The following is a 72,089-nucleotide window of genomic DNA, read 5'->3' as shown; positions in this document are numbered from 1 at the left end:
CTATAGATAAATGGAAAAATACCTATATTCTTGGGCCCATATACAGTAACATTAGGGAATAATATGTTAAAGAATGATATTTTTGGTATGATATTGAGGATGCTTATATTGTTTAGTATATAGATAGTTATTTCTTTTGAGATGACAATTATTTTTCTCTTCTATTTGATGAATTTACGCCACTTTATGTAGAGAATATCATGGAGGGACATCCAAAATTAGTCTAGGATATGAGTTTTCAACTTACTTATTCACTAGTTGTAGTGACCTATGTGGATGACTTCTCCAAGATTGATGGATTAATATATTTAAATCCATGTGACTAGGGTACACAATTGGAGCACCATTTTGAACCAACTAGTGAGTTCAAGTATCTTCCAAGGTGAGTCAACATCAACACATGGATATGGGACTCAAGTTTAGGTGGCGCTTGGACTACTCCAAAATGGTGGCTTGCACTAGCACATGGCACTTTGATTATTTGTCTTAATTCAACAGTATGGTCCACCCTTATCCATGGGACCTTGGTATATGGTTGTTTTACTTCTTCACAACAAGTGTTGAGGACACTTTCCTAATAGGGGTGGAATGTAGTGTAGCTAGGAGGGAAATATGGCGTAACATCATTACATAACCAATCTTTGAAATAACTTGGACCAATTATTGATGTCACTTATCAATTACAAAAAGGAACTAAATTGAATCTATCATTCATTTTCCCTCTAGGAATTCATTCCATTTATGGATATGACCATCCATAGATATATAACCCTATTCCTAATAGGTTTACCCGTAAATAATGGATCCAAACTATAACAAATCCTAAAGAAGCTACAATTGTCATTCCCTCACCTTGCCAGCCCTTACTCATTCTAGTATGCAGATAAAGTGTGAATATGGTCCAAGTAATTAATGCCCAAGTCTCTTTTGGATCCCAGCTCCAATAAGATCCCCATGCTCCATTGGCCCATATTGCTCCAGAAAGAGTACCTATGGTTGAAAGAGAAAAACCAGGACCAATCACACGATAACTCTAATGATCTAATTGTTTAATTAATTGACATTTAAGATAATTCATTAATGAAAAATGAAAGATGTATTGCAAATCACTTTTTTACTTTTCATGTGAATAAAAATTTTCATTGGGAAGAATGTATCAGGAAAATAATACGTCCATCACACCAAAAATAACCCGTCTATTTACTCTAGACATAATCAATAGAAGAGTTATTGATGCTAGAGATCCGCATAAAAGGGTTGAATATTAGTTGAAAACCATACATAAATGCATCAGTTACCAATGAGATTGTAGTGTGGGTACTAACATTCTAGATCATTGCATTTCCTCTGAAGACCTAAAGTAGAAAAACCATGAGTTAACATAGCACTTGGCACAATGATTTCACCTAACCATTGATCATCTCAACTTCGTACTTCAAGAACTATATGGAACATGGATGAACTCCAAGAAAGGAACATGAATGATTCATACAAAGCACTCAATGGTAAATGTCCTTAATAAATCCATATAGTAATTAATAATATCATTGTACTAAGAAAAGTAATTATCATTCCCTTTCCTCTAGAACTACTTAGTCCTTCAATTCAATAAACTAAGATTTCCTAATAAATGAGAGTGACAACCAAAATGAGAGAAAAATAGATGTGAGCTAATATTTGTTCTAAAGTTATGAATATCATAATAAACTAATTTATTCATTGTATTACTGAATGAGATCTATTATGTAAATATAGGATTGATCCATCACAATAGAAATAGATTGAACAAATATTGTTACAAAGGAAGAAGTGATTGACGAGATCTTCCTGGAAAAATACTGCCACTCGAATTTGAACCGAGATGCTCTCACACTGCTTCTAAAGATCAATGTGTCTACCAATTTCACCAGGGAAACTTTGTAGGGACCATACATGCTTATTTACACCACATTATCAACGTTATGGAATATGTTTATTAAAGGAAGTGATATGTGAATATAATATAATTCTAAATAAAATATAAGTTTAGTAATTAACATTTGAATCAATTTTATGTTGATTGATGGCTATAACGAAGCATGACACAACTTGATTGTGTGTTATCTTGGGGTGATGGAGGTCATGGGTATCCTACTACTCCGAAAGAGAATGGGAAATAGTCACATGTGTTATCGGACAAAGAATATTTATCAATTTTCGCTTACAATGGGAAGAGTCGAAGTAGTTAGATTCCAAACAATAAATGGTTATGCCATCACTTTCCAATATTTTTGATTGGATGGTTTGATTATATACATACCTAGAACAAAACTATGTTTCTAATCCATGGTCTCCCGTATGATTATTCTCCAATATCTTGTTGGACTTTCCAATTTTAGGGGAGACATCCAAATATATTGATAGTTCCCAATAATATTACATACAGACTAGTATTACCGTATATAGTTTGTTATTGAATGAATTGATCCTATTTTGATATATTGAGCTGTAGAAAGGGGTTTCATCAATATGATAAATAAGTAACCAAGAGGAATAATAGTAGAATAATGGAATCCTTTCTATGTAAGGTGGACTAGGGCCACTATATTATTAAATAAGTTCCATTATGGTAGATTGGTAGTGAATAAATGTAATGGGACCTCATTAAATAAGGTCCTCTAAGTAGTTAAAAGTTTGTTATGATTAGAGTTCTCTTTATAATTATAAATAAGGAAGATAAATCCTTAGCTATGTGTGGATTATTATGTAAGTGAGCTTAGCTCATTATGAGATTTCCCCCTCAAAGAAGCAAGTGAACATGAGTGCATTCCTTCCATAAAAGGATCAATTGTAAGGTGTTTCCCTACTTTAAGTGTTTAATAGTAATAGAGATTCAAAATTCTATCTTATTCTTAGATATCTTATGTGACTTTACATTTTCATATCTTTGGTACTTAACAATATATGATTAAATTTAAGCTCTCAAAACTCCCTTCATATATACGTGGCTAGCCCTAAATGAAGAATACTCAAAGATCAAAGATTTTACACATGAAGAACACAATGATTATGGAAGACAAATCACAACAAGCAATAAAATGCATCATAGAATGTAGGCATGTAGGAAAGAGTCAAGGAAAATGGAAAAAATCAATTAGTCCAAGGAATCACACCTAATGAAGACCTTTGACCTAGTCACCAAATCAATTGAAGAGGTGAAAATCCATTTTCATATTATGGATACCTACTATAATGATATCTATAATGAAACCTAAACCTAGATATGGATTATCAAGAAAAGGAGAAAAATATTGCTACCTTGTAGGAAAGTTTTATTGATATGAAGAATGAGGCCAATCAATTGATGGATCTAGGCCTAAAGGAAACAAAACTAAGAAAAATAATAAATTGGTGAAGAATTAGACCCATTACTGTAGTTGTACTAAGAAGTACAATCCCAACTTTGTCAACTCAAACCATAGGCATTGAAATCATAAATTGTACTACAAATAATCCATAATTTTCCCAAGAAGAATGCTCCACTATTTAGTGGAACCATCATAAGAAATTAGACGATGACAAATCATAACCACACATAATGAGGATGAAAATTTTGGAAGGTAAATGGAGAAAGGAATTAGAAGACTTTATCTAATTCAAAGGACATGTTCTAGAGTTAGTATCAGAGTTAGAACCTTCATTTTGGAGAAATAAGCCAGAGTTTACTCAAGGGAATATCATCATGTGTGGTTGGGACTTATTAGGACCTTTATTTTGATTGAGGACATGGTAATGTAATACTCGAATAGAACAACTATTTCCTCACCTTATTTAAGCTCCCAATTTTCCATGACGCAGAGTTCGAATTATTAACCAACTTTCAACAAACCACCTCTACCCATATTTCAGATCATGCTCATGAATGGTGGAGACATCGTAGTCTTTACAAAGTGGACATAACAAGCCATCTCCTTCTATATTTCGTATTGAAATCACTTTTTCTTGCAATAGTTAAAAATGTTGCAATCGCCTTGCCACAAACAATAGAAAAAGCCATTAGTAAATCTCAACAATTTGAGTTCATTTACACAAAATCAGGGTACCTTTACTCCATTATCCTAGATTCTCCTTGATTGTAGTCCTTTATCCAAGATAAAACAAGGGCATGAAGTGTTGTTGATGGTTTGATCGAGACCCTCACCCAGAATCAACCAACGCCACCACATTTCCAATCATTCACTAGAACATCTGCAACACCAACACCCTTGAATGTTGGATTTTATCCCAACCAACCTGTACCTCCTCAAAACCTTCCCATGCAAGGCAAACAGTACCCCACACGCACTTTAGAAGGCACTTCAACCTCCCAACCTCCTTACATAAACCCTAGTCAAAGGAATCCTTATTTCTCTTTCCCAAAACCACAACAGAATAGCACCCCACCTGAGTAGAATGTGGGGGTTGATTTTGTTCAACCTTCATTCCCTCGGAAACAACAATTGTTTGAACAGCTCAACACTGGAAATGTTGGAAATAATACTGAGAGGGGGGGGTGAATCAGTATTATCAAGCCAAATATTCCCTTTTTAAAATTCAGAGGATATACGCTACTTCAGTTAGTAAAACCCGCGTATATACGCAACTATGTAGAAGGAAACCCTCGTATACTATGCAAACTTATGATTCACTTTATCTTTCAGATGTTGATTATTGATCTGTGTATCTGAGTGAAATAGACAGTAACCAGACCAATAAAACATAACAGAAGACAGTCACACATAAGAACACAAGATATAAGGTGGAAACCCAATGTGGGTGAAAACCACCTGCTGCAATTCGTCTCTATCTTTCTTTAATTAGAAACTTCCTTTTACAATGTACTGGTGCAGTCCTTTACCAGTACGTAGGCTACAACCTGCAGAGAGCTACAACCCTCTCTCGTTTTCCAGCTTCTCTTGGAAGGGAGCTACAACCCCCTTAGCTCTTGTACTAGCCAAGATACTAGTACGTAGGTGCTGGCCTACTGAAGGCTACAACCTTCTCTTTCTTCCAGGGACCACGTTTCATAAATTTTCAGACTGGATCCATGAACATCAATCAATCATCAAGTATATCTGCATCAAACAATCTCCTTTTCCCCAATTAGCACTGAATCAAGTAAACACTTCTCAGAAAGCTATACCCAGAACACAGTAACAGTAACCACACACCAAATTCTGAACCCAGAATACTGCAGCAATAAACAGAGGCAGCTAGATCATAATTTAAAAGATATACGCTACTGCAACAACCTAAAACCTGCGTGCATACGCGCCTTTGTTTGGACCAACCTGCGTATACACCGTTTTCATTCACTGAACCAGCGTGTATACGCTCTTTCACTTTACTGAACCTGCGTACAGATCTATAAAGAATAATTCATTCTTTCAAATATTCATACACTAATTAACCCATATTGTCAAATTTATAGATCAAGCATGCACCTCATATAACAGATCAAAATCATACAAAGATACTATTATTCAAGCTTAGAGATTATGACCCATCAATAGAACTTATCCTTCTTTATGCGCTAAGGTTCCTCCTTCATTCAGATCCAGATCTGCACCATAACCCCAATCACAAATATTTCAGATCTAGCACTTATTAGATATTCAATTCATTCAGATTGATTGCCTTGCCAAATGATCTCCTTCCTCTTTTATAGTCTTAGGCCTTTCACAATACCACGTTCCAAAACCATAATAACACAATACCATGAACCCAATACTTGGGGTCAACACTTTTGGATGCAATACCACGGACCAAAACCATAGGATCAAAAACTGTCGGGCTAATGCCATGAGCCAACCATGAAAGTGCGTGAACTTTTCTCTTCATGAAAAGAACTTTTCTCTGCATGAAAGTGCGTGAACTTTTCTCTATATGAAAGAAAACTTTTCTCTGCATGAAAATGCGTGAAATTTTCTCTACATGAAAGAAACTTTTCTCTACATGAAAGTGCGTGAACTTTTCTTTGCATGAAAGAACCTTTTATCTTCATGAAAGTGCGTGAACTTTTCTCTACATGAAAGAAACTTTTATCTTCATGAAAGTGCGTGAACTTTTCTCTACATGAAAGAAACTTTTATCTTCATGAAAGTGCGTGAACTTTGTTGCACTATAATTTATCATCTGAGATGAGTGGGTTGCCATCAAGTACAACATATGTATCATAATGCCAACAGGAAACCCATCCAACATGAATAAAAAGAAAGGGAAGAATAAGTTGAAAGTATATCAAGGACAAGGGGAAACCAACAACCACAAAAACAATTGAGGGCACTGACTAGGGGAAATCCCCCCAATCTAACCCAATACCAAAACCAGGGTACAAATAATCCACATAAGCAAAACAAAAATTATGGTCTACAGACTAATCACTCTTGTGCCATTTGTGGAGAATATGGGCATATCCCCATTATTACCTTCAACTCCTATAGTTAAACGCATGAGAGAGGCTAAGAGGTAGGGGGAGCAAGCTAGCAGTCTGTCGTAATGAAAAATCCATTCCCCCATCAAGGAGAAATAACTAACAACATGAAGTTGGCACTCCCCAATACCAAAACCAAACAGAGGGCAGTTATAATGACACTGCTAGTCGTGACATCAACATGAAAGGAACATATGTCCTACTCTAAACATAGATTCATTATTACGGAACTCCTCTGGAAACTAATACCTCAATACCCACTACCAATATAGCTACACCACCTTTGACCATACATCAACCTCCCACTGAACCTATCTTGAATATAGTGAAGGGACTACTACGCCACACAACCCATAATTCAAAGGCATCCTATAGATATAGTATTTTCGATGACCTTGCTCAATATCCATCCACCATGTCCTCTTTGGAGGTGCTTCAAACATGTCCAACTCAATAAAAAGCACTCCTTTCTGCATTAGGTGCAATTGATCCTTCAGATTCGTGATTAATCACTTTTGGCTTGGAAAACTCATAACCATGGCTACCATCCATAGTCACATTTAAGATTATAATAACCATCTAGAATGTCATTATCTATCGCTGCATCATTGATGAGGGGCATCAACCTGTATCATGTCGAAGTTAGTTTGGCAAAAAACTTGGATCCCTCGAACTCATTACTTCCTCCATCACATTAAGGGAATAGGACGGTCACCCATCGTCACCGATAGAACTCTTTCAGAATGCCCCCGTTGAACTTGTCAGAAAGATAATCCTCATAGATATTGAAGTCCTTGTTACCCATCTTGATTACAACATCTTGTTTGGATGGAGTTACATGTATGCCATGAAGGTAGTGGCATCATTATTATTTCATACCATGAATTCCCCCCATAATGGGAAAATCATCACCATTGACTAATTAATACATTATGAGATGAGGGCCTCTTCCTCCCCTAATAGCATGTTACCCTTTATTAGATCCCAAAACAAATTGGTCCTCTCTTGGACCAAAGACAGACCAGGAATGTTCAAAAATTCATCTCTCCTCAACACATATCCAAGAGACCCACCAGTCGTCGTACCGATTTTTCTAGTCCTTGTATGCATGATGACCACATCATATGGTGGACATACTCAGTATCCTCAACAACCACCCCATATACCTCTAATATTATGACAAGTGAACCCCCATTTCTCCCTTACGCAATTACTCAAATACATTTCTTATATCCTCCACCTAGCTTTGTCTCACACCAAGTCATGAAAACCCTCACCTTACCAAATATGGCTCTCATGATGCTCGTCTGGTATTTGGCACCCCAATCCATGTCAAAAATCTTAGGCATCACATCTACAGGACTAGTTACCTCAAACCCTATTACGGAAACCCTACCACCTATACAAACACCTATATTGACACTAGAGGGAACCACCAAAAAGGATAAATGAAAATTCAAGAGGAATGACACCCCAACCAACTCTTCTCCTAGGGTACCTCCCCCATGTGCATTATTGGATGTAAAGGGGCACCCTACCAATCAATGCCCATAAATGGAAGAGTTAAAATCCCTTCTTCATGCCCCAAATCACCATTACCTCCCCCCTCCTTCCCAAGAGAAAAGGCCACCATGTCTCGCTATAAGGTATTATGCACCAACCACCCATGTGCCACTTGCGCACAACACATACTTTATACTCATCATTTCCCCAATTCCCCTCAACATTGGGATGCATTGATCATCCTTCACCAAGATAGTACGGTTACTCCATCACTTTCCTCCACGTTAGCTAGTGAGTATGAACCTACAACCATTTACTATGTCTTTGAGGAAGAAACCATGTGGGAAACACACCTATGTGCTTCTTGCCATCATAACTCCCATTCTATGTCAGTCCCAACCAAGATGAAGAAGAATAAGACAAAATAGAATGCTTCAAAGCTAACCCTTCCATGTTCCCTATGCAATGAACAGTGACATTTGATCAATCATTGTCTAGCCTTGAAGCAAATTCTATATTTTTTCCTTCTTATTTTCCAACCCCTCAGCTTGCGCACAAAAACAAGTCAGGGCGAAAACTTCGCAATTGTTGTATTTTCACACAACATGTACACCACACACACCATTTCCCATGCCTCCCTAGGTTTAGAGAGGGATGGGTTACATCATGAAAAACTGACATTCAGTCATTTATTCTTCTCCCTACATCTTATAAAGAAAATATTGATCGGTGGTATGCACCCACTATAGGCACACCACCTTCGAATTTCCCCCCCAACTCACCAACAGGAGATATGAGTGAAGTTGCACCATAGATTATCTGCTACATAGCCTCAAAGGTTACACCATGTGCCTTACACCAATGTGATGTTTGCACCAGCACTTCCCATGCCTCATCCACATGTCCACTTCTTTATATGTTTGGGTGAATTACCATAGTGTGATGCCCCTCACATGCAAACCAAGAATATTTTCATCCTAGAGAGGATGAATCCCTCACTTTGGCTCCCAGAATGTTGGCACCACCCCAAGATATTCTCCCATTCATCCTCATGCAACCATCAGGGAGATACTCTCGACCCTAGTCCTGATGATACGCACCACCACATTAACTTCATTTCTTCTTTTGTAGGAACCATGATTAAATTTTTTTTCTCATCGTTCCCGATGTCAATATAACTTAGCCTGTTGCAAAGATTGCACCATCTATGACCACATGTACTCAACCTTTCTATGTTTTGTCTATATTTCTTGGTTTTACGACATCAAGTACATAATCATTTCCTTGATTATCAACTAGCACTTCCACATGCAAACCCATACCTCATGACCCATATCCCCATTAGTCACCTTTTGCGAGCCTCTTTCATTTGATGAGAACATCCTAAAGGCCATGATGGAACCAAAATGTCCTTGGGATGTCATGCATCATTGATCTTTCTTCCTCCCAAAAAAATAGTTCACACCAATTGACGCATCGGTTAATACCATTTGCATAGTAAAACCAAATATTTCTTGTCTGAGGGCCAAGTAGATTGGTTCAAAAATCCCATTCCAGTTCCATACACATTTTAATAAGGGAACATGTCTAATATCTCACCCACCATTAACGTCAATATCTCAACAAATTTTGACATCGTTGAAGAGATCTTGTTGGGGGTAGCATGTTCACCCAGTGAAGTTGCCTCATATAAATCCCTCTTCCAAGAATTTAAAGACATTTTTTCTTGGTCATAATCTGGAATGCCTGGAATTAGGCCTGCAATCATACAGCACCACATAGACACATGGCCCAATACACCCTATAAAGAAAAAACAATGCCCACTCTATCCATATAAAGCGAAAGCAATTAAAATCGAAATTGACATGCTACATAAGGCCAGTTTTATTTATCCTATTGCTTACACATCATGGGTTTCTAACCTTATACCCATCATGAAAAAAGGCACCATACACGTTTGTATTGATTTCCGTGATTTAAATAAATCTTGTCCCAAGGAAAATTATCCCACGCCATTTATTAATCAATTCATTGATGCTTGTGTGGGGTGTTAGCCTCCTGTTGCAACAGGTTTCATATTTCATGATTGACAGTGGAAGTACCAAAAATGTTCATCTTTTTCAGGCTGCAAAAGTTCCATTTTTGAAAGGTTTCTCAGTTAAAGGGAAAGCCAAACAGCCTAAGCTTGGTTTCCCTAGGTTTAAATTTGTTTGCTTTAGAATTTAGAGAATATATCTAGCCAAGCAGCTTAAGCTTGGCAGATGTGGACATAAATAGAGAATCTTGGGAGCTCAACAGCTCAAGTTGAGCCCCTGGCAGAAATAAGGGTAGTTTTTAGATAGGAAGGCAGTTGAAAAGAAAAAGAAATCAGGGTTTGCAAATCTAAGTGCACCCTTCCTGGAGTAACAAAAAATGCTAGGTGTTGTAAAAAGGGTAGGTAGCTTGGGGTTGCAGAAACAAGATTGTCTTCAGTTTTGGCTTTGACAAAGACAGCTTATCTCATCAGTGGCAGAGCTAGCAAAGCAGTGTTTTAATGGCAGAATTTTGGAAGCATGTCTAACTTCCCTTCTCCTCCCCCTCAAAGTTCCTAACTAACATCCCCTTAAGGACCTTGGGATCTGCCCAAAAAGTCCTGATTCTGCTCCATTTCTGTGAAGCATCAAGGTAATGTTGGCTTTCTTAAATGAAAAGAAGCCACATTTCTTGTCTAAAATCACTTTTTCACTTTCATTTGTCCCTACATCTAAGTTTTACTGTTGAAACTTAGCCTTCTGCTCTTCTTTCACCTCACAATCCATATTAACTCTTAGTTTTATTATATAGCTCCCTAACCACTCCCCTGTCCCTATTTACTACAAAAATTATATAAAAATACAAAAAAATATTAAATAGCCCTCCCATAGGTATTATAGCCATATGTTTGGTCCGGGAAATAGTAGTCCACTTGGGGCTCCTATTAGCCTTTCTCTCCCCTAACCTAGGAATTAACCTAACCCCTCGTTAGGCTAATAGCCTTTACCTAATTCCCTGCTCACCAAAACCCTCACATTCCCCCCCCCCCCCAACAGCCACTATCCCCAAGGGTTTGATGTTTGAAGCTTTATTAAAACATGTAATTAACCCTCCACGCGCATATGAACCTTACCCACAAAACCCATCTCTCCGAAGTTTTAAACCCCGCTCGCGCACATCACATAAACCATAGTTTTAACCCACCCCCGTGCATTTATTAAAAAACGGGATATTCCCTGTATATTCCCCCGCCCTAACCTTCCATTTCTTTGTCCACCCCCCCCAGCCGTTAGATCTGGCCCGTCCCAGATCTACGGTGGGTGGGCCTTTTCGCGCGCCAACTGCCCGAGCTTTAGCGCCCGGGAGTTCGGCGGTTTTGTCGTCGTACTCCCGCCACGCGTCAAGCTCTGGGGTGTGGCGGAGCCCCTTCCCCCAAAACCGCCCAGGCACTAAGGCGGTGCGCCCAAAACCACTTACCGCCCTCCCCTGTGACGTAAGCCCCACGTCACCCCCCTGCCCAGTCACCATGACACGTCGTCTGCCACCATGTCCCCTGTGTACTGCCACGTCACCCATCCGTACATGATGATGTCATTTGTTGACGTCATCCCGCCACATCATCCATCCGTACCCCGGGGCCCGCCGGTGACGTCACACTGACGTCATCCCGAAAAAGCGCCAAAAGCGCCAAATGTCATTTTTTTTTTCGCTTAAAAGAGCGCGGATGACCGTTGTAATTCATTTTTATGGGTTCATTTGAACGCGTTGGTTCCCTGTTCCATTCATTCTCTCACTCCCGAAGCTTCAAAGCGACCAGGCAAGCTACTGCGGACTGCAATTCAGCTTCATCGTCTATCTGTGCACTAGTTTGTCCACTTTCGGCACAGTCTGAACCAGGTATTTGTCATATCCTCCTCTTTTTCGCTCCTGCTCGTTCATTTTATCCACTGCACTCACTGTAAACCTGTAAAGTTCCCCAATTCGTAGTTCTGCTACGCCTGAGACTTCATTAAACCTGCTGGAGGCCCCTCACTTCAGAAAAATCTCAGAAACCTTATGCCCATTTACACTTTTGCGGGCGAATTCTGTTTAAAGCTTGGCCCCCAGTAAAAATTGCTCAGCGGCTCAATATTGCCCAATTTTACCCCATTCCGTTGTTCAAATCCGTCCACTGAAACTGCAATTGCCCTCTGCTCCCCTGCATTGTTCCTCACAGTCTTTAGCTCCAGAGAATTCACCAAGAAAAGGGAGGTTGACCCAAAACTCCTCCAAGTTGGTCTCTTACAGCATAAGCTCTCAAGCCGTTCAACTACTATCACATTTGAAGTTCAGTTTGCCTACTCTTGCTAGTTGTTGCGAGCAAATTTGATAGCCGATTGTTTCATTAGCCCTCCTTTCAGCTCAAGCACTCAAAGTTGCATAATGGCCGCTCCATCTGCTCTGAATGTTACTCCCATCAACTTGCCAAGTAAAGAACTAGAGTCCATGCCCTTGGCCGATACAAATTACCTCATTCAAGACTTTGTTGCCAAAAGAAATCATCTACGCACCTACTGCCAGCTGAGAAACAGCTTCCTAGACAAAACTGACAAGTATTACATATGGGAGTCCAATCTGCCCTATTATTTCCTCCCTTCTGTGAATATTTTTCGTGAGATTATTGATCTCTGTGCTGCAAATTATGAACCAAGTCAGAGGGTTGTCAAGACTTCATCTGGAAGCATACTTTTCTACACCACTCCCGACTCCATCAACCAGATGTTGAACTTCAAAAATACTGAGACACTATTGCCCTTCTCCATAAATAATTTGCTGCAAGAAGCCTCTTGGTTCCCTGGTACCAAGATTGAAATGGTTGCTGAGACATTTATGAGGGTAGATTGCCAACCAAAGGAACCACCTCCATTTCCTTATGATCATTTCAATAAGGTGGGCAAATTACTGCTAGATATGATATCTATGTGTTGGGATTCACATCAACTGAACTTGTAGACGAGACAGTGCTGGTTATATTGTCTTCTTTCAACCAAGGACAGTCTCCTGCTGTCAAGTATAATTATGCCAGGTTCATATCAGACAAAATCCATGACCAGCTTACAAGACTAGATAGGCAGGGAATTTTCAAATATTCCTCCTATATCTATCATCTCTTCATGTTTTATCGATCTGACATCTTCCAATGCCCTATCAAGAAATAGGATTCAAGGGGAGAAAGGAGGTCTGTTGTCTTCTGGTCATCAGTTTTCCACCAAGTTCAAGACTCCCCCTATTCATACTGTGAGTTCATTGACCAGTTTGTATATCATGTGTCCTGCCTCCTAATGAAGGTTCCTCCTCCTAGAATAACCTATGAAATGCAAAAGATCTTACAGTTGTCTAAGAATTTCAAATTAGGTGATTGGTGCCTATATCAAAACCATACTGTCCTCAGAATTTATGGCTGTGAGCTGTGTCCTTACAGGCTTCCGAGATATGTGCCAATGAGGCTGTTTGCATTAGAATACTACAAGCAACTTATAAATTCAGATTTGACCCACTTCCACAGCACTAAGAAAAGGGCACAACTGAAATTTAGGGACCGCCTAGGCCCCTTCATCATGAACAAGAAGGATGGCTGGAAAGAAGCTGACCTAATACTCAAAGATCAATTTAAATTGAAGAGGAGTTTATGGTGGGTCCCTTATGACCCGCTTGGTTTTATTAATGCCAGAAGGTTCAAGTATAGATTGACACCATATGACCACTGCAAAAACCCTTAAGTCGAACCATATGCTAATCAAGATGCTTGGGTAAAAGGAACTTTAGTGGAAGAATTAACTCAAGAGGAAATTTTGGAACAAACTGCTAAGGATCTTGAAAAGACTCTTGACTTGGATTATGATGGCCAGGTATATTTCAGGCTACCATACCAAGTGGAATAGGGCCCGTCTACAGCTGCATCTTCACAGATTGCCCAAGGAGCTTCTACATCACCAGCAGGAACAGCCAAGGGAAAGGAGCCGATGGAGACAGAGCAAGCGATAGTTACTGAGCAGCCGGTCACTTCAACAGGACAAACTCAAGGGCAAGCCCTTCCACAACAAACAGAGGCAGCCCAAATACCAATTTTGCAGACTCCTGCCCATGAAGAGAGAGGCAGGAAAAGAGACCGGGAAGACTCCACACCTGCCAGTGGGTCTACGCAGCAGCCTGAGTCAAAAAGGCAAAGAGGGGACTCTCCAATTGAGGAGGAGGTCAGTGAAGAGGTTATAGAGAGCCCAAGAAGGGAAACAAGCCTGCATACACCAACAAGCTCTTTTCAGCAAGAGAAACAGAGACAGCAAGAGCAAGATATACAACGTGGATTGGAGGTATCTTCCTCCACACAGAAAGGCAAGAAACCGGCCAGCACCAAGGCCAGCTTCAAAGAAATCAAAGCTCAAAATGAGCAACTGAGAGTACAATTGTATGAACAATTCTTGAAGGCAACACCTGCCAAACAAGAAATACTGATGGCAACATTTGATATAAAGCAAGAAAAGATGTTTTTGACCCACTTCAAGCCCAAGGTGCAGCAGCCACAGTCAGCTGCAGATTTTGTTAAGACAAGGCTAGAGGTCCTGTCCAAAGATATTCACCCCATGGACCAAATAGAGCTACACAAGCAGATAGTCGAAATGCTTTATGCCACCCTTACAGAGAAGGCCACGTTGGCTCATGAGTTGAAAGAGTCATTGAAGAATACTAATACTCAGCTGGATTTTGAAAGATTTTCCTCCACGGCCAAAGATAATAGAATTAAAACACTGGAGGAGATCATTGTGGACTTAGGTCATGATCCTAAAGATCCTAAGGGTGTGAGGACCCTTATGAAAAAGAAAGATGATGACATTGCTGCATTAAAGAAGAGATTGAGGTTGCTTCCTACTGAGCATCCTCAAACAGGGGAACTGCAGAAAGAAAAAGAAGCTGAGGATCAACTGGATTTGATCATGAAATTAAACCAAAGAGTGATTGATTTGGAAGGGGAATTGGAGAAGGCACTGCAAGAAAAACAGGGAGAGTCGACCTCCCAGCCACCTCAAACACTTCCAACTGGTGTTACTGTTCCTCCAGCACAAGCAATGGCCACCCCTCCAATTATTCCAACAACCACAGCAACTACAGGTGCTACAACAGCAACAACAGCAATTCCTGAGTCTAGCATGAGCATGGACGAATTAAAAAGGGCTATCAAAGAAGTAGAGCTTCAGGAAACAAAGATTAAACAAGCCAGAGAAAAGTTGGCTGAGCTAAAAACAAAATATGACAAATCTAAAATGACAGTGGGTGAGAAATCAAGAGAAATCAGGCCCTGAAGGATAGAATCAAAACCTTGGAGAAAGAGTTGTCATTGGATAAGACTTTGGCTGAAATAAAGAAGGTCCTGTGGGCCAAAATAAATCAGTCAATCACTGGCCAATGGAGGTCAATTCAGGCAATATATGAACAAGTGGAACTGCTTGGTCGTGCTAAAACTGCAAGCCAGAGAGCCAAGGCAACATTAGGAAATATGCCTGACCAGGCCAACAGAATGATCAATTTTCTGAATCATCAGACTAGGGAAGAGCTGGCAGCACTCCATATCATGAGCAGAACAGATGCTATACTGACAGCAAAAAGTGTGCTCACATTGAGAAGCTTGGTCCAAACTTTAGAGGCAAGATGTCGAGATATACAAAGAGATGTGGACAATTTTGACGTAAGGCTTGCAGCATTACAGACCAGGGGATTGCCCAGCCTGCTGACCAGTGCTGGAAAACTATTGACATGTGACCAGTATTCTACCAGGTTCAATAATTTTGTCAATAATCAGCTTACTGCTGCATCAAGTTCCGCAACAGAGACAGGGCCACCTACAGGACAGATGCTCTACGACAAACTGGAAGGCTTATTTTACCTGGAGCACGAGGCCAATCATCTGTTTGAGATGCCGCCTAGTTATTACAAGTACACAGAGGCCGATGAAACACTTGTCAAAATACAAAGACATCGGTGGCCTTCTGAGAATTGGTGGCAAGCAATGCTGGCCGTATTGCCCAGGTGATTTCAGTTTTTCCCTCTTTTTGTTTATTTCAAAATCACAGACAGCTGCAGGTCATCAGCGAACACAGATTAGGGCGCAGAATGCGCTGAACAAAGTAAAGAAAGAACGCACAGGACAGGTGGGAGCAGGTACAAAGCAGCAACACTGAGATGGCAAACTGAAGAGCAAGGATTTCTAAGAACGCAGCCCAGCCGACTCAAAACAACTCAGAAGTCAACATTTACTGCCAGAAGAGAATAGATGTTGCATTTGTATTTCCTTCAGCATTTACTTTTCATCAACCACTCCTTAGGAGTTGGTAGAGAAGTTATGAGCTATTAACTTCTCGTCTAGATTTTTTTTTATTCAATTTTTGTATAAATACGATCCTCTGCATTGTTAGAAGGGTTGGTCGGCTAATGTATCTCAAGAGAGACTCGCACTGTATGTCTGATTTTTTTTCTATAATCAAAGACTGCTCAAAAATTTTGGAGAACAACTGTTTGCGCTGTGTTTAATGGTTGAAGATGTAAATGTGGAATTCTTGCGCTGCTGTATGAATCAATAAGTGTTCCTCATCTCTGTTATTTTCATCTCATATATGCTCAAATCACAGAAAGAAAGATTGGTCTAGAACTTGCATGCTTGCACTCTATGCTCAATTTCTGTGGTCTCTTAATGTTTTCCTCTTGACTTAGGCATAAATATGAATTCCTTTATGGCTCATGTTTCACCTTTTCACATGTGAATGACTGTTAACTAGGAATTCTTAATTTCTCCTAGGCAGAGCTCATTCATCTTCCTTCTGCTAAACATGTTTGAGAGATTCTTAACTGCCTCTCATTACTTAGCATTCTTTCCATCATTTAAACCTGAAACATTGTTTCATGCGCAGCTATCTTGCTCCACTTTTCCTCTCTTGTGACCGAAGAAATGCACTAGCAGTTCTCCTCCTCGACTCCACGCCCAATGGTTTGAAACTTCCAGACTATGCCTTGCCTCTCTGTCTAAAAACATCAATTTCCCACCAAAAACAAACAAAAACCCTCTCAACTCAAGACCTAGCCTAAAATCCTTTTCAACAAAGCTAAATCATAAAGAGAGAGCCCTCTCTGATTGCAGGTTGGCTAGAACCTGCAGTGCAAAGTTGGCATGTGGTTACCTCGGCCATATCCTTTTCCGGAGCTTAAGGAAAACCTGAGTGATAACATGGGGCATGAAGCTTTGTCCTTCATGGATGGCTTCTCAGGCTACAGTCAAATCTAGATGCACCATTTTTTCCATTCTTTTGAAGGACCATACAGGATCCCACAAGATCCTTTGACCAAACCATCAGCGGTGTTGGGATCAAGACATTTTCATCTACAACATGTAACCCTCCTTTCAAAACATCAAAAGTTTTCATTTCGAGCCTACTTCACACTCAGAGTGCTTACCAGGTGCACCTTCCTATCTTTTTGGATACAAATTATTTAGTATTTCTAGTATACATGTTATTATATGAAGATGCTTTCTCTTGGAGTATTGGATTCTAAGTTTCAGTTCATTTGCAGCCTTCACATTCAAATCAGTCCTCTCGTGCACCAATCGACAGCCAAGATATCATTATTCACTAGCATAATAGGATCCCTCAAAAACTTTGCATATCCTAACATCATTTCTCTGAAATTAACCATAAGGTCCACCATCTCAGCCATGTTTACACCTTCCTCTTGCACTCGGTAAACATTCTCGATGGTCGATAGAGCTTTCACCCACATGGATTACCCTATTTTATAGTTCCCATGACACTATTGGTATCCATGACGGTTTTCTTAGGCCCAGGAGCCATTTCATTTGAACAAATTGAAGATAAGCATCATCTCTCTTCTTCACCTTCTTTCTTACCACTTCCTTAGGGGGCACCATTATATTCAAATCATCATGAATGAACCATCACATTCCACATTTGGCAAACCATCCCCCAACATCACATTACACCATATGTGTTACCACATATGTTTCATTCACCTCACATTGAGACCAGCCAATGGGGCCCCCACCCTCTGCAAATACCCACTTGCATGTTCACACAGGCCACCATAATCTTGGGGCACCTGTCTCCGTGTTTTTACATCTCAAACCACTTTTAAGTTCTTTTGGAAAGTGTATAAAAATATTTTTTGGAAAAGAGTTCTTACTCGTATTTTTGTGTCAATTACCTAGTGGCAATCTGCAGTTGCCCTTGGTTGGAGCTCAATTTTGTACTCATCCCATGCGCACATCATTGATCACCAGTTGTTCACACATCCACCATAGCATTCAGAACATGCAAGTACCCCCCCTAGACGTCCTCTTGATCCCGGGGGCCTATTCTTTAGAGTCTTTGTTTTGAATGTTGTCATTCCCATTATAGCTCCAACCTCGAGTAGCTTCCCATATCCCTCATATATGGTTAACCTTCATTACCATGCCTTTGACCCATCATGTCACAATACCTACCTTAGCTTCATATGGATTTCGTGGAATCATTTTTCAGACAATTGGCGCTTCTTTTCTGTCAACATCAACACTCATCTTCCATAATCGAAATAATATCTTGGTTGTTCCCCACCTTTTTAGGACTGTCTTGAGTGGAACACTAGGAAACCTCATTTCCCACTAATTTCATGAATCCCCTAATGTTTCACACCAGCATAATTTTTCATGTTAGGGGTCTACCATACTTTATTACAGTTGCAGTTCTCTCATATATTCGAAGACCCATGTGTCTAGATCACACCTCCTTTAGTAGTGCTTTATACTTGATGCATGGGGGAACCAGTTGAGTCTATTGACAAAGGCACTCTTGAGGGCGTGAGCAATTATCTTCTTCAGCTAACAACACATCAACCACTTCAACATTGATCTGACAAGATTTTCCTATGTATCTATAATAATTCATTCATAGTCATCATAGCAAGCATGGGACATGGCCGCCTCATATAGACACTTTTGTATTATTATTTCTTCCGAGCATGGTTTTCTTTCAATTCTCAGTCTAGATCTTTTCCCCTAATCATCTCCACAACAAGTTTCTCTCTCTCAAAACGTAGGCAAGACTCATCATCATGAACAACAAAACATGACGTATTTTGGATATACGCTTTATCCTAACTTCACACATCAGGGGGAACTTGTTATTATGAAAAAATGGGACACTCACTTATACACAATCGAAGGCACTCAAATTCAATAACCAACATGCACATAGGACACATTTTGAGCTAGAAACATTATGAAAATAAAAAATCAAAAGGTTTTCCTAAAGTTGAATTAAAAAACAAACCCTCATGGGTACTCCAAAGACATTTAATTGCACCCTTGCGACTTTTTCTTTGATATCCATGAGGATTTCAAAAAGCCTAGTTAGCAACTCGGGAGGCGCATTGTCTTGAAAAACACTTGAAATATTGACATGATGGGCTCACCATTCGAGCCTTGAGCCTCAAGAATCCTTAATGGAAGGAGGATGGTAGTTCTCATACTATTAATGAGCCAAACAATCTCATTGATGAGCCAAAGGAGGGAGAGAGTGTTCAAAAGTTCTATACATGTAAGAGCATGGAGAGCCAAAAACAAGAAGAAGTTGTGCATTTTTATGCTACCAAAATTGCTCCAAAGTAATCAATCATACCACTACTAAGAGAATTACATCTTAGAGGGAGGTTTTCTTTTCTTCTTTGAGAGAAAAGATCTTGCAAGATAGATTAAGAATGGGAAATCCTTCTTGAGATACATTGAGCACCATTGCTCAATCAACTCTCTTAAAGTGTCTTTGAAATTAAATTGTAACTCTTCCACTACCAACAATCAATAAAGAGAACCCTTTTCCTACTCCTTCGTTTATTTTTTTTTCTTCATTAGCTTATTTCAAGTTGTTTTAGTTTTTTTATGCATTGTTTCCACTTAATTCAATGCTTTGTACATGTCTAACCACTAAAATCATTCATTGTTTGTATATCTTCTTGTAGGAAGAAACTAGATACAAGAGATGGATTTGGGACTCATGTTACCAAATACACCATACAGTGGTTAGGCCCAAAACTTTGGCCATAATTTTCCTTTTCTCTAGATTTTTTTTATTCAAATATGCTCTTGTTCCTTGTTATCCAAATTTTCCATCAAAGAGATGCTGGGAGACTTAGCCAAAATTGTTTGATTAGAGTTTTATTTTTGAAATTGAAAGGGCAACTTGTGTTCCATTAAGAAAAGGATTCAAGAAGAGTGGGATTAAAATTAAGATGGACAGAAAGGGGGTGGAGTAAGGATTTCCAAAATGATTAAGAGAATGAACATAAGAGAAACATTGTTGTATTGACTCTTCTGAATGCATACAGAGGGGGCATCATGAAGGTCCCTAGATATTGCACTTCTGTAAGTTTTCTATTGTTATGATATCCCTCCCATGAAGAGTAAAAGAGAATAATTTTATCTTGGGAAGGCATTTAGACTTCCATATGATTTTCCGATATGACCAAACTAGTTGTTGGACTTGCTCCTCTTAAAGTCCCCTATATCCACTTTTGATAGTGTAGTCTTTTCTTGATAAATCCCATTTGAATCCATCCTTCGAAGCGTTTAGAGTTAGAGAAACACCTTTTAAATTTTCTATTAATAGGCTCTAGAGATGAAATATTTTAGCTGGGAGAGGGCAAGGTTTCCAAGGCTTCCAAATTGATCCATCGTGCTCCCAAAGAGAGATTTGTACCAAATGGGAGATACCTATAGTTATACACCAATTCCTTAGAAGCTAAAGAGCGAGAAGTGTGGGAGAGCCTCCTTATGAAGTTTCCATATTGATGAGCAAGCTCGGAAAGGAAAGGAAATTTGAGAAGATGTTGTTTGGAAATGGATATATATTTTCCTTCGAGAACCTCTTTCCACCAATCTAATTCTCATGTGATGAGTCTCCAAAGGATCTTTACTCCCAAGGTTATGTTCATAAAGCTCAAGTAGTTTGATTCTATGCCCCCTTCTTCCATACAAAGTTATAACCTTTTTCCTTCTAAGGAGGTGGAATTTTTTAGTTTCTAACATTCCCCTTGCCATAAAAATTTCCTTAGAAGGACTTCAATTTGTTATAGAATCCCAGCTGGTGCTTGGAGGATCATATATTGGTAGAGGGGAAGAGTTGATAATACAAATTTTATTAGGATGGTACATCCTGCAAGATTTATCCATTATGGCTCCCAATGTTGTAATTTCTTCCCCATCTTCTCTAGTATCTTTTCCCATGCTTTGGTCTTCACAAATTCCATGAATATTGGTATTCCCAAATACTTGAGATGAGTCCAGTTTGGTTTGTAAGGGATTTCAAAATTCAAGATTCAACTTAGAATTATGGGGAATGTATTCCATCCATATATGTTTCTCTTGATTTTAGCAAGTAAACCTCCTGAGGCTTCGAGGAAGAGATCAAAATTTTTCTTGATTCTTCTCGCCACTATTGTTGAAGCTCCTCCAATCTAAAGAGTATCATCTATGAATTGTGAGTGGTTTAATCCTTTTATTCCTCCTTGAAATAAATACGAATGATCAACCCTCCTTGTCTTTGATTCTCTAGATTTCTACTAAGGGAATCCACCATTAGAACATATAGGAAGGGTGAGAGAGGGTACCCTTGCCTTATCCCCCTTGTACTTTGGAATAAGGGTCTAGTATTCCATTTACTATTGTTGCAACCCACGATTTACTGATACGAGCTTTAATCAAATCCGTAAACTCATTAGCAAAGCTTAATATTTTTAAAACAACAAAAAGAAAAGGATGTATTACCATGCCAAAGGCATTTGCAATATCTAGCTTAAGAACAAAAACGTATTCTTGTCTAGAGAGACTTGAATGGATTGCTTCCTAGACTAGAAGGATGTTGTCCACTATCTACCTCTACTGGATAAAACTGTCCTGTTTTTCAGATATTAGGGAAGGAAGAGGGTATTTAGGTGGTTTGCTAAGATTTTCGTCAATATTTTGTAAGAGGAGTTGTAAAAAGTATTGGTCAAAAACAGTTGAAGGAGGATGGTTTGGTTTCTTTGGGGATTAAGGCTAGAAATGTTGAGTTAGTATTGTTGCTGATTTCGAATTTATTTTGTGCCCAATAGATCATTTTTAGGATATCTTTTTGGATGAGCCCACAATAGGACCTATAGAAGTAAATGGATAAATTGTCAAGTCCTAGCGCTTTGTCAAGGTGCATGCCTCAAATTTCTCTTTTCATTTCTTCTTATATTACCAGCTTGGTTAAAATAATGTTTTTCTATGTCGTTACTATTTTTGGGATTAGGCTCAGTGCTTCCTCATAATCAGTTGGCTCAAAGTCAACTATTAGGAGCTTGTTGAAATGTTGATAAGCTTCTTATTTAACCTCCTCTACCCCTTCAATTAATATGTTTCCTTCTTTATGGATAGAAGTGACAGTATTTTTTCGTCAAGCCTTTGATTAGTTATGAAAAAGGTCGTGTTTTTGTCTCCTGCCTGAATCTAGAGACTTCTTGATTTTATTCTCCAATCCTACTCCTCTCTTTTGTTTATTTGGTAGATTTTCCAACAGAGCTCCTTTTCTTATGCTTGGAATTATTATATCACCGTTTCATTCTCCAATTTTGATTACACTTCTTCCAACTCCCTTTAGAGAACATGCTTTTCTTAATGAGGCTCTCTGTAGCTATTTTTAGCCCAGGTCTTGAGAGAAAACTTCACAAACTTGAGTTTTTATTCCAAAACAAAGCTTAGTGAGTTGTATATTCTTATGTCCCAAGCTTATTCAACTAGTAATGCCACTTCCTTGGTTTTGGACCAGAACAGGTTATAGAGGAAAGGCAAAGGGCTAAGATTTTCTCTTTCCTCAAAAGTTGTACTTACAAGCTTATGGTCTGTTGATGATAACATCTTTGAAGATGTCATAACAAATCCAGCTATGAGAACAATGTGAACTATGAACTGATCCAACTGTGCCTTGATATTTCCAGGCTCGATTCATCTATTGCTCCAGGTGAACTTGTCATAGCATGATTTGATGTCCATAAGACTATGATCAACCATTATCTTTTATAATTTGCCTCTACTTAGGTCATGAAGGTAGAGACCTCCTCTTTTTTATTCATAATTCATTACTAGATTGGGGTTGCCTATGATTACAGTAGAATTCCCACCTTTTGAGTCTAGCTTGACTACTAAGGAGTTATAACATTACTCTTTGGCTTTGTAGTGTAACGGGGCATAAATGTTATAAAGTGAGAATGCCTTCCCATTTTCTTTATAATGAAAATATGCCTTTATCTAATGTTTATCTCGATGAGTATTTTGGATGTCCAAAATTGTGTGGTTCCATATTAAGCTTAAGCCTCCTCAAGTGCCTCTCATGCTAACGTTATCCCTTTAAAATCTTTGCCAATTTTCTTGAGTATACATGTCATTTCTTCTTCACTTGATTTGGTCTCCTGGATTAATAGAGTTGTGTGTTTTTCTTGTCTTGCTAGATATTTTAGTGCACTTATTTTTGTAGCATTCCCAAGGCCCCTACAATTCTAGGCGACCAAAATCATTATTTACATTGAGAGAGGGAGGAAAAGACATTAACTCTCCTTGCCTAGGTCTGAGGTTCTTTCGGTGCTTGCCATTTCCCTAATAGTGAAACAATAGGTTGTTTGGTGCCCATTGCCATATATTTTTGTGCTACTTTGTCACAGAACACTTTATTAGATTTTCTTCCAGATCTTCTTTGTGGTGATTTTGATGGCATTGTAGTTTCTTTAACTTTAGTTTTGGTCAGAATTCTAGCAAAAGTTAAAAGTCATTAAGGATTTGGTGTACCCCTTAGGGTATTATTCCTTAAGGGGTGGTATCAGGCTCTCGGGTCAATTCATCCTAAAGTCTTGCAACCGGGAGTGATCGGGTTACGGTCTTTCATAGGGAGTTGATTGGATCAGAGAGACAAGGGGTGGATCAAAGAAGAGAGAAATAAAGTCATCATGCATCGACCCTTGATTCGTTAAGGACTCTTCATAATTTAATGAGAGAAGATGGATATGGCTTATCTATTCGAGAACTACTATTTGGAAATCATTGCTTGGCTGGATTGAAGGGAGTTTTTCTTCTAGGGCTTCCTCATATTCTTTCTCAACGGTTTTGGTTTGATGACCATCTATATCTGAAGGTAATTTAGCCAGGACTTCAAAGGCATTAAAGGAGCTAGGGATGGAGGTACCTAAGTGGACCAAGGGGGTGGATTTGACGAGGGTTGAATGAGCAGGTGATAAGTGCACTAGAGCCGAAGGGGCTGTACCAGGGTGTGATGACCCATTTTAGTTAGGGTTTTTGCTAGGGTTATTATTTTTTAATTTAGTCATTTCCCATTGTTCCTCATGGGGCTCTTGAGATTATACTACTAATTATTTTGGACATATATTAGAAAAATGGTCATATTTGCGACAAACCTTGTATTTTAAGGGCAGCTGCTCGTTGTCTAGTTTTTGAATGTGCAACCAATTTTCAACCTTGAACATCACTACTTCAAGAAGATCTTTTCCTAAGTCAACCTCCATGTAGATACTTGCACAAGAATGCATGTTATCCTTTGGCTCACTTTGATATATGTATTTCTCGATTGTGTTTCCTATTTTTCTTACTAAGTCGTCTCCCCAGCAATGAAGCGGGAGGTGAGGTAGACAAACCCAGATCAACACCACATTAGGAATGTCAAGATTTGGATCAAAGCCTAGAGTCCATCTATTTAGATAAAGGCCTCTTGTATCCATGAAGTATGACTCATTCCTAAAGATTAAATCTCTATCTTCATTGGTTTAAAAGTAGAAGGTATAAAGCCCTCTTCTATAAAAGCAAGAAAAGACTTGCCCCTTGATTTTGGAATACCAGTAAATTCATTCTACTTATTTGTGCATCGCTTTTGGAGAGGATCAGAGGTCAATAAACTGCCCTACCAAACCTCGCTCGATGAGGGAAAGGGTTGCCTTGTGGGGAAACAAAAGGGGGTCAAGCGATTTTTGGAATGGTATCAAGCGTTTTACAAACTTCGATATTGAAGGACGATCACGGGTGTGGGGCAAGAGAGGAAATGAGGGAAGAGAAGGTGGCAATGGTAGGATCAGGCAGAGAGGAAGGGGGAGGGGGATGCCCCCCCTTAAATATGACTCCAGAGGGCCATGGAAGTAGGTAGAGATCATGGGATCGAGAGAAGAGGTGAACAAAAGTCGGGGTCGAGAGTTATTCTTGTAGGGTCCATTTTAGTGACAAGATCTATTTTGGTAATTTGGCATACATGAACTTTTAAAGTTTGTTGGGGACATTAAATAATCGCTTTTGGGTCAAAATTTTGCAAGTTTCAAGGCCTCCAAAATTTCTATATGAATATAAATATTTTCATCATCTCATTGAGATTTTATATGAGGAAGTTAAGCCTCCCACAAGTTAACATATGCCTTGACCACCATATATTGAGTGGATGCCATGTCATCTATCATTACTCATATATATGGAGTTCGTCATACATCTTTTAAGACAAATCTAGAGAGTTCAAAACCCTAACCCTAATCGATAGAGTCATGGGTGAGCAAGGGATCGAAGGTAGGTAGGTGCGACTAGAAAAAGAAATGAGAAAGATACAACAAAGAGAAAATGTGTGAAAGGAAGAAGAAGGTGTGGGAAAAGTGAGTGCAACATTGTAATGGGATGTGGTTAAGTTTAGTGGGTGAGGGAAATGCAGTCATATGGAAAAAAAGATAAATATTATGAATGAAAGTGAATGTAGAATGGCTAGAAAATAAGAACTTGTAGCAGTTAGGAGTGTTGCACTCTTTAAAAAATTTAAGGGGCACGGGAGAGAGATGGAGCTCCCATTCATGCCGCACAGTCTAGGGTTAGGGTAATCTGCAGTTTTACTACAGTTTCAGTTTTTACCCTGTAATCTTACCAACAGCATCCCCGTCCGCTACCGTCTCCGTTGCAGCTACCCCCTGTCGCGGGTTTGTCTCTAGGTGTCATCTTCCTCTACTGCTCGGGATGGATGTTGACATGGATATCGAGGCGGTAAGCTACTCGCTAGATCCATTTCCCGACCAGTCTATCTTCGGCAGACCTAACCCCAACCGGTCCTTTTCTGTCGCTCTTGTGCCCTCCGTATCCACTCCGATCTACTCTGCTCCTGTGGTTTCCCTTTCGGGCCTCTCTGCTTCCTCTCTACACTTTGGCACTCTCTCCATCGACTCCCCTACATTGGACTGCCTGCCACTTCCTCCAGCTACCCTCCATCTGCTCTCTGTGGCCTCTTTGCCCTCTCCATCTTCAAACCAACCCCCCCGGAGGCCTCTTACCTCAGACCCACCTCCCCTTAGCCTCGGGAACAAGTCTCGTCTGGTGCAACTGGAAACCCTAACCCGGGACCTTCTCTTCAAGGTTTCGTCCCGTCCTCTGCGGCCACTAACTCACCATCTAGCTGCTTTGAAACCCCAATGATAAAGGTTAAGTCGACCGAATAGACTCAACAGGAAGGGCTCCCAACCTCGGACCCCCTGCAGGATCGCCCCACCACGCCGCGAACCTGCAAAAGAAAGGTTAAATACATTAAGGCCACATCAAAGGACTTCACAAAAAAAATTTGTGAGGGTTTATTAATGGGGGAGATCGCGGACAAGTCAAGCATGGTCCTGGTTGGTCATTTCTGAGGAAGACCATATTCGGCGATACGTTTAACTCTCTGGGTCCAAGAAATCTGGGGAAATACACTGAAAGAATTGTCGAAAGTGCAGCTGCTGCTGCGCAAATGGTTTGCATTACATTTCACAAAGGAAGAATACACTCATCTAGTCCTTGCTCGCTACTGGCATATTGAGATGGCCCCAGTACTCCTCAAGCGCTAGAGCCCGATGTTCGATCTAGAAAGGGAACAGATAGGAGCAAGACCTCTCTGGGTTCGTTTGTCGGGGCTCCCTCTTCAGTACTGGTCGGAGGATGTATTCGTGCAGATCGGGAACACACTAGGTACTTACCTCGACTACGACAGATCCTACATCCAGTCAAAAAATTGAACCCTAGCTCGAATCCTGGTACACTTGGACACTCATGAGGGTTTGGAGGAGAAAATTACACTTCAGTGGAAAAACGTCACTCGGGTGAAGATCTTGGACTATGAGGGAGTCTCGTTCCGCTGCAGGAGGTGTCACAAGGTTGGACACATTTTCAAGGAATGCCCACTGGTCAAGAAGGCTTTAGAAACACCGACCCCAGTTGCACGAGCTAAGGAACAACCTACCTCTCATCAGGATTTCCCTCCCAATTCGACTCCTAAGGCCTTTGTTCATGTAGTCTCCCCCCAAGCTGCAGAAGGCTCGCGTAGAACACCATATCCTCCCATGACGCGATCCAGGGCAGCCACTAAGTCCGCGAGGAAATCAGGTACCTCTTCTCAACCCATCTCCTTTGTTTTTGTTTCATGTAATGCTTCTCATTTTACATCATCTCCTCTACATTACATCCCCTCCATTCCATGTTTTCTCTCACTCCCTCTGCCTTATTTCTCCACTACCACTCCATCAATCCCCTTGGCCTCTACCTCCCCTCCCTCATACTCCAAGGATGGCTCTGAACCCTCACACTCATATAATCTCTGCTCTCGCTCTATCCAAGTTGACTCTTCTCCATCCATATCTGGTCTAGGACTATCCTTACCAGGATCCCTCTCCAAATCCTCTCACGGTCACAAATCCTTCCTCTCCAAGGCCATCCAAAAGGCCGAGGCCGAAGTCATATCAGGAAGGCAATCCTCCATTAATCAGGTACTTAGAGCTATGTACACCCAGGGATCGTTTCCCTCATGGAATGCATATCTTTTAATTGCAGGGGTTTGGCTAGTGCACCCAAAAAACTAGCCCTCAGGAGACTCTTTGAGTCTGAGCCAGTTGACATCATCATGCTACAAGAAACCTTGGGGGAGGCCAATACCATAACTAGCTCCCTGGTATCTCTTAAACATGGATGGCTCTTTCACTCTCTTGATGCCTCAGGGCAATCTGGTGGTCTTGCCATTGGGTATAATCCCAGAACCATCAAAACCCTCTCTGTCTGGGGTGGGCTTGGATTTATTGGGCTGGACATTTTTTCTGTTGAATTGGGTATGGAGCTTCGCATCATAAACATATATGGGTCGTGTCACAGACGAGAGTAATATTGGCTCTGGTTTTTAAACCTTACCATTACATCTTCAAATAATATTATTATCGGGGGGGATCTTAATTTCTCTCTAGGGTTTGGAGAATCGTGGGGTTCACCAGCACAAGTGGATCCTATATCAGACTCCATGAGGAACTTACTGGACCTCCACAATCTAGCTGAAATCCCGATGAACAAGCCCCTACCCACTTGGAGGAACCGACGGGTTGGGGAGGCAGCCTTAGCTAGGAGGCTTGACCGGTTCATGATCAAGATTCCCTTGCTGCAGACTCTGCACAGATACAGACAGTGGGTGGGAGTTGGGGGCATCTCAGATCACTCTCCTATTTTCATGGAGATCCTTGGCCCTCATGCAAAGCCAAAACCTCCTTTTAAATTCAATCACATTTGGCTTCAAGACCCTGGCTTCATCCAACGGATTACTGAGTTCTGGAAAGCTAATCCCATTTCAGGTCACCGAACCCTGGCTGAGGGTTTCTGCCACAATCTCACCCTGCTGAAGAGATTAACTATTAATTGGGCAAAAGAGAAATCTCAAAGGGAGGACCAAATTCTCTCTCAGATTGAAACCGAATTGAAAGATCTACTGGATGACAGTAATAAGGGGTTCACATCTATACAAGACAAACTCCACCTAATCGAGCTTGAGAGATTGAAGGAAAGGATACTCAAAGAGCGAGAGGAAACTTGGAGACTAAAAAGCAGAGCACTGTGGTTAAGTGTCGGGGATGAAAACACAAAAAAATTTCATGTCAAGGGCAGAAAAGTCTCTAATACTATTTGGAACCTCCCCTTACCTGATGGGGGTCTGGCTGACACATACAGAAAATTGGCTCAGCTAGGCACCTCTCACTTTCAAAACCTCTATAAATCCCCTCCTGGGACCAACTTAGTTGAGATTATCCAAGTTGCAGGCCTTTTCCCACGATTTGTGGACGAGGATATGAAGGCAGAACTCAGCTCCCCTATCTCGCCCGCTGCGCTGGAGGGGACCTTGAAGTGGTTCAAGAAAGACAAAAGTCCAGGGCCGGATGGATGGACGGTCGAGTTTTATTTGGCTTTTTATGAACTATTGGGACATGACTTGCTCAATGTGATTGAGGAATGTAGAACAACCGGCAAATTATATGATGCCATAAACTCCACATTCATTGCCCTTATCCCAAAATCAGATTCTCCCTCATCTTTCAATGATTTTAGGCCCATCTCTCTGTGCAACTGTTTATACAAAATCATCACTAAAATTATCGCAAACAGAATTCGTCCCATCCTCTCTCACCATATCTCCCCCAAGCAATTTTCTTTCCTAGAAAATCGTCAAATCCATGAAGCCATTGGTACTACCCAGGAAGCCATTCACACAATTCGGTCAAGGAAGCTAAAAGGCATCATATTAAAGATTGATTTGGCAAAAGCATTTGATCGTGTTAGCTGGCTATACATCAAAATGCTGCTTATACATCTGGGCTTCCCTCATGGTTTTATCACCTGGATCATGTCCTGCATCACATCTGCTTCATTTAGTGTTCTTATAAATGGATCTGCATCACATTTCTTCCATGCAGAGAGGGGCCTTAGACAAGGGTGCCCTCTTTCACCTCTCCTCTTCCTTATTGTCATGGAAGGTCTCAGTAGACTTCTTAACCAGGAGAAAAGAAATGGAAGACTTTTCGAGCTAAAGGTAAGCGATCACTGCTCCATCACTCATCTTCTATTTGTGGATGATGTACTCATCTTCCTTGATGGTAGTATATGAGACTCAGCATCTTTTGCAAATGCTCTCTCACTTTTCTCTAAGGCTACAGGTATGCTGGAAAATCAGGGAAATCCACTATCACCCTAGCCTTTACAACCATCCAAGAGTCTCGGTTTGCCCAACACCACTTTCCTTATAACATCCTTCCACTCGATCAGGGCTTCAAATATTTGGGATTCTGGATCAAACCACTGAGTCAAAAAATAGTTGATTGGATTTGGTTGGTCATCAAATTGGAGAAAAGGTTGTCGCATTGGAGCCATCATTTATTATCTCGAGTAGGTAGACTAATCCTCATCAAAAATATGCTAGAAGCAACACTAGTATTCTGGATGTCCCTGGCTTGGATCCCCAGAAACATTCTTGCCCGCCTCCAGCAAATTTGCAGCAGATACCTCTGGAATGGGCATCAAGAAAAGAAGATATTTGCATGGATAAGCTGGAAAAAGATTGCTCTGCCAAAACTTTGGGGTGGCTGGGGCTTAAAAGACCTTAGCTATTTCGCTCAGGCTTTGGCCGCCAAAATGGGGTGGACTCTCCTCACAGGATAGAACCTTTGGACCACTGTCTCTTACCACAAATACATCTGGCCCATGCAGATCATGGATTGGGTGCAACTTCCTTAATGGAACAATCTCGGTATTTCCTCTGTATGGAAAGCCTTACTACATTCCATGCCTATCATTCGAAATCATCTGGCATGGAGGATTAACAACGGAACAAAAGCTCACATTGGAATGGATTCCTGGTCAGGAGGAGGAGCCCGATATAATCTACCAGGAGATCTAATACATCATTTAAATCAGAGGGACATATCGATCATTGCACACATTGCTGATCGAGCTAACACAACCATCCTCTCACAGGGATGGAAGACAGCAGAATCCCTTGACATTCCCCCTCAATGGCACCATACTTGGCAAGAATATATAGATGTTCTGACCGAATCCCATATCAGAATCATGGAGGGTCCTAATGAACTGATCTGGAACATTGCTAACAATGGTATTTACATGCCCAAAATCGGTTACCTCACCATCAACAATCATAGGCAGCCAGAAATTTCACATGTTTGGTGGCGAATAATATGGAAATTACAAGCTCCCCCGAGGACTAGACTTTTTTTCTGGTGCGTGCTCAGTCACAAAGTTCCAACAGATGACCAATTATCTCATTGTGCCTTATGCGGCCTGAGCTGGTGCATCCTTTGCAAATAGTCCATTGAATCCACGGATCATCTATTTTTAAATTGTGATTTCTCAAAAAATCTATGGGAATCCATCTCAAATTCTCTACAATCTGGTAGATGGGAAGCAGATAATGTTAATAATTCCTTGGCAAAATTGGTACACTGCAAATCATGGTTCCAAACTGATCAACCTCCCCTTGCTCTTTTGCTGGTCCATCTGGCTGTGTAGAAACAAAATCATCTTTAGCGAAGGGATTGCAAACGGACCTGTCATGGCTGCTAAAATATTATCAGCATATCATGAATTGCCTGATATCAAACCGCCCGCTCCTTGCTGACCTATCGCCCCCGCTCCCATTGATAAATCCATCCCATGGGCCTATTTTGATGGGGCTGCACAGGAACAAGGCTGTGGGGGGGGTTTCATTCTACATCTAAATGAACATCACAAATTCAATGTAAAGTTGGGACTTGGAGGAGGAACAAACAACTTTGCAGAACTTATTACCCTTTGTCATCTACTACATTTGGCTCTAGGTCATGATTGCATTAACCTGCAGATATTTGGCAACTCGAAAATCATTATAAATTGGTTCAATAATGTCTCTACTTGCCATGTACATACTCTTAGACATATACTAGATGAAGTATTATTGTTCAAATCTCAATTTAACAAAATCTCATGTCAACACATCTACAGGGAATATAACCAAAGCATTGATAGGATTTCCAAGGAGGCCTTACTATTACCTAGAAGACAGTGGATGATACAGGAGTAGAAGGGAGCTGAACAGTACCAGTATTATCACCGATCGTACATAGACCAAGAATATCACAGGGCAATCAGGCCCTCATCTTTGGTTTTTTTGGTTATCCAGTTTTTTATTTACATTGTAAATATCACTGCAGCTACCATCTTCAGACTTCTATTTTTTTGCTCTACCCTGTGTGGTGAACGACATTGTAATTATTTCAGGTATGTTTATTACAGACTATATTATGCTACATGCCCTGTGTGGTATGAGACCAGTTTTCAGCACTATTTTTGTATAGTCATGGTGACAAAAGGAGGTATTTATCACACAGACATGGAAACAAAGCCAATACTGCATACTGTATGTAATTTTTCAACATAAATGAAAAATTACGATTTTTTCGGTGGAGGAAAAGAAAAAAACAAAACAAAAACAAAAACAAAAAAAACAAAAACAAAAAACAAAACAAAAAAAGAGCAAAAAGCAAAAAACAAAAACAAAAAAAACATAAACAAAAAACAAAAAACCCTAACCATAATCAAGAGTTGAGGTGTGCAAGAGAAACCTTAACATGTTAAATATCAAACCACGAGGAAAATAGAGGATTCCATTCCTATTATGTATATTTGTTATTCCATAGTTGACTCCAACGTTTCTATATGAATATAAATATTTCCATCATCTCATTGAGATTCTATATGAGGAAGTTAAGCCTCCCACAAGTCAACCTATGCCTTGACCACCATATATTGAGTGGATGCCATGTCATCTACCATTATTCACATATATGGAGTTCGTCATATGTCTTTTAAGACAAATCTAGAGAGTTCAAAACCCTAGCCCTAATCAATAGTTGAGGTGTGCAAGAGAAATCTTAACATGTTAAATATCTTTAAGACAAATCTAGAGAGTTCAAAACCCTAGCCCTAATCAATAGTTGAGGTGTGCAAGAGAAATCTTAACATGTTAAATATCAAACGACTAGGAAAATAGGGGATTCCATTCCTATTATATTGATTTGTTATTCCATAGTTGAGTGAAGGAGAGTAAGATATTGTTACTAAAATAGAAGAAGTAGAAGACCTATAACCATGCAAATCACATTGTTTATTATAATTCCATAATAAGTATTTCTTTGGATTTCTATTTTATATTTAAAAAGAAATATAACTTGAGTTGACCTAATAGTTAAAAGTATATATCCCTCTCCTCTCTTATCAATTGCAAATTCAAATCTAAAAAAAATAAAATATATACACCTCAATAATAAATTTAATTTATTAATACATGTCACCAAATTTATCTTTATTAAAAAATTTAAAATACACCTTATATTTATTTATATAATTTTATATAATATTTTTATTATTTTAATTTCTTTTATTAGGTTTTCATTTCATTTTTAGTAATTTAAACGTAATAGATCAACGCTATGGATAACTTCACATAATCTTTAAAAACTTATAAGATACCATTGTCGTCATTAGATTATCCTTCCCATCGAGTTTGGTTGGTTGGTATGTATTTAGGCGTAATAGATTCCATTAGCGCTATGTAAATTGACGAATTGTGAAGGAGGCTTTTGGGGGCCAAAAAAATATTTTAGACTAAAAAATAACAATATCTCTGTATTATATTAACTTTGACTTTATTTATTTATTGATAATTTAAAATGTATTGATAGTTACATTTATACATGTCATTTAAAAAAATAAATTATTTTAGACTAAAAAATAACAATATATTATAGTATACTAACTCTGACTTTATTTATTTATTTATTTATTGGTCATTTAAAATATATTATATTTTAGACTTAAAAATAACAATATCTTTGTATTATACTAACTCTGACATAAAATTACTCTAACAAGCATAATAACCTAAACAATATATATTAATCCAGTAGAGACCAAAAACATTGGAAAAATCGTCTATGACGAGTAATTTAATAACAAAATGTTTTTACAATTTTAAATTAGATTGTGGTGTTTGTTTTTTTTAATCGATATAATACCCTAAAAAAATCCTTACTCTATATGTTTTAAAAAATAAGGTGGAAATTTTAAACAAAATTGACGTTAGATTACAATGTATTATATATATATATATATAAAAGAAATATGAAAGATGTTTCATGTGTTTTAGAATATGGCATTTTCTAAATTAAAAATTTTCTAAATTAAAAGTTTTCTAATTAGCTTATCTGTTATTGTTAATATTAATTTAAAAATTATAACAACAACCCAGAGACTTTGACTTTAAACCCAGTTCAAATAATCGTGACCAATTATCAATTCCTTTACCTGTAAAAAAAAGTCACATTAACATCGTTTACGAATTTCTTTACCGCTAAAAAAAGTCACATTATCATAAAAACATGGTTTGGCTTTCCCACCCCTCAACCACGTTCGAATCCTGCGCGTTGTTGCTGTCAGTTTTTTGATGTGTTTGATGATGACGTAATGTGATGGATGATGACGTATTCTGCTCGCTTGGGCCATATTGTATGATGAATCTGCTCGCTTCGGCGATATAAGATGTATTATGATTCTTCAGCGGTGTTTCTCTCCCCCACTGAAAAATGGCTAATGTTTTGATTTTTTAAGGAAATCAACAAATTATGGATATAATGTCTTTAAAAAAATTTGGAAGATTTAATTATTATAAGAGATGTTTTTATTTTGAAATAGGGTTTTTATAATTTTAATTTAATTATGAATTATTAATAGATAGATGGTAGAGATTTAGCATCTATGGAATATTCATTGAATATTGTTAGTAATAATCAAAATAAAAAGTTGAGATTTATCTCAAATGTAGTTATGCTTTTTTGCTTTTTAATTTAATTAAAAAAAATAGTTATCAAATTAAATACACGTATATAATTTCTTTTGACTTTGAAATAAATATGGTTTTTTGGATAATAAAAATAAAAGGAAAAAATAAATTACTTTAAAATGGATTAAAATTGGAAGGAGAAGAAAAAGACAAAAGAAATGAGAAAGAAAAAAAAATATAAAAAGATTATAACAATTTATTAAGCAAAGTCTTTAGGTAGAAATCACATAAGAAGAATTTTTTTCCGGCTGACTAACAAGTATGCTTCGTCATCAAGACTAGAGACAAACCATAACAAAAACTTAACTAAAAAACAATGTAAAGACGTAATTTCAAATAACAATTTATTTAACTCTGAAAGTATTCTCGGGCCTAACAATGTTGAAATTCTTAAAAGGAAGCCAGACATTTTTTGAAAAAGGACAAATTGGAAGCGAACTCCGATTCCGTTCACAGTTCGTGCCATGCCTTTATTCCTACCATATTGGGTCATGGCATGGTTTTTATTTCTACCATATTTTTCATTTACGCTCCAGCACTGTAACCAGAAGTCCTCCCTTCGTTCCATACTCGATGCGTTCACTCAATCTCTTCCCCATTGTTTCTCCGCATCTCTGGAACAAAGCATCCATTACTTCTTCTCCGAAATGGTATTTCAGCAAACTTTCCATCGCTGCTCGTAGCTGCTTGGCAAGTTTTTTCCCAAATGCTTCCTTTGCAGAAGCCGAGCCCGTCATGGCATCCATCTCCTCTTCCGTAAATGTGTCCGATCTTCTCAGGATCTCCAGTCGTCGTATTTCGAATGAACCTTCTCTGGCTACTTCACTGCTCACTTCCTCCGGACATGGACAAAACATGGGCATGTTGAAGGAGTCCAGAGTTTCCTCTTCGATCAACCCCTGCAACCATAATAATGATTTAATTTAGAATTAATTTAGGTTTAAATAAATAGGTGAGGTAACTTGATTGCACATTTTAGGAATATTTTGAAATCGAAATCTTAAAAATAATAATATTGTTTTTTTTTCCCATGAAAATTATGGAAATTCCAATAGTATTTTGATAAAATTTGGCTAGAAATTTTCTATATCTTAATTATAGCTGTTAATTTTAATATTTTGAGTGCCTTGAAAGTTTTTGATGGTGTTGAATTCATTTCCACCATCAAAAACATGATTCAAACACCGCTGCTACTGCATGATTTTTTGAAAAAAAATCGCCCAGATTCCTGCCACTTTTGGCGGTCCAGGGAATTCAATTCCTCCGCCTCAAAAATAATTTGGTGAAATCTTCATTTTTGTTATTTAAAATTGGTTTTTGATTGTATAAATGAATTGGGCAGGTTCAAAAACTCTTGGAGCACTTGGAGTGTGGAGAGTTTCCAACTTAAACTTGAAAGCACTTGGAGTGTGGAGAGTTCCCAAATCAAACTTGTGATTCAGTCAATCACTTCCAAATTCTGGGTAATTTTAAATACAAAGGCTGCTTGAAAACCCTCCAAAAACTCTACTAATTAAATCAAAACAATCTAAACAAAAATAATTTGAACTAATAAATAAAAATAAAAATAATTCAAACTAATTAAAAATATTTTTGAGAAGAGTTTTCACCTGAAATCACACTATAATTCATCAAGTGTGGTTCATGGTCAGGACAAGTTGAAGAACTAGATCATAGCTGCATGTTAAATAGAGAGAGCAGATCATCCAATGGCTACATTTGACTAGGAAACGGCTATAATAGACTAAGAAACCACGGAAATCACATCAACCCGTTTCAAACCAACAAGTGTGGTGGCCATTTCCTACTCCATTATAGTCGTTTCCTAGTCAAATATAGCCGTTGGATGATCTCTATTTAACATACAGCCGAAATCTAATTCTTTAACAAATAGACAAATGAATTATAATATGATTTTAGTTGAAAACTCTTCTTAAAAATATTGATATAAATCACAAAAACCTAAATTCCATAATTAAAAATAATCCACCAAAAATAATATTAATACCTGAGATACCAAATCATTCAAACTGCTCTCTAACGTTTCCCAGCCGAAGGCAATGAAACCCTGATCACTTGGATCACGAGATGTTCGTCCTGTTAAGAGCAAAAACATGCGGCCTCCCTCAACCATCTCCGCTGCCCGGGCTTTCAGAAAGGAGTTGAAATCCTTCTGATATTGACGAAAATAAGCTTCTCCAACTGCAGGAGATCCTCCTGCCCAGATCTTACCCTTGTTCCATGTCACTGAATTCTTTTTAAGAATTTCAGGCGGAATCTAATCATAAGCCAGTAAACTTATTACGATTAGTTTTATAGTTCATAGGTTAAATTTAGAAAAGTAGAGTATACACTTTAGTAAATTTAGTAACCAAAAAACTAGACAAAGAGAGCATTCTTATGTTTATTTAATCAAAATAAATTTCGGGAATAGGTTATTAGGGAGCTTGAATAATTGATTCTGTTTCATTAGATTTTGAAATCGGTTAAAAAAACGATTTTTTTTGGTGCTCATCAGATTCTAAAATATTTTCAAAATCTAAGATTGAACTTAAAAATAGTTATTTATACCATAAATAAAACAATAAACCTCTTTAGTACTCACCAAATTCTAAAATATTCCTAAAATCTACTATAAATCTTAAAGATAATCATTTATAACCTAAATAAAAAATTACAGTAATTCACAAAATCTACTATCAAACTATTCACAAAATCTACTATCAATCTTAAAGATGATCATATATAACATAAATAAAAAATTACAGTACAACACAACTGCTACTTTAGCCTCTAACTTGAACAATAATCTCAGAAATAAATTATTATTTTTATAAAGCATAGACAATCCCATATAAACCCCATATCATATCAGGTTTAAATGGGTGTGTCTCAGTAATGTATGCTGCGAAAACATACCTGAGAAAGCCAGTGAAGACTATAGGAAGAATGAAAAAATTGAATACTCTGGTCTGGAAATAGCCTTCCATAGAACGACCCTGGTACTCCTGCTGCGAAATATGATGTAGCTGAGTAATTCCCATCGGTCGTTACAGAGGGAGGCAGGGTCTTAAAGAGCGAATTGAAATCAGTGGCAGGCAGATCATTGAAGAATACTTGGAACTGGGGAACAGGAATGCCTGCAGACAAATATTTGGCTCGGAGAACCTTTATAATATTCTCAGTACCCAAGAGAGCATTGGGTCCAGAAGAACAACCCAGCTCTGCAATGCAAAATCTTTCGCATTTCGCCATTTTCATTGATAAAATGCTTTCCTCCAACAAAGGCTCTCCCAAATTTAATGCCCTTTTCTGCAATATTGTGTCAACGAATTACAATCAAATGGAAGATAACATGAAAATATTTCAAATTGCATCAAGAAATTATTGAGGTAAGATGCAAAGTTCATTAAATTAAGATGCAAAACCTGTAACATAGTGGAATTCTGAGCATAGCTGGAGTCTCCAAGGCCAGCGTTCATATGAAACATTTTCTCCATCTCCATTCTCCTCGACCTTAAACCCTCCAACGCTCAGATCTGTAACTGCAATTTTTTCAAGCACAATCTAAGCATTCGATGAGTTTTAATGCGAATTATGAAAAACTTGTAACAGTAGTACTTAACAGGGCTGTGGCTGCTCAATTAGGCTGGCAAATGCTGTTCGAAGGATCGAAACAGTTGGACTCTATGTTGATATTGTGCAGAAATCTGTCGCACTTATAACTCCAAACAGGGGCCAAAGTCAGTGATCTGGCCGAAACACGAGATGTTGAATTTAGTAAATGTCAATCGGAATATTTCCGGAACACGAGATGTTGAATTTATGATCTTTAAACATCATAAATAACGAAAGTACTGGAGTGCGTTTGACTATGCCCACAAGTAACCTAGGTGGAAATATGAGTCGTCCTGATTTTTCTTCCTTACAACCTTAATTTTGTAAGTCTAAACTAGATTGTTTTGGAGTTGTCTTCGAGATTTTTTGAAAACTTTTAAGGTAGGTTTTTCCAGTTAAATTTCTCAAAATTTCAGCAGGAATTTATTGAAATCACAAGTTTGATGGATAATCTTGTGCCATCTAAGTGTCCTCGAAGTTTTCCAGCCACTGAATCCATATTTATAGTCAAAAAAACTAGTTTAAATAACCTAAATCAAGATTTCACCTCAAATTTTTCCACCAGATAAAAACAATTCCGATTGTTTATTTAATGAAAATTATGGAAATTTGGGCAATATTGTGATAAAATTAGGTAGGGATTTTTGTAAATCTAGGTTATAGTTGTCAAATTTCAAGATTTTGGATTTTCCAGAGGTTTTTGATGACGCTGAATCCATTTCGACCATATCCAAAAAGTCTCACTAAAAACAACTCCGATTGTTTCTTTAATGAAAATTATGGAAATTTGGGCAATATTGTGATAAAATCTTGTATGGATTTTTGTAAATCGAGGTTACAGTGGTCAAATTTCAAGATTTTGAATGTCCCAGAAGTTTTTGATGACGTTGAATCCATTTCAACTATATATAAAACTTGATTCAAACACTACAATTTCTTAAAAAAAATTTGCCTAGACGTGCCAGTTTTTGCCCTCTGCGCAATTCTTAGTACCACGTCTTTTGTAAGTGTTTGGTAATCAATTTAATCTCAAATTTTATAAAAATAATGAGATAATATGTTTGAAAATTTATATTATTAATGAATTTTGTTTCCGTTTATGCATTTAAAATAAGGAAAAAGAATAATATTTATAAAAAAGGTGTACTTTAACATATAAACAAAATGATTTTTTTCATGGTATTTTGTATGGTTTCATTTAACCAAAATTTCTTAAAGATTTTTTGAAATTGAGTTTAACTTGTTTAATCTATATAATTTGAATGTGCCAATTTTTCAGGTTGTCAAATTCATTTATACATTCAAAAATATATTTTAAACAAACAAACAAACAAAAATCACAATTTTGGTTGAAATCATATTGTTGGATTTAGCTAACAAAAGTTATTTCGTCTATAAATTAGTCTACACCTTGAAAAATTGTATGGCTGGATTCTATAATATATATATATATATATATATATATATATATATATATATAAAATTAAAATTTGTAATTAGATTTTATTTTTAATTTTTTATTTATTTATTAAAATAATTATATATTGGTTTTAGATAAAATATTTCAGGTTAAATCAATCTTAATATTAGATTTATCAAGTGTTTAGATGGACCAAATCTCTTGAGTTGTGAATATCTTTTAAAGTACAAAACTTGAAAAAATATTTGCATTGAGATCTGGATTAAGATGGATGTGCATTGGTCCTTTATGTGCGTGTGCCAATATTGTTATCATGTGACATGTTGAGCTATGCACGTGTGTCATTATTTACAAATGACATAAATAATATTGTTATCCTCCCCACTTGATTAAATTGATTATGGCATATAACATGTTGAGTTCATAATGAGTATTTTTTGTCATGGCTTTAACCTTTGTTGTATTTGTATGAGCAGTAGCTCAAAGACCACAATTCTTCGTGAAATTGTAATGGGCAGTAAAATATACTTTTCGACACAAAAACTTAAAATTAATTTTAATTAGTTAAGAATTATTTTTGTTGTAGTAATTCAATTTCTTCCTTTTTTTAATACATAAATAAATTCATCACCTTAAAAAAATTGAAGTAATCAAATTGTGTCAACAATACAACTTTAAATTACACTTTAAATTATATTGTTGAGTTCTTTTGTGATCCTTTTCTTTATTTCACCATTATGGTTGAGGTCCTGATCCCTTTGTTTTCACGATTATGGTTGAGGTCTCTTGTTATTACCAACTAGAATAAAGAATAACTAGCAATTGTCCCAAAAGGTACAAAGAGAGGCCGATAGGATTATTAAATTAGAATTGTTGAATTTCTCTAGAAGAGATGTTGGTTCAAGCCTAATGGATGAGCAATTTGAGCTAGCTAAAGGCCTTCTAATTACACTATTGTTTGGGTCTTGAAGTCTGGATGAGCAATAAAAAAGCTTAAAACATAAGATGAAGTTTGTAAAGTAAACACAAGATTTGAGATCTTAAGTCATTGCTAGAATTAAGATGACATATAATTCACAATATTAAAACAATCAAAATGCATCTACCTCAAATACAAATAAAACATCACCTTTGCAAAATAATACCACCAGTAAACAATTCAGGCAGGATTGCTTAAATGTTTAAAAATGTATTAATTTGTGTATTAAGGATTAAAAGCAAATCACAGTTACCAATATGATTATAACAATTAGAGGAAAAATTATTAAATCCCAACAATGAATAACTATTATCTCTTACCACATTTAGGCTTTTCAGTTCTATTAAATACTATGGAAACATATTAATTAATTTAATAGTTTCCACTGTGTGATGGTACACTAACGACAAGGTAATTCCATCATAGAATATAAGACATAGGATCTTCCAAACAAATTTAAAAAGGTCGGTAATACCATTTATGAACCAATTGATAACTTGTGTTTTTTACAATTACCTTAACCAGTGGTCTGTCCATGGTCACAATTACAAAATATTCAAGTCAGTATCATCCCCTTTGTTAAGATCACTTTCTTTCTCAGATAGTACTCCCTTTGTGAGGATACAGTCTCCATCTTCATTCTAAACCATTACTAATTTTCTGTAAGTAAGATAGGTATCAGATTCAGTTGCAAATCAAAAACTTTCTGGGTAGATTACATGATGCTCACAATTTTAGGAGTATGGGAATAAAATATATACAGAGCTGATGGATGAAAGATAGATTTTGGAATGATAGGGCTTGGAATAAGTGAGAAAGAATCCTTCCAAGGGCTTCATCGCGATAATGGGAAGACGGTTTATAAACATACATTTCCGTTTTCTTGACATAACATCTGTGAAGGATGTGACAGGAAACTTCTCCCTCATTCCCCTATGTCAACATAGTTGCAAGCAGTGAGATATTCAACAGACAATTACACTTCATGATCCGCCTTTGCTGCTTAACAATAGAATAACTCTTAGTGAGACCATTTCATTAATTTATCTTAAGACCATGGGGATATTTGAATAATAAATCAGGGAATTTGCAGATATTGTTTAACAAGTTTCAGAATCCAATTTAATACAAAATTTAAATAGCAAACTTGAACTACTTTTGTAATTGGAAGCCAGGCTTTTCGGAAGATATAGCAGAAATTCGTTACAATTGCTAATAGTAACTTAATAGAAATATTTGCATTTAAGCAAATAACGAGAATATCTTGTGCGGACTAAAAAGCAGGAAGGAATTCTGGTTACACATATATTATCATAGAAATCTCAAGTTGTTTAAGTGTTCATGTATGAGTTTACCATGCCCTGTTCTTAATAAATTGAATTGGATATTCACGCTTTCTGTGTCATGAGGCATAAAAAGAACCCATAAACTCAACCTGAGTAAATGTGAGATATATGAAACTGGATTTAGGCTTTTCAGTTGTATTAAATACTATGGAAGCATATTAATTAATTTAACAGTTTCCACTGTGTGATGGTATATGAACGACAAGGTAATTCCATCATAGAATATAAGACATAGGATCTTCCAAACAAATTTAAAAAGGTCGGTAATACCATTTATGGACCAATTGATAACTTGTGTTTTTTACAATTACCTTAACCAGTGGTCTGTCAATGGTCACAATTACAAAATATTCAAGTCAGTATCATTCCCTTTGTTAAGATCACTTCTTTCTCAGATAGTACTCCCTTTGTGAGGATACAGTCTCCATATTCATTCTAAACCATTACTAATTTTTTGTAAGTAAGATAGGTATCAGATTCAATTGCAAATCAAAAACTTTCTGGGTAGATTACATGATGCTCACAATTTTAGGAGTATGGGAGTAAAATATATACAGAGCTGATGGATGAAAGATAGATTTTGGAATGATAGGGCTTGGAATAAGTGAGAAGGAATCCTTCCAATGGCTTCATCGCGATGATGGGAAGACGGTTTATAAACATACATTTCCCTTTTCTTGACATAACATATGTAAAGGATGTGACAGGAAACTTCTCCCTCATTCCCCTATGTCAACATAGTTGCAAGCAGCGAGATATGTCAACTGTGTTATGATGTTAACAGCCGTAGAGTAGTGCCGCAAAAACTCAGCGGTTACAATGAATTCTTACAGTATGCCACTGCATAGCAATTTGCAGTACAGCTGTTTTTCATGCCACATAATCAGTGCTAAGGCAACCTTACAAGTGGTAAAGAGGGATACATGAATCTGAACATTTGAGAATATCAAAGATGAGATCTACATGAACTTGCAGAAGGACTGTTTTAATGTAGAATAAGGCTTGATATTTGAATAGAGGAATTAATAAGACCTGAAGACTGTCATTGGAGCCTACGTAGTACTGATCAACGGTCTTAAGCCACCCCACGTCGTCGTGTGTATGGGGGACCAAATGCACATTAAGCTTGCCTTCCACAGGCCCAGCTGTTGTATTGTAGTGAACATACACACCATTAATCCCATGCTGGGATAACAATACTGAGCTTACCAGTAACAAAACCAGTGCCCTTAATGCAATAATCATTCTGGTTTCAGAAACAAAATGGCTAAAAGCATGTTAAATTCAGCAAGAAAACTGATCATTCTGTACATAATTTGCTATATGATCTACCTATTTACAATGCTACACATATCCTTTCATCCCCCACTGAACGTAAAAGCACCAGATGCATTTCACAGACACAAAGGCCAAAACATGTCAAACTCAAACCAGAGAACTGATCCTTCAATCTATAAAAGATCCTTTCTATTTATTTACATGGCTGGAACGTAATAGATCTCTGACATTTTCCAGATTAGGCCTGCATGCATGCACGTTGAGAACATTATTTACTGTACAAATTGTAGATACCCATCATATCACATTTTGACAGTTACAGCCAGTCAAGCAAACGATGGGTTTTCCTGCATATATTCTCCTCTTAGTCCACATCAATAGTGCAGAGATCTGCCATAGAGAGGTCCCAGGTTCGCCTCAAGCAGTTTGATAGACATTACAAAGTTACAGATGCCCGAAGTATCACTCACCAAATAGTTGATCATCTCTTTAGAACAGAGGAGCAGTAAGTATAAATGGACATGAGAAGCCTAGCACTGAACATCTTTACCTTGAAGATCTAGCCTCAAAAAGGGAAATAAAAACCCTCTGTTTATTCTTTTTTACCTGTCCACCACAATCAATTTCTTGCCTGACAACTTAGAATCCGAACCAGAGATGCAGCAAAGCAGCTTTACAACGTTGGTATGCCTAATCTTTCCTAGAAGCTCTATCTCTGCTTGAAATCTCTTTTCTTGGACAGATCGTGGGTTCTCGTTATTCCAGATCCTTTTCACAGCAACAATATTACCATTTTCCAGTGCCACCTTGTAGACTTTGCCAGCATGTCCACTTCCAATAACATGATACTCTGTCAATCCATTTAGAATGTCTGACACTTCAAAGTCAACCATGTGAAAGGATGTGAGTTTCCAAGACTCTGTACTTGTGTTAACCTGCACGAAAATCTTGTGTCTCTTATGGAGGAAACCTATACCAATCAAGCAGACTACTATGGCCACAACAATAACCGAAATCAATACCCTATGTCTATATGCCAGATTATTGTAACCAACAGGGACAAAGCCAAACAAGTGGTTGCCAGACACATTAAGAAAGCTCAACTTGAGGTTATCTAATTCAAGGGGTATTTCCCCTGAAAGCAAATTGTTTGAGAGGTTAAGGCTGTTAAGAACAGGCAACAGCCCAAGTGATGCAGTAATTGATCATGTGATCTTGTTGTTGGCAAGGTTAAGCTGAGAAAGACCTTTCCATGATATTATCGTTCTTGGAAGCTCCCCATGCAACATATTGTGATAAAGAGAAAGCCACGACAGTGAGGATAAGTTAGTAAGTTCCACTAGGATAGTCCCTGATATATTGTTGTGACTGGTCAGAAACTTGTTGAGAGTCCACAATTGTCTAATGCCAGAGGGAATACTTCAGCTGATTTGATTAATGCGTGTGTAAACTAAAATGGTAGAACGTAAAAGTAGGGTATTGGTCTGTAGTAGGCTCTTGATCTAGTCTAAAAACTGTATGCATATTCGTTGCACAGACAAGATTCCTTTGTGATTGCAAGATTTGGTTGCAGAACTATTTCAAACCAAGTGTTTAGCCATAAAATACCAAAATGCATATATGTATACTACAAGGAAAAGGAAAACGCCCAACCTATTTACTGATTACATTCACAGCCATACAAAACTCTGTGGAGAATATAACCACTGTAAATTATGAAGAGAAATTTAAACATTGTAATTCCATGAATTGCATAAATAGATCTTAACAAAACGAGAACAAAACAACAGAGTTTGGTACTAATATTATCTATATGATTTTTTTAATGGATAAAGTATATAGCTATTCAAATCTATCCAGGTATAATTTGAATTTGATGTTTACTGGATATTCACATTTTGATTTAAATCTCTCCCTGTATAATTTGAATTTGATGCTTATTAGATATTCACATTTTGATTTTGAGATGAAAAGTTTGCAACAACTACTGGAAAATTTTATATCAACCTAATTTATTTGAAAAAAAACAATAACTAAAAACCCTCCATATTAGAACAGCATTACTCAATATAGATTTCAAATGAAAGAAACAAACAATAAACACTTACAAATTTTGTATCAAAAATATTTATTTAAAATAATAAAAGTACAATAGCTAAATATCTTCATCTACAAATAACTACTGAAGGTAGATATCAATATACCACATGAATGAGAAGGAAACCAGTACTGAAAATACAGATGGGTTTTCAGAATTGTATTGAAGAGCCCCTCTCTAACCTAAATAATAGCAATGAGGGTGGGGTTTCTTTTGGAGGATGTGATTGAAGTTTATATCCATGGACTGTTCACTCCAGGAATGGATAGTCTGTGTAGCCAACTACAGGATCAGGTATGTAAAAAGTGTTCCTGTTGTATTTGTTGAGAGGGGCATTTAACTCGAATCTTCTAGGAAAATCTGGGTTGGCCAGAAAAATTCGACCGTAAACTACAAGATCAGCCTTGCTGCTTGCAATTGCTGCATTTCCATCTTCTCTGTCATAACCCCCTGCAACCAAGAATGACCCCTTGAACGCCTTCCTCATTGGAAGCAGACTCTTGTTTGTTGCAACAGGTTCAAATGAAGTTACCAGTCTGGGCTCTACATAGTGGGCATACAGGATATTGTATTTATTTAAGGCTTCGGCCATGTAAAGCACCAGCGCCTCAGGATCTTAGTCACTGGATTCTAGATATTGTGCAAATGGAGAGAGCCGTATTCCCACTCGCTCTGCTCCAATTTCATTTGCCACTGCTTCAACAACCTCCAGAGGAAACCTGCATCGGTTCTCAAGTGTCCCACCATACTGAACTGCTCTGTTATTAATGCTGTCTTTCATAAATTGATCAAGAAGGTATCCATGAGCACCATGAATTTCCACACCATCAAAACCTGCCACAATGTCATCAAAACTATGAATGGAAAAATACCACACTTCCCTATTTATTTGCCTTCCGAGGAAGAAAACAGCCCTGTGACCTATTAAGAAAATATTCGAATTCTTTCTTGGGTAAAGATTTTTCCTACAGCCTGTGTACTATGTGTGCAAATATCTAAATGCCAAATTTGCGATTTATTAAAGAACATTCACCTGCTTTAATAGCATTTCTGGCAGCAAGACGAAAGTCATTAATAATCCGAGGAATCTCCTCTGTTTTTAGAGCTCGAGGAGTGGAATAATTTGCAACATCTTTGCCGTTGGGTAACAAAATCTGTCCCGATATTTTTCTATCTGTTGATGAAATGGGAGCCTGGCCATTGGGTTGATAATCTGCATTTCATAGACCCACTCAGCCATTTCTATTCAAAGAAACTGACAGCAATTGTTCAAAAAAACTGATCTAATGCAAATTTATTAGGGCAAGAATTAAGAGTTGTCGCTACCCAATTTTCATTATGAGATGCCATGGCCAAATGAACCCCAACATACAATGCTATTATTAATATAGTGGGAATCATGCTTTGGAAACAAATCAACAGAACTCACTCCACACAGATCTGTCAAGTGGGTACATGAAAGGAATTAATGGATAGCAATGTAATGCAGAGCATAGATACTTACCCACATGGGAAGCCCTTCCAGTGTGCCAAATCTTACAGAAGAAAATGCCCCCTTTCTCATGGACGCCATTGACAATGGGTTTCCAGGCTTGCACCTGCTCCTCGGTCCAAATTCCAGGCGCATCTGGGTACCTGTTAGTTACACACCTCATCATGGTCATCATCATTTGGAATCGTTGGAATCTGTTCCACTGCTTCAAACCCTAATAAACCAAGCCTCAAATTCTAGAGCTCGATGCACTGTTCTTTACACAACGACAGCTCATGAGACCTGTTCACCGCTATCCACAGCTCAATACGCAGAACATCATAAATAATAGGCAATCTGATCCACTGCCGTGAACCCTAATCCACAATACCTCAAACTCTACAGCCCGAGTCAATGCTCGTTTTCAAAAACACAAAAACATTATTGCAGAGGGCGTGGAAGAGAACCTGCAGAGCACAAAACAGACAAATATGGTCGAAGAAAGCAGGAGTAATTTGTAACGATTTGTTCAGGAATTACAGGAATTTGTAACAAATTTGCGGATATTTCTGCCGGCTTCATGCAGTGGGTGAAGATTCGAGCCCACCATCATTATGGAGAGAGGCGTTGGCATAACAGTTTTCAGTTGAGGTTTAGAACTCGCACCAGCGGCAAAATTCTCGGTTAAGACCATGACAATTAATTGAAGAAGATGTTGAATGCCTGCTAAATGTACACGCCAGGTGTCAACATCTGAAAGAAAAGGACGACGAAGGGACGACTGTCCACGTGTCAGCACGAGAGACAAAGGAACGACGAAAGTCTGTTCCAAAGGAAGGCCTATCGGCCTAATTAATTAATATGTGTATTTTTTAACTTTAACACAATCTTGTGGTTTGATTTGTTCGACTCTACAGCAAGCAACTCCGAACTCTCCATTCCTCATTAACAAAGCTCGTTAACATTGTTTTCTCATTATTAGGTTTGGTAAATTGACATAAATAAATCACTCTAAGATGGAAAATTTAACATTGTAAAACGGGAGGAAACTTCTAAATCTACAATATTACTTTGGACTCTTACACATTAAAATTGAGGTGGACAGCTCCCAAATGTACAATGTTATTTTTATTTATTGTTAACTGTGTTAAAAAATAAAAAAAAAAGATAAAACTATTTATAAAATAAATTATTTATGAATAAATAAATTAAGTTTTTTTACTTAATAATTTTATAATAAAATTAGGTTTGCAGTATATTTTAAAATTGTTTTTGTTTGGATAAGGATTTTTTTTTCTCAGACGTAAGGATAATAACCTAAGACTCAGAGGCATCAAGTATGCCCCCTTACAAATCACTAGCCAGTAATTCCAAGTGGTGTGGTTTTCCTCACATAATAGTGATTAGTCTTACAACCTAAGACTCAGAGGCATCAAGTATGCCCCCTTAGAAACCACTAGCTAGTAATTCCAAGTGGTGTGGTCTTCCTCACATAATAGTGATTAGTCAACCTGCATTTGAGGATAGAAGCTAGTGATGATTGTCCCCATTGTTAGTTTGACAATTGAGTTATGATAGGTTTTCCTACTATTTATAATATAACATGTTTTCAGCCAGATATTAAAGAATACCTTTAATTTAATTATAGAAGCTAGAGATGAATGTCCCTGCGTTGGTTTGACAATTGAGTTATGATAGGTTTTCCCACTATTTATAAAATAAATTTATAATATAACATGTTTTCAGCTAGATATTAAAGAATACCTTTAATTTAATTATATACTGAAAAATGTTTCCAAACTCTTTTTTCACTATCATCTCAATATATAGTTATAATTTTAAAAACCCTTATTTTTGTGAGATATGTTATGTATATTTAATTACAAAAGTTTAAAGTAGAGTGTGTTCCTAGTGTGTTTCTTTAGTATGCATTAGTTTCATTCTAATTTGATGGCCACGATATGTTCTAAACACAAAGTGATTCAATGGTTCATATTCTCCTTAATACTAATGGTTATTGATCTGTGGCTTAACATCTAATTAGTCCATGATATATATTTAAAGAACATGGAAGGTCATGGCTAATGATTGACTGTGAGGACTCGCTTATGTAAAATATACAAGAGAACATGTCTAATGTTCCCTATGCTAGCAATGTAAGTAGTTTGATGTATGTAATGGTTTGTACTAGACCAAACATTCCATATGCAGTGGGCTTTTTGAGGAGGTATTCAAAACTGCGGAAAGAGAATTGGGCAATTATAAAGAGGGTTTTCAAATATTTGCCCGGCACTACAACTTATGGAATTTGCTACCAAGGAAGGAACGAGGAAGATAAAGTGTTAGACATACATGGCTTTGTTGACATATATTAGGATGAAGATTTGGATTGCAAAAGATATGCAAGTTGTCGTGTGCTTAACCTATTTTGAGGAGAAATCACTTGGATGAGTAAGAGACAGTTTGTGGTGACATTTTCAACTATAGAAGTTGAATACATGGAATCTACTCAGACGAGTAAGGAAGTTGTATGGGTATGGAGATTATGTTCAAGTATCATGTTTGTATAGGACATTGTAAAATAAGGTTGTGATAGTTAGAGTGTAATATTTCTAGTAAATAACCCAAATTATCATTCTAAGACAAAGCATATTGATGTTCTATATCACTTTGTGAGTGACATGGTTGAAGATAAGAAGATGTTGGTGAAAAAGGTGGGCACTTTAAAGAGTGTCGCAAATTCAGTAACAAAGTTTGTGAGCACTAAGAATTTTTCTTGGTGGAAAGAGACAATGGGCATTGCTTCCCTAAATTATTGATCATGTAATCATGTGACCATTTCCAGCAAAGAAAGCAATAAGTGGGAGAATGTTGGGTGTGTGATATATTCTTTGCACAACTAGCCCCTTGTGTGATTCATATGCATTGGTTGCAACAAGGGGTGAAGCCCCTAAATATTTTTTGGTAGTTTTTTTAGTCTGCTTTTGTGGTTTTTGGCACATGGTTTTCACTTTTAGTGGTTTTGTGATGCATGATCTTCCATCCCATAGTCTTCTAATTTTCGTTAAGGAATTAAGATTTTGATTTAATCTAGGTCAATGGAATTGTAGTTTTGGATGTTGTGAGATCCTATATATTGTATTGTAAATGATAAAGTTGATTAATGATAAAAAATAGAGGTGTGGACCTAAACATTTTGTTGGTTTTCTCAGTTAAAGGAATTTAGGGTAAATCTCTAAGTATTGTTTATGGTTTCCACTATTTACTTTTCTATTTATAAAAAAGCTATGTATGCATTACTTTCTATAATGGTTTGAAACATACACATCTCCTTCCACAATCCCTAGTAGTATCCCTACTTTAATTCCAAATTTGAGAAAACCTTGGCCTTAGCTAACTTGTCAAAGAAATATGCTACCAAAGTTAAGGCGTACTAGTGTTTGATGGTTTTCTTATTCAATGCACGATATTACAACTATATCGTTAATTCTATTGCACTATATTGGGACTTAGAAGGCTTGATGAAGCCAACAATGATGAGTTGAATCAACCACCACCTCATCACTTCCAGCTTAGTTCCACAAAGTCGATAGGGAGCTCTAGTCCAAAACTACAAGCTTAGTTTGAGCTTAATATATATATAGGAAAGAATGTGTGTAATGACTGCCAAAGGTAAACATAGAATGTTTGATGCTTAAGAGACATAAAAAATCGCATGTTATAACAAACTACATGATAATAAAGATTAGGCAGCATAACAAACTGCATGTTATAACAAACCGCACGACAACAAAGATTAATAACTTATTAAGGAAGAGAGAGAACTCATTACATGTCATGGTCGACCCATGAGAGGTTTGATCAAACTTGAAAGGTAGTGGGTTCTGAGACCCTTTTATTAATATGAAGATTACATGGAAGACCCGCTGGATAGTAGGGTCTTTATCCCCTTGCATGCTTTTGTTTTCCAAGCTACAAATTGTTGTGTTGCATGGGAAGCATTGGATTAATGGTAAGGGGAGTTTCCCCTTGGGATCAGACAAGGCGCCATATTTTCCTAAATTCCCTGTAACCTGGACTTCTCGGCAATCTAGATACCTATTATTGGCGTCTTAGGATGGTTACCGAGGCTCCAGAAGATTTCGTTAAGCACCATGGAGCTACTTGCAGGCTCGACATAGCGTATGGCATCGTTAGCGTGTAGCAGAAGAGGTAGGAAGCTCTCAAGATTTCACACCAAAACCGTGGTAGGTAAGCAACGGAGGAGTGCCTATGCTGCCTTGGGTGGGATTCCCTCCCAGTGGGAAGGGAAGACTCGCCGACCACGAATACATTGGAGCACGCATCACCTAAGCTCAAGAGGGATAACGTCATAGATCGTCCTAAGTAACCAAAGGTATCATCATCAAACTGTGAAGCACGTCTGGTAGTGTACGAGATTCCTAAGATAGAGACATAGTCGGCAAGACTGGGTCAAAGAATCCTTTGCAACAACAAAGCTTATAACCGAGGAGGTTCTAGAGCTCTTCGGCTAAGACACTACGCGATGCAGAGCTGAGGTCCCTTGGCTGAGTCATGACAAGAATCAAAGAGAATGCTTTGTTGCGGTGCATAGGAGTGAGGCTATGAACTTAAAGGAAATTTTGGGATAACCTTATCCTTTTGATGGTCAAAACCCTAGTCAAGGGAGGCTTCTAATTGGTGGAACCAGATTTCCCCTCACGTGATTGGTCGAAATGACGTGGAAGGAAAGCCATAGAGTGGTTGTAGTCTATTGGTGGGAGGAACCTTTTGATAATAGAGTTATATCAGAGTTATGACATTGGAGGAATTATTTTAGAAATCTCTGATAGTAAAACTCTACTACATACAAAATTGGTTCTTTATAATAGTAAGCAAATATCTAAACTCTGAAATACATAATTACTGATAGCGCTTTTAAAAAAAATTGGCGTATTATAATAAGCACTATCAGAGGAGCCCACATGGCATATTAGACTCCACTTTAGCAAATCGGAGATTCCCTATCGTTGTTTTTGTTACGTGACACGATTCAAAACCCCCACTCTCCGATATGCGACAAAGGTCTGGACTTCGATATTGTGATATTCTGATCTTGCAGGTTCTCTGATATCGGAGGTTGGAGGCAATCGCATATTGGAATAGATGCCTTTAAGGATGAAAAGAGATTTGCGAGTAAGTGAGAGCAATTTCTTTTTTTCTTTTTTTTTGTTGTCAAACGTTTTGAGAGTATTTGATTTGAATTAGAGTTGTAAAACCATGTTCATATCAATCACCGAAATGCAACCTTGTAAAATTTATCCATTTTCTTTCCCAAACACAAGAAAACATTATATTTCTTTTTAGAAAGGGGAAAAAATTTGGAATTTTAACCAAGTTTTGCAGCAACTATCCGTAAAAGAAAGAAACTATTTTAGAATTGAATCAAAAGTATGCTTACTGAAATGAAATCGGAAGGGGTTAGTTCAATATAAAAGGGCTAAACTTGCACAGCAATACAAGTGTTGGACTCGAGGGTTATTTGTTTAATTTATTCTAATTAATGAATAGTAAAAAAGAAGTTATAAAAAAATTAGATTAAGTCAAATTGAAAAATAAAACGGAACAACGGGATAAGAAAAAGTGAAATAACAAATGATCCAAAAGGCAGTTGCAAATACATTAGGGGTCTCCATTACCAATATGATAACAATAAAGTCAAGTTGGGAGTGTTATCTTTTTTACCACAACAGTTTGGAAAATTTGTTCATTTTGAGTCCTTTTGTTGTTTGGAAAAATCATTGTGAACTTTTGTGGTAAGTCACTCCTTGGAGAGCTGAAAAGAGATTTGGCAATAAGTGAGAATATATATTTTAGTTTCTATTTTACTGTCAAGAGTTTTTTGAAAGTATTTGATTTGAAGCAAAGTTGTAAAAGTATGCTCATATCAATCAACGAAATGCGAACTTGTAAAGTTTGTCTTTTTTTTTCCTAAAGATGAATGCACACAATATGTTATTTTGTAGAAAGGGGAAAATGAATCGAATTTTAATTGTGTTTTGTAGCAACTATTGTGAAATTGAATGCAAAGTATGCTCACTGAAAGCAAATCAAAAGGGGTTAGACGCAGCGATTAGATTGGAGGTGGTTGTAAACACTTGGGTGCTAGCACTGATTCCTCTTGCTACCTACACTTGACGTAAGCATTGCCTTGCATGTGAGAGTAGTGGCTGAAGGAAAATGGTGGAGATGTGAAGATCAGCCAACGTTCGAACTCTGGAGATAGCAGTAAATGTTAAGCCTTATCGGGCTATGTTGCCAATTTCCATTGTCACTTTTGGTAATGTCATTCCTTTCAATTTATGTATTGTAAAACGAAGGGGAATTTGCTTGTGAGACATTCGCGTTATTGGGGCAAGTGGAACATACGATGGGTTGAAGACATCCCATGGCGGACCTTTTTATTGGAAGAAGTCAACAACAACAAAGGATGGTAATTGACGGGGTTTTGATCCAGCTACATAGAAAATGGAAATTACTTTTCCAAGTGCTCCATTTACAAGACCTACTCCAACCCACAAGTTACATGTGAGGAAAACTTGTTGTTCATTGCAAATAAGAACTTTTGCATCCAACTCTTCATCATCTTTGTGTGCACTAGTAGGATGATGGTTCCTTTTCTCTGCACAACAGCGTGCAATTGGCAAGCTCAATTTTTTGAGCATTTGTTTGTTATGCAATTCGAAAACTAGGTTGGTTGGATATGGGTGGAATGCATTGTCAAATTCTTGTTTCTCATCCTTTGACAAAAAGGAATTTGTCCTTGAAATGAGAAGGTTCAAGTCTTCGACTGTTGGTGTTGCATTTCTGAGATTCATGAGCAATTGTCAGAATGCAATTTGAAGAGGGTGCGTCCCTTGTTGACGAAAGATGGTAGATAGTGTGACGACTGTGTCAAATCTGCACCACAGGGCATTGTTGCGTGATGTGCCAACATACATGGGGATGTCCTTCACATGAGGTAGTTGCCCAAGATCACCAACAAGTATGAAGACCGATTGTCGAAAGGCACATTTTGATACGAAGGAAATACCTTCCTTAAGTGATCGTCTATCTATGAAAGAATTTTAGAGCCAATAAAGTTCATTTCAACAATTAAAATGTATTTGATGTGACGAAGTTTTTCTTGGAGATACAGAAGTGGTTGGCCCTCAAGAGGATGCATTGACACTAAAGGAGTAAGAAGGGCAGAATGGATTGTAAGCACCTTTACGTTAAACGTTGCAACACATGTTGGAGTCAGTAGGAGCAATGGACTTGAATTGGGAAGAGATTCACCAAGAAATGTATCTTTTAGGCAATCAATTAAATGAGACTTCCTCATGCCAACGGTGCCTTGGATGAGCATTCTAAGTGGAGGAATGGAGGAAGTGGTCCTAGAATAGGTGAGGACAATGGTGAAAGAAACTTGTTGGGTGGGTGATAGTGAGGTGAGCGAGCGGGGAACTAGAGACAGGTTAGAATGGATTTGGTTGGATGAGCGACTAAAGTCTATGAAACTTATATTTGTCTCTTACAAATGGAGAGGGATCGTAGTATGGGCCCAATTGTGGTTAGAATCAAAGTCGTGATGTTCAAGCATGCCAATGTCATCTATTTCCATGTTGTTTCCAGGGTGTAGCTAAGAAAGGAATCGCCATTCATCAATGTCTACGGATATAAGGGGGTTCGGCATATCATTAGTGGAGATTTCATCAGAGCAAGGGGAAAGGGGGGTTTCATGGGCTCAATGAACATGCCATGGAACACACGCATATCTTTTTCATTCCCAATGTGAAATGGTTGCTTCATCAGTGGAGCCTATGTCTGATGGGGGTGTGCGGAAAGGGAGTTATAGAAGTAGTTCACTCTAGCAGAAAGAAGTGTAGGATACATAAGCAAGAGAAGGGATCGAGGAATAGGAAGGGAGGACATGAAAAATCTTGCAAGGATTTATTTGTTTCCATTGGTTATGTTTTCGAGGAGCAGAAGAGGACTAGGAACGTGCAACTTCAAGAAGAGTTAGTGTTTCAAGTGAATCAGGTCTATTCATGTATGCTACAATGAAGGGTGGTCCTGGGAAGGGGGAACCTAGACCATAAGAAACACGTCAAAAAACAGTTCCAATAACATTGAGGGAAACAAATGAGCAGCTACAAAGTTAAAGCAGCAGTTTTTGTAGCTTGTGGCATGTTTCCTATGCGTTGATGTCCCTATTGGCAATTGTTTGTGTTAAAAATTTTCGGACAACATTAACAACAAGTGTTTCAGGGTGGACAACCTGCAAGACACGTGACAACATTCTCCAATAACTTTCTAATTTTGTTTCTGGTTTCGATGCATATTTTACGATGTAGCGCAAAACAACATGTCAAGACAAAACAAGCTGGCAATCGATGTTTGCTCTCCATATGTATAGCATGTCAAAGTTGTGTACATTTAACCTGTCATCATTACGAGCGAGGACATATTTCTTTCATCCACTGTCATCAATGATCAAAGAGGAGGTGGGATTCAAATCCCATGGAATTCCATAGCGACAAACAAGAGTAGGACCTTTTTTGCGAAGACATGAAGAGGGGTGGCATTTTGTATGTTGTTGAATGTAATTAAGAATATTCTCGTAGTCCTGAAGGCGAGAGGATGCAAATATCAATGGCAATGGCAGCATGCATGGGTCATTCTCTATAGAGATGTGTACATAAGGTCCACGTTGTTTAGGATCGTGAGGATTCCAAGCAGAAATGTGTTCATCGAAAAAGCACCTGGCTCTATCCATCGCAACTTGGTCATCCCAATCGAGGTTGTCCATATCAGGTGTCGTTGTTAGCCAAAGGAAACCATGTATGTGTGTGGAGCCCCTATGTTGCCACTCATACCTGCAAAGATGAAAAAGGAAATTTTGTGAGGCGACTGTACATCCAGACAAAGAAACAAAAAGGAGAAGGATGGTCAGGGAAATACCTGCACCAAAAGTCCTTTGAATGTAAACCTTTTTCCAAGACCTCTTTGAGGAAGATTGTGAATCGACAATGAATGTATTGCACTGCAAGATGTGGATTGTTGATTATATTCTTGAATTTCCATCGAGACAGCTCGGATGAATCCTGGGGGGGGATGCCAGGCATGACCATGTGCATGTCATGCCATTTGGTGTCAGCTGCACTTACGGTGAATAAGAAAGTAGTGTTACCTATTTGTATGATCATATTAGTGAGTTCACCTTTGTGTTTTTTCTAGAACGAGCGTGTCCCTCTAAGGCCTAATCTGAAGCGCATAATCTAGTCAGGAAGCATGGAATCAAGCATGTCACGAGGTGTGCATGAAGGTATGCAATGGTCATTCGAAATCCCTCTTCAAGGTTTCTCTTCACGAAAACAACAGCAGTTGCTTGACTATGATGCCGCAACATAAGATTGTACAAGTAATACTAGAATCTTTTTAGAAAGGGGAAAAAATTTGGAATTTTAACCAAGTTTTGCAGCAACTATCCGTAAAAGAAAGAAACTATTTTAGAATTGAATCAAAAGTATGCTTACTGAAATGAAATCGAAAGGGGTTAGTTCAATATAAAAGGGCTAAACTTGCACAGCAATACAAGTGTTGGACTCGAGGGTTATTTGTTTAATTTATTCTAATTAATGAATAGTAAAAAAGAAGCTATAAAAAAAATAGATTAAGTCAAATTGAAAAATAAAACGGAACGACGGGATAAGAAAAAGTGAAATAACAAATGATCCAAAAGGCAGTTGCAAATACATTAGGGGTCTCCATTACCAATATGATAACAATAAAGTCAAGTTGGGAGTGTTATCTTTTTTACCACAACAGTTTGGAAAATTTGTTCATTTTGAGTCCTTTTGTTGTTTGGAAAAATCATTGTGAACTTTTGTGGTAAGTCACTCCTTGGAGAGCTGAAAAGAGATTTGGCAATAAGTGAGAATATATATTTTAGTTTCTATTTTACTTTCAAGAGTTTTTTGAAAGTATTTGATTTGAAGCAAAGTTGTAAAAGTATGCTCATATCAATCAACGAAATGCGAACTTGTAAAGTTTGTCTTTTTTTTCCTAAAGACGAATGCACACAATATGTTATTTTGTAGAAAGGGGAAAATGAATCGAATTTTAATTGTGTTTCGTAGCAACTATTGTGAAATTGAATGCAAAGTATGCTCACTGAAAGCAAATCAAAAGGGGTTAGACGCAGCGATTAGATTGGAGGTGGTTGTAAACACTTGGGTGCTAGCACTGATTCCTCTTGCTACCTACACTTGACGTAAGCATTGCCTTGCATGTGAGAGTAGTGGCTGAAGGAAAATGGTGGAGATGTGAAGATCAGCCAACGTTCGAACTCTGGAGATAGCAGTAAATGTTAAGCCTTATCGGGCTATGTTGCCAATTTCCATTGTCACCTTTGGTAATGTCATTCCTTTCAATTTATGTATTGTAAAACGAAGGGGAATTTGCTTGTGAGACATTCGCGTTATTGGGGCAAGTGGAACATACGATGGGTTGAAGGCATCCCATGGCGGACCTTTTTATTGGAAGAAGTCAACAACAACAAAGGATGGTAATTGAGGGGGTTTTGATCCAGCTGCATAGAAAATGGAAATTACTTTTCCAAGTGCTCCATTTACAAGACCTACTTCAACCCACAAGTTACATGTGAGGAAAACTTGTTGTTCATTGCAAATAAGAACTTTTGCATCCAACTGTTCATCATCTTCGTGTGCACTAGTAGGATGATGGTTCCTTTTCTCTGCACAGCAGCGTGCAATTGGCAAGCTCAATTTTTTGAGCATTTGTTTGTTATGCAATTCGACAACTAGGTTGGTTGGATATAGGTGGATTGCATTGTCAAATTCTTGTTTCTCATCCTTTGACAAAAAGGAATTTTTCCTTGACATGAGAAGGTTCCAGTCTTCGACTGTTGGTGTTGCATTTCTGAGATTCATGAGCAATTGTCAGAATGCAATTTGAAGAGGGTTCGTCCCTTGTTGACGAAATATGGTAGATAGTGTGACGACTGTGTCAAAGCTGCACCACAGGGCATTGTTGCGTGATGTGCCAACATACATGGGGATGTCCTTCACATGAGGTAGTTTCCCAAGATCACCAACAAGTATGATAGACCGATTGTCGAAAGGCACATTTTGATACGAAGGAAATACCTCCCTTAAGTGATCGTCTATCTATGAAAGAATTTTAGGGCCAATAAAGTTCATTTCATCAATTAAAATGTATTTGATGTGACGAAGTTTTTCTTGGAGATACAGAAGTGGTTGGCCCTCAAGAGGATGCATTGACACTAAAGGAATGTGAAGGGCAGAATGGATTGTAAGCACCTTTATGTTAAACGTTGCAACACATGTTGGAGTAAGTAGGAGCAATGGACTTGAATTGGGAAGAGATTCAGCAAGAAATGTATCTTTTAGGCAATCAATTAAATGAGACTTCCTCATGCCAACGGTGCCTTGGATGAGCATTCTAAGTGGAGGAATGGAGGAAGTGGTCCTAGAATAGGTGAGGACAATGGTGAAAGAAACTTGATGGGTGGGTGATAGTGAGGTGAGCGAGCGGGGAACTAGAGACAGGTTAGAATGGATTTGGTTGGATGAGCGACTAAAGTCTATGAAACTTATATTTGTCTCTTGCAAATGGAGATGGATCTTAGTATGGGCCCAATTGTGGTTAAAATCAAAGTCGTGATGTTCAAGCATGCCAATGTCATCTATTTCCATGTTGTTTCCAGGGTGTAGCTGAGAAAGGAATCGCCATTCATCAATGTCTACAGATATAAGGGGGTTTGGCATATCTTTAGTGGAGATTTCATCAGAGCAAGGGGAAAGGGGGGTTTCATGGGCTCAATGAACATGCCATGGAACATACGCATATCTTTTTCGTTCCCAATGTGAAATGGTTGCTTCATCAATGGAGCCTATGTCTGATGGGGGTGTGCGGAAAGGGAGGTATAGAAGTAGTTCACTCTAGCAGAAAGAAGTGTAGGATACATAAGCAAGAGAAGGGATCGAGGAATAGGAAGGGAGGACATGAAAAATCTTGCAAGGATTTATTTGTTTCCATTGGTTATGTTTTCGAGGAGCAGAAGAGGACTAGGAACGTGCAACTTCAAGAAGAGTTAGTGTTTCAAGTGAATCAGGTCTATTCATGTATGCTACAATGAAGGGTGGTCCTGGGAAGGGGGAACCTAGACCATAAGAAACACGTCAAAAAACAGTTCCAGTAACATTGAGGGAAACAAATGAGCAGCTACAAAGTTAAAGCAGCAGTTTTTGTAGCTTGTGGCATGTTTCCCATTGCATTGATGTCCCTATTGGCAATTGTTTGTGTTAAAAAATTTTGGACAACATTAACAACAAGTGTTTCAGGGTGGACAACCTGCAAGACACGTGACAACATTCTCCAATAACTTTCTAATTTTGTTTCTGGTTTCGATGCATATTTCACGATGTAGCGCAAAACAACATGTCAAGACAAAACAAGTTGGCAATCGATGTTTGCTCTCCATATGTATAGCATGTCAAAGTTGTGTACATTTAACCTGTCATCATTACGAGCGAGGACATATTTCTTTCGTCCACTGTCATCAATGATCAAAGAGGAGGTGGGATTCAAATCCCATGGAATTCCATAGCGACAAACAAGAGTAGGACCTTTTTTGCGAAGACGTGAAGAGGGGTGGCATTTTGTATGTTGTTGAATGTAATTAAGAATATTCTCGTAGTCCTGAAGGCGAGAGGATGCACATATCAATGGCGATGGCAGCATGCATGGGTCATTCTCTATAGAGATGTGTACATAAGGTTCACGTTGTTTAGGATCATGAGGATTCCAAGCAGAAATGTGTTCATCGAAAAAGCCCTTGGCTCTATCCATCGCAACTTGGTCATCCCAATCGAGGTTGTCCATATCAGGTGTCGTTGTTAGCCAAAGGAAACCATGTATGTATGTGTAGCCCCTATGTTGCCACTCATACCTGCAAAGATGAAAAAGGAAATTTTGTGAGGTGACTGTACATCCAGACAAAGAAACAAAAAGGATAAGGATGGTCATGGAAATAACTACACCAGAAGTCCTTTGAATGTAAACCTTTTTCCAAGACCGCTGTGAGGAAGATTGTGAATCGACAATGAATATATTGCACTGCAAGATGTGGATTGTTGATTATATTCTTGAATTTCCATCGCACAGCTCGGATGAATCCTGGGGGGGATGCCAGGCATGACCATGTGCATGTCATGCCATTTGGTGTCAGCTGCACTTAGGGTGAATAAGAAAGTAGTGTTACCTATTTGTATGATCATATTAGTGAGTTCACCTTTGTGTTTGTTCTAGAACGAGCGTGTCCCTCTAAGGCCTAATCTGAAGCGCATAATCTAGTCAGGAAGCATGGAATCAAGCATGTCATCGAGGTGTGCATGAAGGTATGCAATGGTCATTGGAAATCCCTCTTCAAGGTTTCTCTTCACGAAAACAACAGTAGTTGCTTGACTATGATGCCGCAACATAAGATTGTACAAGTAATACTAGAATCTTGGATGCTAGGCAAAACGGTTATCATAGTAGTGTATGAGGTGAACAACATATTCTTGCATTTCAACTTTTCTAAGACGTGGTTGACCAATCATAACAGCTCCTGTGGGGAAGAGTGTGGGGAGAGCCATAGCAAGGAGACCTTTTGTGGTATATTCATTTATAACAGAGGGCCAGGAAAGTAAAGTAGTGGAATTAGGATGGGGAGACTACAGGTAGTTATGTATTTCTTCAAGTTCAGTATGGGAATTAGGGAGTGCTGATACAAAAGAGGATGGTTAGAGGTTTGTTGGAGTGGGTTTTGGGGGAATGTTATCATTGAAACTAGGGAATTCAAGCCGTGGTTCAGGAGAGGAGGGGGAGATGCAACAAATGACAGAAGACATATCGGTAGGGTGAGTCAGCAAGGTAGATATTGTAGCTTGGTCTAGTTGAACATCCTTGTAGTAGGGATCATGGGCTAGTTTTTACTCTAAAGCCGCAAGAACATGTGTCCTGCTAACAATGAAACCATATTTTTTTGGTCACATCCATGCCTAGTAACAACGACGATGTCCAATTCGGAAACCAAGCACGGTAAAATGTTGGCGATAGATGTGATGTCTTGCAGGAAACAAATAGTATGACCAATGTATTTGTACTACCCACCTCGCACATGAGTTACTTGCAAGATTGGGCTGACATGTGATATGAGCATTTCTTCTATTTGTGTTAGAGCAGCAAGGACAAACGGTTGGTCGCCAAGGTCCATGTTGTTCACAAGGGAGAAGCAGTGGGTGGATGGTGGATTTTGTAGTTGCACATCGGTAGCAACAGAGGTTACCATGTAAGAATTTTGTTTTCATATTTGGGTATGATTCTTTGCATATGGAGTAGATATGCAAGGGAGAGAGGTCATATATCCTTTCACTAAATCGGTGGTTGAGAGGGTGAAGGAGGATGAGTCGATGATGGGGTATGCGATGTATATGGGAAAGAATTGGCAGTGAATGGAGGAAGCTGAAAGGTAGGTGCAGTCGGACCGGGGAATGTTGAAGGAGATGGGTTTACAAGTGAAGCTTTGGGATGTTGGGGAAGAGAAACATTAGATGTGGGTATAGCTAGAAAGGTTTTGTTGTTTAAATCAGCTTTATATTTGAGGCATCTTTGTTTGTTGGATGTGCCTTTATGTGTCCCCTCTATTCTTCTTTAATTTCGATGGCACGGAGGAAGTTGCCGGTAACGAGGCCATTGCTTATCCTCACGTTCTAACCCAATTATTTAAGACCAGCTGCTTTTTTTTTTTAAGTTGGGGTTTTTGTTTATTCTGTTCACGTCCCTCTCAAAATCCACCATGAATTTCTGTGTGGGCCACGTTGGGGCCATGATTTTTTATTTTTTTTTGCATTAAGCTCTTGTCGGACGGATGACGGATGTTGTCTCTGCTTTTCAAATTTCATCTCGATACATAGAGACCGGAATTTCCCGCATTTCACAGTCGGGGAGATGGAAAAAGGTCATTGGGTCGATTCCCTCTTAGTACCTCGAGGGTTGCTTTCTATATGCGAGCAAACATCTCTCTTGACAGCCTACGTTGGGCTTTATGTCGCAACATATTATATCTCAGAAATGCAAACTTACAGAAGAGAAGTACGAACCTGTACTGGAAAAGGCCACTTTTGTGGGAGAAGTTCAGGTCGCAGACAATGGTGAAAGAAATGGAGAACTGGAACCTGAACATCCACCTTTCAATTTAAATATGGTCATAGTTTTTACTGGTTACTACTTAGGGTTTAAGAGAAAATAACAGCCAATGTATTGCCAACCTAAATCCAAAGGTTTTAGTAATTACCTTCAACCTCAGTGAAACTCTTGTCTGAGGAGCTGAACAAGTTTAGCCATTCCACTACAAATATTAAAGATTTCATTACCAGTCGGTTTTAAAAACCAAAAGATGCCAGTTCATAGTGAATTACCCATTTATATACAATGAAGTTGCTTCTAACTTAAAGGGTTCTCCAAAAAGAAAGACTAAAAAAAATTTCACGCAGCAGTTCAACAGAATGTAAAGACTGATATTAGAATTCAACAGAAAATTATACGATGTGTAGGGCCTGTGAGGTCGAAAGGGTTTAACCGGCCTCTGATACCAGATGTAAAGACCGTAAAACAAATGTATTTACTGTAAAATAGATGCAAATTTAGTAAAGGGGTTTTTTTATCCTGGACCTGTAATTAATTTTCTGAAATCTTACAAATTAACTAACAGAATTTATGAAAGTACTTACCTATGCACTTGCGGTTGCTAATATCTCCAACTACTCTACTTTGGTTACCAAAAGACCGAATCCACCCAGCCAAACTGAGCAGAACCTGGCTACTCAGTCCAGTAAGCTTCTTAGTTGAAGCAAATTGTTCCCCCGTGCCCAGAAACCTCATAACAACCCCCGCTCTTCCTACTAATAACTTCAGTTTATGACGTCCTTCCTCCAGTTTCCCTTTCCTCCGTTCTTTTTCTTCCTCCCCGCTCCCTTCTAAAAATCTGCTCGGTAGTTTTTATCTCGTTTCTTGGCGGTGGCTGCCCTTCCTCTAGCAGCCCACCGCTTAGCCTTTCCGTGACACCTTCCCTGTCACATATCATATATCTCTCTTATGGTCACATACATATATATTTCATTTATAATATAATTAATTATATTTATTTATTAATAAAATATATTTCTTTTATGGTTTAGTAACTATATTTCTTCTAATATAAAATCATAACCTTAGTTTTATTAATTTATCATATTATTATTATAATTTTATTAATAATCTAAAATATATAATTATATAACCATTTTAAGATTTAGCTTAATTTTTAACATTTACCTTTTTATAGTTATGTTTACATTATACATTTTAAGTTTAGTATCTACCCATTAATCATGATACATTGAGCAATATGGGTGTTGATGGGTGAATAGAACTTCTATTTGAAGAAGTGTCATGATTTTTAAGTTTTGACTTCCGACTTTGGAGATTTCTATTCCTTCCAATATCTAGACCCTCCAAAGGTATGAAAAAGAATTCAATGGAACATTGCATCCACTCTCAAGTGAAACCTTCTGAGAAGCGGCCACATCTTAAAAGTCCTGATATTGCGAGTTGTGATATGCGACTAGATGCATTCAGGGGCGCGTTTCAGGCAGCAATTGGTTGCGACTAGATGTGTTCAGGGATGTGTTGCAGGAAAAAATTGGTTGTGACAAGTGACGCAAGGAGGCTAACGTGATCACGAAGTGCCGAAAGGGTTGACACGTGGTAGGCGGATTCAACAGTTTCAAGGCTCACAGTAGGCCAAAAAAGGGTGGCACGTGGAATTATTCAAAAGGTTACACGTGGAATAAATGTGGCAGTGGTGGTGTCACATATGGGAGATCAATGATCGGAGGTTGAGGCGATTTGAAAAATCAAAGTGAAACCTCTGATTCATAACCTCCAATCGGAGAGCTCCAATACGGGGGCTAGGTTGTGGTGAAGAGCCACATAACTAAGGCCTAGATGTAGAAGGTGATTGACTATCGGCAATCAATGAATTGACATGTCGTACACCAAGGTTACACCTCCAATTGGAAAGTGCTACGATTTTAGGGCTAGCACCACGGTCACAAAGAGTTCAAAGGAATCAAGGGCGACACGTGGCATTATTCAAAAGGCGACACGTGGTAGATACGTGGCAGTGAGGGCATCATGTTATGGGAGATGAGCAAGTGAAACCTCCAATTGATAACCTCTTATTGAAGGGCTCTGATACGGGGACTAGACTACAGTCGTGGGAAGAGCCACAAGACCAAGGCCCAAATGCAGAAGGTGATCAACGATCAACAATCGGCGAATTGACATGTAGTGCACCAAGATTACACCCCCGATTGGAAATCGTTGATAGAGAGGGCTCTGATTTGGGGCTTCACTCATTTCCTCTCCATGTAGATCAGACCAGGTCACTCATCGGAGATCACAAGTTTTGGGACTGCAACCAAATGTTACATTATGGAATTGTTGATTGCAATTCTGCGATATTATAAAGGCCCAAGCACGTGTGATGTGGTCCCATGCACGTGATGTGGTTCCACAGTTATGTCAAAGAACCCCAGGCGGAGAAAATCGCAGATCGGAAGCCCGCGGCCAATCACATTATCGAAAAGGTATATTCTTTGAAGGTCGACGAATCTGCTACATTGTCATGAGGAGGAACCTCACCATAAAAAGCCTATCGACTTAATTATTGTTTAATTATAATTCATAACCATATATATTATTATTATTATTAGAAATTAAAATTTGATTATATATACGAGTTTTCTTTAGTGAGACTTTTTGGAAGTCTTTCCGATCTAATTTTTCTAAAATCCAACAGAAATTTATTGAAATCAAAAGCTTGATGGGTTTTTCAAGGCGTCGAATCCATATATAGAGGAAAAAACCAGTGTAAATAACACAGATCAAGATTTCACCTCAAATTTTTCCGTCAGAATCCGGCACCGAAAAGTCCAAAAAGTCACGCTAAAGACAATTCCTTATATATATATGAGACATTATTAAAATTAAAAAAACATATATATTTAAAAATACTATTTAAAGTTATATCATTTTAATTATGTTTTTAATAATTTTCAGATTTTATTTTTATGGAATTAATGGTGAATGGAAAATGTGCAGGCATGAGTTTAACATGAAAGAGCATTGAAAGGGAAATTATTCAAATTTTATATTGAAATGGAAATATAGAATTTACTATATATTTATTTCGTATTTCATTTCAAACTCAGAATTCTATAAGTGAGTATGTGTTATTATTTATCACACACACACACACACACATATATATCTTTATGTTTATTTTCTTTTTTATGCAGAAATTTTACCATGGGCAATTTAATAATTAATTGATTGAAGATTTGAATGGGAAATTAACGAGAGAAATAAATATATGTTTCATTTAGTTATAATAATACTTAATTTAATTTTACTGGAAGTTACGGGAACTAAAAATAAAATGAACTTCCAACCATTCAAAAGAGGAGGTAGAAGATTGTTCCAAGGACCCTTTTTAAGCGGACCTTTTTGGGCAGATTGAAGGATGGTGGTGCATCGAAGATGAAGACTTATTCTTTTTAGGACCATCATGTACTTGCTACAATGATGTTGTTCATTGTGACTGTGAGAAATTTTATTTAATAATATTTATTTCTTTATTTATGTTTTTGTGTGTTATTTTTACGCGAGATTTTATTTATTCGTTCATTGTGCAGCGTATTGATATAACATGATTATTCAATAATATTGCATGCAATAATGATTTAAATACTTGAATACATGTTATTTGAAGTTTTTAAATTGTATTTGAATTTATTGGTTGCAGAACGGAACTCTAACAATACATGTTATTTAGGGTTTTATTTGCACATAAATTTAACTATCATAAAACCAATCCTCCTATTTTTTTTTTATTGTTAATTTATTTTTCATTTTTCATTTTTCATTTTACTGGTAATATGTGGTGATTACCAATAGTTGACATAATCATATTGGTTAATCTCTCACACAGTAAAATTGGTTTAGTTGTTCCAATATTTACTATTTAGTAAAATTAAATCAAATAATTTAATTGTTTTGTTGCAGGATGATTAATAATAGCAGTTGATGCCATATTGTTTCAACTACGCCATTTCTATTAAATTCATTTGAACTAGTTTTTTCTAACTTTTCTCTTTTCATCTTATTTTGATTTTTAATTTTTGCTAACTCTTATGTTCTGTGAGAAATATAACATATTAATTTAAACTTCATTTGGTCACAATCGTATTTTATTTTTAATAAGCTTTCACATTTTATATGCCTACCACCTCTATTTCCTAAAAAACATTCTTTATATAAAATACTCTTTATTTAATAATCTAGCCTATCTTTCTGTTTAATTAGAAAATTTATTTAATTTACATTTATTCTACAACGCCTATTCAATTTTGACTATCACTATGGATTACCCACTGTGGTGAAAGGGAGACGAACCCTTATCACCTAAAGTGGGAGGATCTAGGATCCTCAGTGATGTGGTCTTAGGTTGTCCTCAGTTACCAGGATAATCTGTGCACCAACATTCTCTTTCCTCAAAAGTTGTACTTACAAGTTTGTGGTATGATATTGTTGATGATAAAATATTTGAAGATGTCATAACAAATCTAGCTATGAGATCAATGTGAACTATGAACCGATCCAACTATGCCTTGATATTGGCAGGCCCAATTTATCTATTGGTCCAAGTGAACCATTCCTTGATTTAATGTCCATAAGACTATGATCAACCATTATAAATTATATTTTGTCTCTACTTAGGTAAGGACGGTAGAGACCTCCTCTTTTTTCTTCACAATTCATTACTACATTGAGGTCGCCTACAATTATAGTAGAATTCCCACCTTTTGAGTCTAGCTTAACTGTTAAGGAGTTCCAACATTGCTCTTTGTCTCTATAGTGTAACGGGGCATAAATGTTATAAAGTGAGAATGCCTTCCCATTTTCTTTATAATGAAAATATGCCTTTATCTAATGTTGCTCCCAATGAGTATTTTGGAAGCCCAAAATTGTGTGGTTCCATATTAAGCTCAAACCTCCTAAAACACCTCTCACGTTGATTGCTATCCCTTTAAAATATTTGCGAATTTTCTTAAGTATACATGTCATTTCTTCCTTACTTGATTTAGTCTCTTGGATTAATAGAGTTGTGGGTTTTTCTTATCTTACTAGATCTTTTAGTGCACTTATTTTTGTAGCATTCCCAAGGCCTCTACAGTTCTAAGAGATGAAAATCATTATTTACATTGAGAGATGGAGGCAAATCCCTTAATTCTCCTTGCATGGGTATGAGGTTCTTTCAATGCTTGCCATTTCCTTAAGAATTAAACCATAGGTTGTTGGGTGTCCGTTGCCATATCTTTTTCTACTACTTTAGCATGGACCTCTTTATTAGATTTTCTTCTAGATCTTCTTTGTGGTGCTTTTGATGGCATTGCAATTTCAACTTTAGTTTTGGTCATAATTCTAGCAAAAGTGGGAGTTGATTGGATCGGGGAGACAAGGGGTGGATCAGAGAAGAGAGAAATAAAGTCGTCATGCATCGACCTTTGAGTCGTTAAGGTCTCTTCAAAATTTAATGAGGGAAGAGGGATATGGCTTCTCTATTCAAGAACTACTATTTGGAAATCATTGCTTCGCTGGATTGAAGGGAGGTTTTCATCTAGGGCTTCCACATTTTCATTCTCGGTGGTTTTGGTTTGATGTTCATCTAGATTTTAAGGTAAGTTAGCCATGATTTCGAAGGTATTAGAGGAGCTAGGGATGGAGGTACCTAAGTGGGCCAAGGGGGTGGCTTTGACGAGGTTTGAATGAGTAGGCACTAAGTGCACTAGAGTCAAAGGGGTTATACCAGCGTGTGATGGCCCATTTCAATTAGGGTTTTTTCTATGATTATTATTTTTCATTTAGTCATTTCCCATTGTTCCTCACGGGGCTCTTGAGATTCTACTACTGGTTATTTTGGACATCTATTAGCAAAATGGTCATATTCGCAACAAACCTTGTATTTAAAGGGCAATTGCTCGTAGTCAAGTTGTTGAATGTGTAATCAATTTTCAACCTTGAGCTTCACTACTTTAAGAAGACCTTTTCTGAAGTCAACCTCCATAGAGATACTTGTGTAAAAATGCATGTTCTCCTTTGGTTCACTTCGATCTATGTATTTCTCGATTGTGTTTCTTATTCTTCTTACTGAGTCGTCTCCTAAGTAATGAAGTGGGAGGTGAGGTAGACAAACCCAGATCAGCACCACATTAGGAATGTCAAGCTTTGGATCAAAGCCCAGAGTCCATCTATTTAGATAAAGGCCTCTTGTATCCATGAAGTACGACTTGTTCCTAAAGATTAAATCTCTATCTTCCTTGGTTTCAAAGTAGAAGGTATAAATCCATCTCCCACAAAAGAAAGAAGAGACTTGCCCCTTGATTTTGAGATACCAGTAAATTCATTCTACACATTTGTGCCTCACTTTTGGAGAGGGCTAGAGGTTGGTCAACTGCCCTAACAAACCTCGCTTGACAAGGGAAAGGGTTGCCTTGTGGAGGAACAAAAGGGGTCTAGGCAATTTTTGGAATGGTATCCAAGCGTTTTACAAACTTAGATATTGAAAGATGATCACGAGCATGGGGCAAGAGAGGAAACAAGGGAAGAGAAGGCGACAAAGATAGGATCAGGCAGGGGGGAGGGGGAGGTGGATGCCCCCCCAGATAATACTCCAAAGGGGCCATGGAAACAGGCAGAGATTAGGGGATCGAGACAAGAGGCGAACAAAAGAGGGGGTTGAGAGTTATTCTTGTAGGGTCCATTTTAGTGGCAAGATTTATTGTGGTAATTTGACATACATGAACTTTTAGAGTTTGTTATGGACATTAAATAATTTCTTTTGGGTCAAAATTTTGCAAGGAAAGTTTCAAGGCCTCCAACATTTCTATATGAATATAAATTTTTTCATCATCTCATTAAGATTCTATATGAGGAAGTTAAGCCTCCCACAAGTTAACTTATGCCTTGACCACCATATATTGAGTGGATGCCATGTCATCTACCATTACTCATATATATGGAGATCGTCATACGTCTTTTAAAACAAATTTAGAGAGTTCAAAACCCTAACCCTAAATAAGAGTTGAGGTGTGCAAGAGAAACCTTAACATGTTAAATACCAAACCACTAGGAAAATAGGGGATCCCAGTCCTATTATATTGATTTGGTATTCCATAGTTGAGTGAAAGAAAGGAGTGGGATACTCTTAGTAGAATAGAAAAAGTACAAGATCCATAACCATTCAAATCACAATGTTTATTATAATACCATAATAAATTTCTTTGGAATTTTATTTTATATTAAAAATATATATATAAAATGAGTGGACCTAATGATTAAAAATATGTATAAATCTAGGAAAAAAATAAAATGTATACACTCACTAATAAATTTATTAATGCATCTTCTCACCAAATTCATCTTTATTAAAAAAAATTAAAATACATATTATATTCATTTATATAATTTTGTGTGATATTTTTATTATTTTAATAAATATATAATTTTGGTTGATATTTTTATTATTTTAATTTCTTTTATTAAGTTTTCATTTCATTTTTAGTAATTTAAACGTAATAAATCAACGTTACGGACAACTTCACATAATCTTTAAAAACTTAGAAGATACCATTGTCGTCATTAGATTATCTTTCCCATCGAGTTTGGTTGGGGCACCCGGGATTGCAAGTGCGTTTGACATGACATGAGGGAGGGCAATAAGGAGGATTTATTTATTTATTTATTGATCATTTAAAATGTATTGATGGATATATTTATAAACGTTACTTAAAAAACTAGGATCAGTAAAAAATTATTTTATACTAAAATATAATAAAGTATTATACTAATTTTGACTTTATTTATTTATTTATTTATTGATCATTTAAAATGTATTGATAGTTACATTTATTGATGTCACTTAAAAAATAGATCATTTTTTTATATTTTATTTTTTGACAAAATCTATTAATTTTGTATTTCCAAAAAGAAAAAAAGGAGCTAGCTCTTATTACATTCGAGAGTGTTTAGAGTCGAGCCATAGAAAGAGAGTGGAAGCGCAGTTCCAAAGACTTGAATGCTTGAATCTCAAAATTTTGATAGAGCTTAAGACTATTCTAGCATATTGCCTTACGAACTGACATAGTAACAAAATAAACTTGCATGACATATTATTTAAAGACTATTGTAGAACTAGTTGCTGCTTAGTATTGGTTTATAGAGTTTTCTTGTTGGGACCTCTGCTTTTTGCCCTGATATATGGAGTTTTCTCCCTCCTGGCTCAGAGTGGAGTTTTTGATGAATGTAACTGCCTCCTCTAGATGTACACATTTGTTTTTGAGGGCTATGATTTACGCTTTTTGGTTCTCGAACTGCATCTTTTGGTAGTTGATCTCCATCTTCATCTCAGATCTGAGGTCTTGAATTGTTTCTTTAAGTCTTCTGATCATGAATTTGTTTGCTTTGCAAGTAGCGCAACTGTCATTCTGAGCTGCTTTCTCCACCGGGTTGAACTCCATTTTTGTAGTTTGATTCTCTGTGGTGTTGTAATGCTTCATGAGTTGCCTATTTGTGTTGAGCCTTAGTCGATTTTCACTTTCCTTGGACTGGTGACTCCTCTTATGCTTTCTACTCGCTGAATGGTTTTGCCCCTTCTTGGAGCTGTTAACAGGAGCTGGATTAAGTCACCAATGCGAGGCTTAACTGTATTGTGGGCTTGTTGGAGAGTTGCAATGAGTGCTGCGAAGACAAAATTTTCTCCCTTAAAAAACTTAACACACAGAGGATTGGTCAGGAGACTATCTGCAGTGTGAGCGCATAAGAAGGGAGACTCTTCGCACTGGTTGCTTGATAGAGGTTTGATGAGGGAAATGCTCAGGCTTTTAAGATGGTTTGTGTAACCAGGGAATCGATGAGGAGAGTGCAAAGCAGAGACCTCAGAATTCGCAATAACGGGGCTGCATATGAATATGGGAATGGAGGACTCGTATTTTATAGAAGGAACGCGGTTGAGATAACTATCATAAAAAATGTGATTCGTGCAAATCTGCTAGGGAATGAGTGGCTTATCCTCCTTGGACTTCGGGCTGAGATCAAACTTTGATTTTCTCATGATTTTTTGGTATAAGTCACGTGATCTCCATGTTGTTTGGGTTGTTGTTATCTATGTGCACCGATTTGCTATGGACCTTCGAATCTTCATTTTGTTGATCTTCTGATTTTTTTGGAGGAATGTGTTATTTTTCATTATCATTGATTGGAAAGAACTATGGGATTGAGTTATGGTATACCTCATCATTCTCTCTTATTTCTCCTTCCATTCTGATAATGGCCATATTAGCATAGTGATCAGTTGTGTTGTTATGCTCTCTTAAAGTATGTTTGAAAGTGACTTTGCCAGCACTTGCCATATTATTTCTTATTCATTTGAAGATCATGTTCATGTCTGCATATGTAGGATTTTTTTGTTGGTCATTGCTTCTATAATGATTGTCGAGTCCCCCAATATTATTAGGTCTTTGATAGCTTTTTTTTTAAGTATCATTGAACCCAAAAGCAAACTATAAGCCTCTACTTTTTTGTTTGTAGTTTCCCCCAGTCCCCATTCATAGGAGAGCAGCATTTTCCCCCAGGGATCGTTTATGATGCCTCCAACACCTCCTTTCCCTGGATTATTTTTAGAGGCCCCATCAAAGAATAGGCAAAATCTATTTTGGTTTCCTTTCCAATTTGTAAAATCTTCCTCATTTAATCTGATTTTCCAATTCTGTGTTGTAGGTGTGTCCCTGAGATTTTTGTTTCCATTGTTTCTTATTGTTGCCTTGCTGATCCAATCTCGTTCTTCTTGTTGTAGGAGATTATTTTCTATTGTTGTTGTTCCCTTCATATTTAA

General features: G+C 37.7%; 1 protein-coding gene and 1 pseudogene across 2 annotated transcripts; both read right to left on the bottom strand.

Moving 5' to 3' along the window:
- Positions 1-35,259: 35,259 nt before the first annotated feature.
- On the bottom strand, positions 35,260-38,487 carry LOC149232809 (putative methyltransferase TCM_000336). Its single transcript, XM_089376576.1, has 4 exons — positions 38,185-38,487; positions 37,676-38,068; positions 36,765-37,034; positions 35,260-35,655 (listed from the first exon to the last, which is right to left on the bottom strand). The coding sequence occupies exons 1-4, from the start codon at positions 38,260-38,262 to the stop codon at positions 35,278-35,280; spliced, it is 1,119 nt and encodes a 372-aa protein (XP_089232702.1). The 5' UTR covers positions 38,263-38,487; the 3' UTR covers positions 35,260-35,277.
- Positions 38,488-45,494: 7,007 nt separating this feature from the next.
- LOC149232808 (12-oxophytodienoate reductase 1-like) lies at positions 45,495-47,703 on the bottom strand (annotated as a pseudogene). The gene is made up of 3 exons (XR_016248189.1): positions 47,000-47,703; positions 46,529-46,708; positions 45,495-46,329 (listed from the first exon to the last, which is right to left on the bottom strand). The product of XR_016248189.1 is annotated as a 12-oxophytodienoate reductase 1-like (transcript).
- Positions 47,704-72,089: the final 24,386 nt, after the last annotated feature.

Source organism: Pinus tabuliformis, chromosome J (genome assembly GCF_031772625.1).
Source record: "Pinus tabuliformis cultivar Carrire ecotype Pingquan chromosome J, CPIR1, whole genome shotgun sequence".
NCBI classification, from domain to species: domain Eukaryota; kingdom Viridiplantae; phylum Streptophyta; class Pinopsida; order Pinales; family Pinaceae; genus Pinus; species Pinus tabuliformis.
Note: the sequence above shows the minus strand (reverse complement) of the source record. Positions and strands in the feature narration are given on the sequence as shown.

Excerpts from the sequence above, each read along its gene's own strand:
- LOC149232809 (XM_089376576.1), bottom strand. The coding sequence starts at position 38,262 with ATGGAGATGGAGAAAATGTTTCATATGAACGCTGGCCTTGGAGACTCC. Across the intron at positions 38,069-38,184 it reads AGAATTCCACTATGTTACAG|AAAAGGGCATTAAATTTGGG; the intron begins GTTTTGCATCTT and ends ACAATATTGCAG. Across the intron at positions 37,035-37,675 it reads GTCTTCACTGGCTTTCTCAG|ATTCCGCCTGAAATTCTTAA; the intron begins GTATGTTTTCGC and ends GCTTATGATTAG.